We start from the raw sequence: 72089 nt of genomic DNA, 5'->3' as shown, positions 1-72089 counted from the left end.
GAAAAAGGAAAAAGAAAAATAGAGTAATAAACAATGAAAGGATTGGGGAAAAAAGGATTAATGAACAAATAGGACTATGAATTATTATTCAAAAATTATCCTAAATGTTAAAATTTTAAAATATATAAAATAAATTCTAAAATTTTTAAATTTATAGCAAAATAAACCCTAATTATTAATTTTTTAATACTATTATTGTTTGCGCAAGTATAGGGTTTATTTTTTTATAAATTTAATCCTAACTGTTACAGTACTCTCATGAACAGTAATGATATTAAAAAAGTTAACAGTTATTTTATTATAAATTTAAAAATTTAAAATTTATTTTATATATTTTGAAAATTTAAAATTTAGAATAATTTTTGAACAATAACTCGGAGTCGTATTTGATCATTAACCAAAAAAACAAAAGAAACTCTGAAAGGAGATAACCAACGACGTCGTACCATGGTAATGGAGGTTCTTACCATGCAGTGGTGCACAGGTCGCACGGCGTGTTTGACTGCTTTCAATTGAAGTATTAACCGATAGCATTTTTTCTTCTTCCCCAGTAAAATATATAGGGATAGCAGCCGATGCAGACGTCTTTGCCATTGAGCAAAGCAATTTCAGTTCACAGATCGGTGCAGCGCCTACACAGATTAGATCGAAGAAAAGAGGAAAATGGGGACCGATGAAGTATCGTTAGACGATAAAGCTAAGCGAACGAGAGATCTTCTCTCCAGTTTCTACTCTCAGGACCCTTCCGTGCCGTCCAACTCCAGCATTGGGTCGTCAAGATCCCTCACTCTTGATGACATCAATTCCACCTCCTTCGATCCTGATCACTACATGAATAACCTGGTAATTCTCGTTCTAATTGAATCTATAAATCCACCCCCAGGGGGGAATTTTGAGGTCGAAATTGAACTCTTAGGCTATTGCGAGTTTTTGTAACGGTAGTATGAGTTTGAAGTTGGCGTACGGAGTGGCTGATTCTCTTGTGCATTTATCATGCGAATTATGAAGGTACAAAAGTCGAATTTGGAAGGCCTGCTCCAGAGGCATGTTGAAATGGCGGCTGAAATTAAGAATCTTGACACTGACCTGCAAATGTTGGTCTACGAGAATTATAATAAGTTCATCAGCGCCACAGATACAATAAAGAGGTTTCCTTTTTTCTAACTATTATTCCTCCTTTATGCGCTGCTTATTATTTTTCTAACTTCTGCTTCTTTTTTGTGGGGAAATGACTGCTTACGAACTTTTGATACATGAGTTACATGACATACCATTTCGAAATCGCGCCGTCTACACTGCCGTTCAAATGCTCATACAAACTTCCTTTCTCTTTCTCCTTAAAAAAAAAAAAAAAATCCTCCCTGTTTTTGGCGTGTATACCTTGCGTTTTCAATGACTTGGTTCATATGTTTCTTCACAAAATGTGTGATACAATTTGTTTGCCAAACAGGATGAAAAGTAACATTTCCGGGATGGAAGCAAATATGGAACAGCTTCTTGAGAAGGCAAGCGCAGCATTAATTTTTCAATCTTGGTTTACTTGTTCTTTTTGAAAAATCAAAACATAAAATGTTTTTGATGGAATCCTATTTTTATCTCCTATGCAGATAATGTCTGTGCAATCAATGAGTGATATTGTTAACACTTCTCTTTATGAGAAAAGAGAGCATGTAGAGAAACTACATCGGACTTGCAATCTTCTTCGTAAAGTTCAGGTATTAAAGCAGCAACACAACTTTCTGGCAGCATGCATTGGCATTGTTACACACTGAAATATTTATTCTGGGTTAACGCTTGGCATTAGCTACTAGTCTCTCCTCTGTAACTGAGCATGCTCCCCCCCCCCCCGGGGCCCGGGGAGAGCCTTCTTATATATTTTGAATATCCCTTGGAGTTATAATATAACAAAAATAACCTCAAGAATAAAATTAATTTCTTTTCTTCAATTGTGCAGTCTTAAAATATCATTCTGTGAATATATTATTTTTTTATAATTTTATTATTTATTCAATGATTTTAAAATTTGCTATATTTAAAAAATTCACCATGTTATGTTGATTAAAATGATTTAATATTTGTTATATTATATAATAGGTTATTGGGCATTGTAATCAAAATAAGTGTAATTGTGTTTTTCTAATTATTATTATGGGTGCAGAAGAGATAATCTAATGCATCTTTGACTATAAGGGAGGTTATTATATAATTTCAAAACAAAGGAGAGCACTGGGTAATTTAGGCATCCCCCAATGAGAGGAAGAGTAATTTACTCCTTGGTTATGTTGGGGAGTTTAGAAGAGAATTGTGTGGAGTAAAAAGGCAAGGAGTCGAGCAGAAAGAAATATGCCTTTTCCATTGTCTGAGAATTTACTGGCGGAAGGGCGTGAATCATCAATGGAATGGAATGTTTTTTGAATTATTTTTTCAATATTGCATTTATCAAGAATGTGATTCTGGGAAGTTTTTAATGAAGGCGGATATAATATAATTGTACCACCTGTCCATTCCATTCCTTCCAAAAGCCCCCAATATGGAGGAACCAAAAAAAAAAAAAAAGGTTGGTTTTGAGTAGCTAGGAAGGGTGTTGGAGTCCCTTGTTTCCTATTTCATGTCATTGCAGAAGAGTCTCATAAAGAAGAGGCTACCCCAAATTGACCATTCAACTCCTTGCCATCCATCCTTGTAATCCATCCAAACATAATTTTTAAAATTTTGATAGAAGCATATCAGTATTTGCAGTATGCTTGTTTACGTTGATTCTAGATGTTTGGGCCTATGACTAACACGCTTTTCACCTTGGTGTAAGAGCAGTTCATATATGATCTACCTGATAGATTAAGAAAATGCATCAAATCAGAGGCCTATGCTGATGCAGTCAGGTTCTTCACTGGAGCAATGCCAATCTTTAAGGTTGTGCGGGGCTGGCATGTCAATTCAATCCATTCCCTTGTTTTTGTTTACATTTAGCAATTATTAATTTCTTCAGAAGTAACGTTAGCATATATTTGTCACCTGAAAAATTGGCACATGTTTCTCATGATGTATAAATCTGTTGCTTTGATGAAACGACTCTTGTTTTTGTTTTCCTCGCGGCAGGCATATGGAGACTCATCATTCCAAGATTGCAGACAAGAGTCTGAAAAAGCAATCGCTATCATAATAAATAATTTGCAGGTACAGTTAGTTCTCCTTATTCTATCAGGCTTTCTGTGCATGTGTCAAAACATAAGCTGAGAGACAATTTTGAATGTTTTCATGTATTGCTTGATATTGCAACATTCATGTTCCTTATAATCTTTAGGATTATTCAGTATTCAATTTACTAATCCTTTTCTTTTTGAGATAAGGTACTCAAGCTGTGTTTCTGATTCTACTATTTGATGGTAATTCCATAAGCCTGATTTCTCTTCATTGGTTGTTGGCATCTGGCCCATGTAAATAATCCATTGCTTATACTTTAATATCATCGATCTTTGGAGCTACGACAGTCCTGGTCCAACTAATGTCATTTTTGCTGTAAGGTCTGAGCTATGGTGTTGAGTAGAATTGTTTATGAGAAATCCTCCTGTCAGCAGCTGAGTAGAATTTCATTGATGTGGAATGTCCTGGAATTATAACACGTAGTGGACTTTGGTTTCTTTGCTGTTCTTCTTGGATTTGGAAGACAAAAATTAGATATAATGGTTAAAATAAAGTAGTTGAGGGATTTTCTAAAGTCAGTCTGTAATTATTTATACTCTGTCAACATTAATATTGTAAATTCTGCTATTTCATTTGGGCTGATTTTGAATTTTTAAGGAGAAGGGTATACCATCCTGTCCTTATCTTCTTCATTTTGATTTAAGAGTTTTTAAAAATGCAGTGAATTTAGAAACTCATGATATCATCCTGAATTCGAAGCTGACAGTCATTGTGTTTCTGAGAACTGAGAAGCTTGTCACCAGATTTGACTTTTTTCTCTATAACCAGGGAAGGCTATTTTCTGATTTGGAATCTATGCAAGTGAGATCTGAGGCTGCAGTGCTCCTTAAGCAGCTGGACTTTCCGGTTTGTTACCCTTTTTCTGCCTCCTCAAAATTGCATTTAACATTGTTGCAGCCAAGCAGATATTTCTTTTTCTTCATACTACTCTTCCACTCCTCCCAATCACCTCCCTCCCTCAATGGAATAACCCATTTAACATCTTCTGAGTTCTAGAGGAAAATTACTGCCAAGGCATGTTAGGGGTGGGTTGGTGCGTGTGTGTGTATTTTGTTTTTTAAATCAGCTATCATCGGAAAATTTATGATTAGAAAGTTGAACCTGCTTTGGCCTTGCATTTTGCTGAGAATTTTGAAGATCAGCTGTGGGAAGGAATAATAGTATATTAAAGTATGCACTATTCAGGGCCTTATTCATATTCGTATGTGGCATCTTTCTATTACTGGCAGGTGGAAAATTTGAAGGCAAAGCTACTTGAGAAGTTGGAACAGTCTATTACTGACATTCATCTGAACCCGGAAGAGATAAACAAGGCTCCAACGGATCCTTCTCCTTTTGCTTCTGCTCATGAGGTTAGAAGCATGATACATCAAGCACCATAGTAGAAGTATTCTGCTGTTCAATATCATTTTCTCCCCATTAAGATGTTATTGCTATCCTATCTTTGGCTAGATAAGATATTCAATTTTAGTACACATACTTGTAGTGGTTGATACAGCTATTACTAGTGACATGTTATGTGTTTGGACCTTGGACTTCGCTTTTCCTTGCTATTTTTTGCCTTCCAGCATTAATATGTGCAAATACATGTGTCTTTCTCTTTTTTTAATATAGGCACATGTTCGAGAGTTTGTGGAGGCAGTTCGTGCTTTTCGAGTAATATTTCCTGATTCAGAAAAGCAATTGAACAATCTTGCTCAAGACTTGATTACCAAGTTTGTAGCCTCATCTACAGCTTGAAGTATCTTCACCTCCTATACAATTTTCATCTTATATACAATTTTTTTGATGAAATATTCTTAGGAACTTTATAATTACCGAGGAATATGTAAAGAGACGAATTTGTGCAGCTGATCTACTTGGGATCTTACGTGAGTAGTATGATTCTTTTAATACTCCAGTGTTTCTCTGGATTTCAGCTTGATTTCTAAAACTTAATGTTTTGTGTAGTCTCGCCTTGAGTATGAGTCAGTGGCCTTTGACTAAGTCTCTGGCGTGATATATGATTAGTTCTTCATTTCAACAATCATATCAATTTTTTAACAATTTTTTTATAATTATAATTATTAAAAAAAGGGGGTGGGTGTTGAGAATTTTTCTTTGAAGCATTCACACAAACCTGTCATTCTCTTGTGTGTATAATTACATACAATGCATGGCATGTGGTGGGAGTAGGACATGGTGAGAATTGGACATTTACGTACTAGTAGCACAAGAATTATGAGATTAGAATTAGGGTTATAAGACAGGCTCGAATGCCTTGAAGACAAATAGAGAGAGGCGGAGGTGAGGAAATTTCTTTGGAACACTTACAATCTGACACATACTATTCAATCTCTCGCGTTGATAATTATATTAAAACATATGTCACGGTTAACATTGAAATTACAGTACATGTAGTAGCAGGGATTTGACCCAAACTAATTATTATGAATATGCCATGCTTAGCTAATTTGACTCTCAGATTGATTAAAAGAGAAGGTTATTGACTCCTACTCAGAAGGCTCATGTAACTATTGATCAGATCATTTCTTCTTGATTGCATCTATGGAATAGTTTTCCCCCCATTTTGTGAATTTACATAATTGTTAATGTCTCCTCTAAGTGCTGAAACTACAAGCATCTGTTTAATTTTGTATTGTGATTGAGACTTTGTAGTATGGGATATGAAATCACACATTGAGTAGTATGGGGGTATTCAATTAGATATTTAAGTGGGCTGGTTCTCCCATCTCAACAATTAGCTTTTGGGGTAAGATTATTCATCCCACTTAGATGCCCATCAATTGATATTAAAGTCTAGTTGTTGGCAGTTCCAAGGAGTACTACCTATGGATGGTTTCGATCGGTAGGAGGCCTAGTTATATGGGATACCAAATCCAACATTGAATGGTATAAGATGTTCAATAGGATATTTAAGTGAGTTGGTTCTCTCATCCAACAACTAGCTTTTAAGGTAGGCTTCTCCATCCTACGTAGATATCCATCATTGTGCTTCTGAATTCCTTTTTACTTCGATGGAATGGACATTTAGTAACCCCCTTTCAATGATGTGAATCATGACCTTAATGAGAAGTTTTTAACCTATATTTATGTGTCTAACAAACATTGTATCATATGAGATAACTATTAATATAAATATTTTCCAACAATATTTTCAAAATTTTAATGTGTAACATCAACTTTTGTCCATCTTGCAACAATTGGTCCAAGGCATGTGATACTTTGTCTATTGACTCAATAATGAGGAAACCCTCAATTCTTATTGTTCTGACATTTTAGAAGAGTGTGTGTGCATTTCAATGCCATGGTTTTTCTTCAACTTAACAAATTTTTTCTATGGGTATTATGTTTTCTAAATTTCAATAATTTTCCTTAGTTCTTGTATTTTTTAATCAAACATCATCCGGATGCAGGAGTTGTTTGGAATGATGTGCTCCTGGTTGATGGTGTCTTAGAGGAAGCTGCTCTCTCTGACTGCACTATTGAGGTCATCCTTTGTGATTAGTTTCTAAAATTTTATTTTGAAATGTGGATGTATCCTCTCAATTACCTCTCCCCTATACTTTCTCCTTGTTTCTACTTGAAATAATCCTTTTTTTTCCTGAAAGAAATCTCCGTGACTAATATAAATTTTTCCAGGCTTCGAAGGTTACTGTCAGGCTGTATGTTAGCAGTGCGTTATCTCATCTTCTGCAAGATATATCAGGTTACTTCTATGATTATGTATGCAGTAAACTGTTAGTTCTTACTTCTTAGTTTCAGCTTAAAATTTGAAATGTTTATTCTGCTGCACAAAAACAGAACAAAAATCGGAGATCACAGACTGTATGTTTGTGAAAAAGTGACTTTTGCCAATGAAAATTATCAACGCAAATGAGACGTTATATGATCAGGGCAGGGCTCTTATCAAGATAGCTTGATGGTTATTGTATACATATGTATTAAGCTAACGGGAAATAATGTTCTGTGTAAACTGTCTTACTAAAATGAGCTACCTTCTCTTTGGTAGATTCCCTCTTAAAAGTCCTGAAAAAGGAAAAGGTGGAAGATTACTCTCTGCAAGTTGCTTTAGATACTAGCACAAGAGCAGTTCTCCAAGGCAGCACAAATGTCCTGCTGGTAAGCACATTTGTCTAAATTGGATAGGTAAATGTGGATTATATATATTTATGCATGTGCATAATGTGTTCTTGTTAAGCTTTTCCAACTATTTCTTCTTTTGCTTCATTCAGGTTTGATTTCATCATGCTTTTCATTGGTCATTGTAGGACTTCCGCAAAATTCTTGATGATAATTCTGGGCTAGTTGTTAGACTAAGAGAGGTCATTATTGATATCGTTCAAGAAGAATTGCAAGATTTTTTCAGGCAACTTGAGGACAAGTTCCTTTTATTTTCTGGAAGAAATGTTGCTTCTGCCATTCAAGTTCAGGGTGCGACAGAGGGAGCTCAAGGTGACAAAGCTATTGCTGGCCTCATCCTAGTACTGTCACAGCTTTCTGCTTTTATTGAACAAACTACCATACCAAGAATCACTGAGGCAAGGATCCTTCTGATAGAGCTATCTGATATTCCTGTATAAGCATTTATTTCTGCACTTAGTTTTCCTTCATATCCTCTGGGAATGCCTTGTGATTTTCAGGAAATAGCAGCTTCCTTTTCTGGTGGTAGTGCTAGAGGGTATGAACATGGACCTGCCTTTGTTCCTGGAGAGATTTGTCGGAAATTTAGATCAGCGGGTGAAAAATTCCTTCACCAGGTAAGTTGTCAATATCATATTCACATACCCGCTATTCCAATGTGCTTGCAACTTCGTTGAGCCTAGAGGTGAGCTTCGCTGCATCTTTTTTATCCTGCACTTCTGCTTTACCATTTTTGTTTGAGTGTTTTTGGCAAGGAGGTTCTCTTGTCCTGCGTTTTGCCTGTCCGTTTTCTTCCTCCTTTTTATAATAATATAATATACCTTATTTTAAGTTTAGAAGCACTCACATATTCTTCTTTTGATTCTTTTCAGTACATAAATATGAGAACTCAGAAGATATCACTTCTCCTGAAGAAGAGGTTTAACACACCTAACTGGGTTAAGGTCTGTTTCATGCATGTCTTCATTTCCAGTTTTATTAGACAGTGTGTAATATGACGAGAGCTTGATTTTGAAATTGGTTTTGTTCTCTGCACAGCATAAGGAGCCGAGGGAAGTTCATATGTTTGTGGATTTGTTCTTTCAAGAGGTTGGTATACCTTTTTATTCTTTAAATGGATTACTCTATAGCCTGGATGGTTCAGAGGATCGAATCATAAATTTTTTGGATAAACATGTATGTTAAACAAACAGAATGTTTTAATTTCTCTTAGTTTCTTTTCCAGGTTGAAGTAATAGGTAATGAAGTGAAGCAGATTTTGCCTCAAGGGAAGCGCAGACACCGCAGGACTGATAGTAATGGAAGTACTGCCTCATCAAGGAGCAACCCTTTGCGTGAAGAGAAACTCAGCAGGTCAAATACTCAGAGAGCGAGAAGCCAGCTTTTAGAGACACATTTAGCTAAACTGTTTAAGCAGAAGGTTGAAATATTCACCAAAGTAGAATACACACAGGTATCGAGTAATGATCAAATTGGTGATTCGAAAGTTAAAATAAGTGATCATGGACTAAGTTATCAGGTTTTTACTCAAACTGCAGGACTCCGTTGTTACAATGATAGTGAAATTGTGCCTAAAAAGTCTACAAGAATTCTCTCGACACCAGACTTTTAATCGGAGTGGATTTCAGCAAATTCAGTTGGATATTCAGTTCCTAAGGACTTCTTTAAGAGACAGAGTTGAAGACGAAGCCGCCATGGACTTCTTGCTTGATGAGGTTGGAATTATTAAAGTCATACTCATACTATGGATTTTGATTTTCTTTTTTTGATAAAAGATTTTGAATTTTAGATTGCTGTGTAGTTGCTCAAGTCAAGCTTGTCTTCTCCATGCCTTCCCCTTGAATTTGCATATTGTTTTCTTGGTTTTGGACCACAGGTGACTGTTGCTGCAGCAGAGCGATGCCTTGATCCAGTTCCTTTGGAACCCCCAATACTGGACAAACTTATACAAGCCAAGCAAAAACTAAGGAACGTGACACAGTAACTTCATGATCATTTAATGGTAATGGACTATAGAGGCGACGATCCAATTTACCTTTCATATCTGCTGCGCAGCTGATACATCCCTTCCGGAGCTATTGAGGTTGTCGAGCTAAAGAGCCGCATGTATTTGCTTCAATTTTAGCTGACATCCGTTTTCGGGATCAATTGAAGTCACCCTTCAAGCATTCAGAGTCTTGTTAATTGTCAACTCTCGTGGAAACTGGTAGTTCTTAGGCCGGATTCCTTTTAATCATGTAAATCTGTTGTAAACTCGTAATGTATAACGGGTGTCAAGGTTACGCTAATTACATGGAGAATCGGACAATACTGATGCGAATGAGTCTCAATCCCCATTATTGCAGACTATCGCTCTTGGAGAACGAAAAGAAAATAACAGAAATGTCAGAGGGCATTGAGGGAAAACAGAATGATCAGGAGGAAGATTCTTCACATGCATCACACACTTCTCCCTCGCTCTCTCCCCTACGCTCACAACCTGTATGCCCAGTAAAGCTGGTAATATTGCCTGTTCATGAGTTGCGAGCTTAGCAGTGTGGGTTAGTATAATCTACATTTTAGTAGGCTGTATTTTTGCCAACTCACAAACCTGCAATGGGTTAGCGGGCTAACCCACCAGCAAAATATAAAAATCATATTTGCCTCTTAAAAACTAATTATCTAAACAACAATAAGACTCCTAAATTATTACAAAATACGATACAAATTTAAAATACATTAATGCAATCTGCCAGTTCAAAGATTTTGATATGATGAGTTCAAAGAGATCATTCAGTGTAACATACATAAAAGCTATTGGAATTAAAAGTAGCAGTTAGATCCGAGCAATCAGATTTCGTAATCATTCTTGAGCGAGGAAAACTAGCAGCTATGATAATAACTTTCTCACAGGCCAATAACTTTGCCATGGGAGAGGTTCCAATGGGAAAAGGGGGAAAAAAGAAGAAGCTATTTCGTTCTCTTAATTTTATTTTGAAATTTTAAATGAATCCTTTTGTTTGTTTAGCAAATATTTTAAATTATCAACTTTATAAATATTGTTATGATTTTAATTAGACATATTTCCCTTTTATTACATAATTTTTAATTCATTTACAGATATTTCTACCCCTTATTAATTTGTTTTACATATTAGTACATTGAAATGTTAGATACCCAAATTTTGGTCTGAATTAAAATAAGTAATGGGATAAACTCTCGCTTGCCTCAGTAAAATTAAATTGACAAATGTAACACTCACGCGCTTATAAAAAATAAAATAAGAAATTATTTGACATGGTTAATTAATTTGTATTTTTAAATAAAATTGTAAGACAAAAATATTAATATCAATGACTTCCCCCAACTCCATGCACTATTTTTTCATTTTTTAAACTATTCTTGTACATTTGTTAGGTTTCATTTTTATTATTCTTTTAACATTTTTAATATATTTTAATATAATTTAGATATTTAAATTGTTAGTTAGCTCATTGTGAGCTCGAGTTGTGCAGTGCGAGCCAAAATTTGTTCAGATCTAAATAAGTTTCATTTTTGCCAACCCAACCCACATTTTTTTTATAGCAGGGCTAGCAGGTTGAGCCTGTTGGTTGAACCCACTTTACTAGTTCTATTACCCTTTAGCTCATGAAGTTGTCGCGCGGGTCTCTTGTGGCGTGAACTTCTATGAGAGAGTTCCCTTGTTTCAGTAGCGCTCGATACAATGACCCTCTTCGAGTGTGGCCCAATCCCTTCGACCTGCATATGGGCTTCATGATCCAAATTTATATTGGACGTGACATCAGGCTCCTATTGTATTTGTTCCATCTCAAGTATGAATATTAATGAAATGCTAGAAAAGGATATATGTTGATCAACATTAATTATCATTTCAAATTCTTAAGTGGTATCTAAAGCTATATGATGTTGGAGGTTGTTTATATTTTAAGGATAAAGTGCAATTTTGCCCTTAAGATGTGTTTGGTTTAAGGGAAGGGAAGGAGAAAGGTTTAATGTTACTTTATTTGGTTTAGGAGGGGAGGAAAGAAAAATAATTATATATCTATAATTTTACTCTCATTTTATTAGTATTGAGATATTGGATAAGTGTATTTGCATTTTTGAACTTATCGCAAAAGGCATACTGATCAATGTATAAAAAATTTTACCCCTTCCTTCTCAGTTCCCCCAATTTGGAGGGGAGGGGAGATTTTAAAAAATTTCCTCTCAAATTTTTTAAACAAAATAAGGGGTAAAATCCCTCTCCTCCCATCCCCCTAACCAAACACTCCCTTAACCTATTTGTAGAAGAGCAATGTCATCTCTAAATTATTCAACTTAACAATGTAGCTTCTAAAATAATTAAATAGGACTAATGTTACCCCTATTGTTTAAAAATCATAAATATTCATTGACTATAAAGCGAGACCCACTTTTCTAGTGCATTGGCAGCAACTACAATCCTTACTGGCTTTCATACTGTCTCTTGCAACGACGTATGGACCAACTAAATAATATCACTATGTTAGCATTCTCACTCATTTCACTCGAAATTCCTCGAGGCGTTTTCTCAACCACGAGTTTACTTTGTTTCGTGAAAACATAAGATAGCATTGACTCACAATCAAACTTGCGTTTAAAGCTCTTGCCTCGCTTAGAGTCCTTTATCCTTCTCTGCACATTGCACGCCATCACTTTGTTATCAACTCGCTATGCTCTGCATTTTCCTTCATGTGGCTTCAGATATCCTTCTAATGAGCCTTTGTGAATGATGGTGTCTCCTTTACTCTTACCTTGCCATTCAAATTATGCCACAACATCAACATCACAAGGCTGCTCTCTAGCATCATGGAAGTCACTATGATGTCCTTGCTCTTCTCGATTAGAAGCTAGGGAAGAGGAGTATAGATGTAGGTGGGCTGGTGGAAGCTTGTTTAAAGATGTTTCAACAAGTAAGGAAGCACATGATGCAGTACAACATGGAGAGGTCACAATTTAAGGCCAACAAGAGCTAGGAAAGCATCGCGAGAGCATGGTGATTTTCAATGGCCTCTGTTATGTCAAGTTTAATGGTGCATTTCATGATTGCCATCTTGATCGTGACATTCATTTATCTCGACTATTCATCACAACAAGTTCACACCAGATGCCTTGCTTCTTCTCTATTATTGGAGCGAGTTGGGACTTGGAGCATGACAGTGGCGTGAAAGGAGGAGGAGGAGGCACAAAACCATGAGGCAGCACCAATGATGGCAAGAAGAAGCATGAGAGACCTTTGAATAGAAGCGTGGCACATAAAAAAAATGACATGCAAGATCTTCAAACAACAGTGTGTTCCTAGAAAAGTGGGTATTGTTAGTTTCACTTAACGGATATTTATTTTCTTTAAACAACAGGGCAACATTGCTCAAGTTTTATTAGTTTAGGGGCTACATTAAATAATTACTACATTTGTGTTTTTAAATGATAGGGCAACATTGTTCGTCCACAAAATGTTTGAAAGTAAAATTGCACTTTAATCTTGTATTTTATACTCTTGTGGCACACGTAGAAGCGCTTGCCTTGAAATGCAATCGGTGAGTCGTTCCTCAATTGTCATGAATTTTAGACTTTTTAATGTGACTATCTAATCAAATTAGATTTGAGTATTATCGGCTTTAAACACAAAAATATTAATACTTAAAGCACTTCTAAAGCAAAAAAAAAAAACAATAGGAAAAAAGAAGAACAAAATCTATCTGACATCTCATTCTTTTAAACATTAGATTAGTTTATATCATTTTAAGAACTAGACGAATTTAAAAAGAATTAAATTATTTAAAACCAGTAAACAATGCAGTGTATTTCAAAATATGATATTTTAATTATATTTTATAATATAATGCGGTGGTATTTTATATCGTATATAATTTTATATAGGTATATTGATGACTTGGCTTTGTGTGTGTATTAACAAACCTTAATTTTAATAACAACTTAGCCCCTGATTAAAGAAATTAACGTGTATTTCAAAGGAGTTTTTAGCTTGAAAAACTATAAGAAGGAGAAGTTTGGAAGATAAAAATAAAAAATTTAAGCATTTCTCTTCGATTTCATTAATAAGAAGAGGGGAGAGGACATCTTGATCTCCCTTTCTCCTTACGATGGGCCATTTCCCAGCGAATCATCTGCGTCCGCCCTGGCCCTGCTCCTTTCCCGCCAAAAGTCACTACATTGTTTGTCATTTGGCGCCAAAATCCCTCAAATCTAAATCTCGTTCGCACTCTAGTTTGCTAGTGCCGATTCAGACATTTTCAGCCTGACAGTTAAGCTGCTGTCCTATCCTTGCCGAGCTGAACCATGAAGGACCTGGACTTCAACGCGGACATTGGTGAGACCTTCCTTGCCCTTACTCGTCGCTGCGACTCGTTGATTTTATTTTATTTTTTAATTTTTTTATTCACTCCAGTTAAATGGATTCGTTCTTTCCCTCTATAGCTCTGGCGAAGGAGTTTCTTTCGACCTTCGCAGATGCAAACGGTGAAGCCAAATACATGAACATTTTGGTCAGTGCTTTGTTTTGATTAAACTTATATTTCTTCCCTTCCTTATTTTCTGAACTCACGAGTTGGAAACCCAATTCGTCTCTGGGACCCGGAAAATCCTTGATTTTCTACCTCTTTAACGGAATAGAGAAAGGAGAATGATAGTTAACCCTAATTCGCCGTTTTCCCGTTTCAGCAAGACGTTGCTAACCACAAAACTCGAGCTGTTCAAATTGATATTGGAGACTTGATCAATGTAACTCTCCCTCCCCCTCCTTAAAAATTTACTTGTCATTTTGTATGAGGTGGGTCTGTTCCGCCATTATTGTCGATTGTACTCACATATAATCGCCCTGTTATTTTTTCTGGGACTTCAGTATAAAGATCTAGACGAAGAATTTCTCAGACGTGTGACTGAAAATACTCGGAGGTACATTGGAATTTTTGCCGATGCCATTGATGGCCTTATGCCAGAGCCTACTGAAGCCTTTACGGATGATGATCATGATATATTGATGACACAAAGATCTGACGAAGGAGCGGAAGGTGCTGATGGTTCAGATCCTCTTCAAAAGATGCCACCTGAGATCAAGCGGTACTTGTAAGTTTGACTAAAAGCCCTTTTATCCTATTCACATAGAATCTATAATGATTATGTTGATAATTGTACAAAATTCATGTGCTTTCAGGACATTTACATGAGCGTAAATTGGTAATCTGATAATTATTCTTTAATCATTTCTACCATTTTATTTCTCTTGAATGGTAATCTCTTGCTGGAATTCCTGTTTCTTTAACTCGATAGTCATTGATAATTGTGAAAATATCGTGAAATGTGGCTATTGGCTAATTTTGTCCCATATACTCCAGTGAAGTTTATATCAAAGCATCTTCAAAAGGGCGGCCATTTACAATCAGGGAGGTGAAGGCTTCATATATTGGTCAGCTTGTAAAGATATCTGGTATTGTGACACGATGTTCGGATGTTAAACCATTGATGCAGGTAGCTGTTTACACATGTGAGGATTGTGGTTTTGAAATTTATCAGGTAATTTATAGAGGACTTGTTGACATGCTCGCTTTTGATATTATGCAGATTTAATGAAGAAGCAAAACTAGTAAATAGAATAAAAAATACAATATGAGATTTAATTTTCAGTTTCAAAACTTTTTTCTTTTGTTATTATGATCCAACTGCCAGGATGTTAAGAAAAGATGCTTAAAGTAATTTCTCTATCGATTAAACCTTGATACCCTTTCTACCTTCGGGACTTGTTTTGACTTTTGTTCCGTCACATTGTTGTTTTCTTCCCTACAGGAAGTAACAGCTCGAGTCTTCATGCCTTTGTTTGAGTGTCCTTCTAAGCGCTGTCATATGAACCAAAGCAAGGGGAATCTTATCCTTCAACTAAGAGCATCAAAGTTCCTGAAATTTCAGGAGGTTTGCCTTTAATTCTACTTCAGCCATCAAAACATGTCCAGTAGAAGAAATCTTTATTTTCGTGTTATGGGCTCTAAGTGAATGTTTGGTTACCTTCAAGGAAATAGATTCCTTTTCTTTTGTATGGAAAACGAGATGTATAATATTGATTAGACTTCCATCATTTTTAATTATTGTATTTTTATTATTTTTTATTTAGAAATGAAAAACATATTTCTCATCTACAAAATTATTTTTTGTGCTTTTCTTTTTTTCATTCCATTCTATTCTGTATACTGAACAGCCTGTCATGTGTTAAATTGATTTATTTTACATTCTGTGGCATGCAATTGCTTAATTACCCAACAGATTGAACTTTTGAGATGATCAAATTGCAGGCAAAAATCCAAGAACTAGCTGAACATGTTCCAAAAGGGCATATCCCCCGAACAATGACTGTTCATTTCAGGGGAGAGCTCACAAGAAAGGTTTGTCATTTCCTGCCATGGGCTTAGCCTAATAATTTGTGGCACCAGTGGTTTCCGTGTTCCTAAATATTGTGACAAATACTTAAAAACATTTTAACACTATATTTTCATCTTTGAGAGCTTTTTTTTTTTGCCTAAATTTTGAAAGGTGGTTTTTGGAAAGATAGTGGAGAAACATGTTTTACAAACAAACAACTAAGTTAGCCTTACATAACTGTACATTATTCAATAAAGATTTCTAGATTAAATCATTGTATTGTTTATAAGTATTTGCTGTTTGTTGAACCTATTCAGGTAGCTCCTGGTGATGTTGTTGAATTATCTGGCATTTTTCTTCCCATACCTTTCACTGGTTACAGAGCAATGCGTGCTGGGCTAGTTGCTGATACTTACTTAGAGGCCATGTCTGTTACCCATTTCAAGAAAAGATATGAAGAGTAAGTTACGTTTTAAATCTTAAAAATGGTTGGAACTTTTTTCTTATTTTACTGTAAGTTACTGTTGTTTCTCTCACTCGTTAGTCCTTAAGACTCCAAATTAGATAAACTACTTGTAATAAACTTAATTTCTTTCATATGCTCTTTGTATATGTCCACTTGCATACCTTACAGAATTTCTTTCATAGAAATGATAGTTCACCAACGTTGGGAGGAAATTTATCCTTTTCCATTGGATTTTTTTCACAGGTATGAATTTTTAGGAGATGAAGAGCAGATTTTAAAATTAGCTGAAGACGGTGACATCTACAACAAGTTGGCTAGATCACTGGCTCCTGAAATTTTTGGACATGAAGATATCAAGAAAGCATTGCTGCTGCTTCTTGTTGGTGCTCCCCATCGGAAGTTAAAAGATGGGATGAAGGTAATGGGCTATGCTTGATTATTTGACTTGGGCATGTTCATCTGTGGTTTGGCAAAAATAAAAAATCATGTTGATTGCATGGCTTAAGACATGTTGACTTCAGACTGAAATGATAGTTGAGTTAAATTAGAGGTTGAAGTGTTTTTCCTTTCCCTTAATGGTCTCACTTTCTTTTATCATGCAAATGGTGCATTTGGTCATGTTTGTAAACGTCATATTTTTCATGTTCAATTGCAGATAAGGGGAGATTTGCATATATGTCTGATGGGTGATCCTGGCGTGGCAAAGAGTCAGCTCCTTAAACACATAATTAACGTAGCACCAAGAGGAGTGTACACCACTGGCAAAGGAAGTAGTGGTGTAGGTCTAACTGCTGCTGTTCAGAAGGATCCAGTGACCAATGAGATGGTTCTGGAAGGTGGAGCATTGGTAATTCAAGCTTTTTCCTTTTCCTTTGTTGTCTGGAATAATTCATTCAATTTCTTGTTTGATTAGGGAACGGTACTTTTTGGTTGTTATGGAGATTATGACAGAAATACTGTATCTCAGGTACTGGCAGATATGGGCATTTGTGCCATCGATGAGTTTGATAAAATGGATGAATCGGATCGTACAGCTATACATGAAGTTATGGAACAGCAAACTGTTAGCATTGCCAAGGCCGGAATCACCACATCCCTGAATGCAAGGACAGCTGTCCTTGCTGCTGCCAATCCAGCATGGTAAATATCTTTGTTCTTCAGTGGCATTTTTTATGTGATGTTTTTCATTTTTAATTGGACACTACTCTCTATTACTGTTTTTCTTTGTGAGAATTCAGACTAGATCTAATATACATTGACACTTGAGCATATCCAAAATCTAATTTTTTTTAAAAAAAATGTGAAGGGGAAGATATGATCTAAGAAGAACTCCGGCAGAAAATATTAATCTCCCTCCTGCCCTGCTATCAAGATTTGATCTTCTGTGGCTAATCCTTGATCGAGCTGATATGGATAGTGATCTTGAAATGGCTAGGCATGTTGTCTATGTCCACCAAAATAAAGAATCTCCTGCTCTGGGATTCACTCCTCTTGAACCATCTGTTCTCCGGTAAATTCATGCATTGTCTTGTATTAGAGCAATATTTGCTAACGGAATTTCAAGTATTTTTTATCGGATTTTCCAGCTAAATTTGTGCTCATTTGGTTGCATGGTTATACTGGACTTCTGTTATTCTTGGGTCATTGCTAATTAAATCATGCTTAATTTTTTCTAGAGCATATATATCAACTGCAAGAAGATTATCTCCAAGTGTCCCAAGGGAATTGGAAGAGTACATTGCTACTGCATACTCTAGCATTCGCCAAGAAGAAGCCAAGTCCAGCACTCCCCATTCCTACACAACTGTCAGAACTTTGCTCAGCATTCTCCGCATATCAGCTGTAAGCTCTGTTTCTTTCTTTTTCTTTTTTTAATGACAACTACGAATTACATTATAATTACTACCGGGGAATAGGTTCACATCGGGATAAGAGAAAAACAATGGTCGGGGACAATGGAGTGAAATCTCTTGGCATTGACTATTTTGGTTATATGTGATTACTGCGCATGAATTGTTTTTCTAATCAGTTGGATGGCTATCTGCAATTCTTTGTAGGCATTAGCAAGACTCCGCTTTTCGGAAACTGTTGCTCAGAGTGACGTGGACGAGGCACTGAGGTTAATGCAGATGTCGAAGTTCTCTTTATACTCTGATGAGCGTCAAAGATCGGGTCTGGATGCTATATCTGATATTTATTCTATTCTGCGAGATGAAGCTGCTAGGAGTAACAGGATGGACGTAAGCTATGCCCGCGCTCTCAATTGGATATCTAGGAAGGTGAGTTCGTTCTAGTGTTGAATTCCATCTAATATGTACTGGTGGTTGAAAATGACTTTTTTGTAACGCGGAAGTGGGGATTTAAAATCAAGCTTGACTGCTGAAACATATGCCAGTATTCAACAGAAAATCGATTCAATATAAATTATAACATTTACAACACGAGTCATAGAGTGAAACTCTTTTGAGGCTCCATGTTGGCCCCTTTGGAATAAATGTCTTATCATTAAATGGAAGGTCGTTATTTCATTTCATTGAATTGACGGGTAGGGAGGATTTTAGCTGGTTCGTCATATGTGATGATCCTGAGAATCTCAGTTACATTTCCTAGTAGAAAAGAGACCTCTCCTAGTTGCATTTGATTCGCTTGTCATTGAATGGAAGGTCATTATTTCATTCCAAAGAAACTAATCTTTGGGAATGAAGTTTGAGATTTTTTTTTTTTTTAACCCTAGTTTAGGCGTGCAGGGTCATTGTAATGTCCGGTCCGTAATTGAACTTAGTGTGTCTTGTGGACAGGGTTACAGTGAAGCACAATTGAAAGAGTGTTTGGAGGAGTATGCAGCGTTAAATGTTTGGCAGATACACCCCCACACTTTTGACATCCGATTCATCGATGCTTGATATGTGCCCTTGCTGCGCTAATACTGGAATTGAGGCAATCCATTTTTAAACCCATTTCCTCCGTGTCTGGTTTTATCCTGTAGTTTGATCTCGCAAAGCTCACCGAGTTTCTTTGCATTGATAGTTAGGATTTTTCATATTTAAATTAAATGTTTATGCTTCAGCTTGGATAAAATTGGAGGCGCCGATTGTGTTGCTTCTTCAAGTTCTTATCTATTAGGATCTGCCTCAGCTGTGGCATGTTCTGTAAAAAATGACATCGTAGAACTAGAAGTCAGGTTGGATCTGAACGGACCCGGTCATCCGGAGAATGGCTTTGCCTCACAGCCTCAGCAATACTATATTTGTAAGAATGAACTGCAATGCGAGCTTAATCAGTTATCTTTAAGTTTGAGCCCTAAAAAATCAACTGAGCTTTGTCATTCTGTCACCCTACTGGATCTGGATGGCTCAATGCCTCAATCTGCATTAATCTCAGTTCAGTATGAGTTTGATTAAAAAATTGTCAGAATGAAAATCAATATATAATATATTAATTTTTATTTTTATTTTATATTTATTAAAATAAAATTTTAAAAAAATTAATAAATCTAGTGGATCATGATTTAATATGGATGACGTAATTTTAACATTATTTTTTTAAAATTGATTATGTAGCTTTACTTTGGGGAGGACATATTTAATATTAAATTTTTTTATAATTTTTATTTTGGTAATATACAATATTAAGAACAAAGATAATATTCTAATATGTTGTAGATTAACTTCAAATTTCAATTAATTAAGAGATTGGTTTAGGATAAAGATAAATTTATTAAAGTCACAAATAAGTTGTAAAGACAAGATTACAAGTTTTCAAAATTAAAATCCATTTCAAAAAGATTTTGTAATTGACACATCAGAGTTATTATGTGAAAGTATGAGATCATTTAAAGGATTAGTACATTTGCTTAGGAATTGAAAAACAAAAGAATTTTGCAAAATTTGAGGTGTCATTGCGGCTTATATAACGTGCCATGACACATTGCATATTTCATGACAGTAGAATTCTATTATCAACTTCTAACGAGTCTCATTTTTTTATCTAACATCCGAATGACACGAATTGGGTGTTTATAGAAAGCTTCTCCTAAGCTCTAACTAATGGTTTTAGTTTTACAATCAAATTATTTTTGATTCAGGAATTAGACACTCATTTTAAAATTTTCACTTTTTCATCACTTTTTACAAAATAAAGTGTCCAAAACATATACTACAAACCAAAAGATATAGACATCCCTTAAACTATATACAAAAGACTAAAACTAACATGTGCAATGTACCACAATACATACAACACTTGTAAAATATATTTTTATTGCTCAACCCCTTAATATCAAAAATAGAGAGGGAGCTCTAAATTTTATAAATCAACAGCTTAAACACCTAAATTGCATTTTAAATACAACTTTTACTAACACTAGTATTTTGGCCTTGCTATATGATATCATAATCCGCATATATACACCCTAAGACCTAAAATATACTTTATAATTCACAAACACATAATCCAAGTGAGATCCAAGATGGATTAGTCCTAGTTGGCAATATTAATAATCATATATACATGAATACTTAAAAGATAAAAGAGGCCTATGAATAGGATAACAATCTCATTCTCCTAGTTGTTTTCCTCTATCTTGTCCTCTTAAACTATTTCCTATAATATTGAAGATAATGTGGTGAGTAAAACTACTCAGTATCAAAATCTAACTAACTCATACTAATATATGTTAATTAATTTAAATGCAAGTAGCAAATTAAGCAATATCAAAACATAGACATGTTCGAGAGTGTAACGTCGATCTCTTAGTTCACATTAAAGTATACACAAGAGACAATGATTGATGTCAAATCATAAAATACGTTTCAAGAGTTACATCCACATTTCAATTCACAATGATGCATTCTCATAAAATACTAATCAAGTTAAGGCCATGTCATAAAGAACAAGGCTTTCATATGCTTTTTCTTATTAAGGCCACACTATAACAATCATGTACCTTTTTTATTATATACATGATCACACCTTCCTTATATCTTTTTTATTCTTCTGATACAAAACCATGGGTTATAAAACATTGGGATCGTCTATTCACTGAGACTATCCTAGCTTAAACACACGTAGGTTACCCAGCCAAGATTTTCCAACTCACTTGTGGATCACAATTTCCCTTATTTTCTCAAAATATAAGGTGTCATTCTTCTTAGACTAGTTTTCTCATTGAACCAATAGATAGATAGTTAGGTTTTAGTCTCTCGTTGAATTGGTAGGACAGTCTCTCATTGAACAAGTAAAACAATATATAAATAACAATCTAGGCAAACCATCAACTCGGATGGAAACCTTACCACATGAATCTAATTCTCTACTCCTCTCTCTAGACAAACTCTCCCCTCTCATGACAATGTGATGCATATATCATGCAAAAACTCATAACATGCAAATCTTATTACTTCAACATGCATAATGTCATTATCGTATCTATCTCATACACAAAAATCACATAGTACACATAATCAATTCATTGAACTCCATTTATTTATTTCATTAGACTTCTTATTCACAAAAGTCATTGAACTTATCAACCTCATGTTTCATTGAACTTCACAATTATCATATTGTAGAACTTTATAATTTTTATTTTATTGTACCATTCACATGTAAAGTCATTGACTTCACTCAGCACATAATCATTGAACTCCTAAAAAATCCAACAACGATGTTTCAAATAATTGCTTGTAATATGTCATTGAACCTTGCAACAATCATCATAGTAGATTTTCAAGCAATTTTTGCAACACTTGCATTACATTTAATTTTACACATTTCAAGAATTAAATAGTAACTAATTAACATATAAAAGTATAAGATAAAATTTCAACGATTACCTCAAACCTTTAAAAGGTCAAATGTTTCATCCCTCAAACACTTATAAGACAATTAGTCACAATGAAATTTATTAATATCCATTTTTGGGCTACTTTTTACTATTAACTCAACACTTTTTTATTCTCAAGATTCATTCTCTTCTCATATAAAAGTACTCATAGGATTTTTTAGCTTCCTCTAACTCATATTAACATCATTGAACTATTATATAGTCATTAATGGAGCCACATTACCCCAACCGCCCCATTAATAATGGATTTTCACCCATTAATGAGCTCTAACAACCAAAAATGCATATGGCCAAGAATGGTAGGATTCATTATCTTAATCTATTCTCACTAACTTTATTTAAATTAATAGGTTTGGACTCATAGCCTTTATGGATTAAAAATTATCATTCTCAACCAAAACCTAACTTTTAACATCAAGAAAATGAAAAAAGATAGGAAGATTTAAGCTCGAAAATCTTAACTCAAATGTTTTCTAGCTCTAATGTATTCTCAATGTTCGAATTCCTCAAGCCCTAATAGAGAACCTTCATCTCTCATTTGTTTTCCTTTGTTTCTTTTCTATTTTTCGCGTCTGATACATTCTTATTTTTGCAAAAAATTGGCCATGCACCGTAACAGACACACAATGCATTGTGGTGGCCTAATCCACAAGCCGCAGCGCATGGTACAAAACCTTGCCTTTTAATTTTCTTCCTCTTTTCACATCCATATGACCCAACTCTTATTTGGACCCACATTTATGGCTGAAATCACAACCAAATATACTCATTAGACCTATCTAGCCACATATCTCGCTAATAAACTTAATTATTTATGTTTAAAATTTGAGGATGTTACACATGCACTCATAAAAAAATATTATTTTTAAAACTTGCAAGTTAAAATTTTTAAGTAGTAAATCTGTATAGTGAATTTAAAAAATATAAAAAAATTAATATTAAATTTATATCGTTTGCATTCAATCTAGATTATCTAGATGTGTGACCTGGCATATTTTCATTCATTTTTTATATTTTTTCATGTTAATAATTATGAAATAAAAAAGGTTAAAATATACTTTTGGTATTCTAATTTTATATAATATTTTAATTTATTTTTAAAATTTTAGAAAATATTTTTTAGTCCTTTAACACTAACAAAGTTAGTTTTAAATATTTTTAATCAATTATTATTATTTTAAAAAAATTAAACTTAATATGTTAACATTTGACAAAGTTTGTTAGTATTTAGAAGTTTAATGTAAAAAATCTCTTGAGATAAAACTAACAATGTTAGGATTAAAGAATTAAAAAGTTACTTTGTAAAAATATTTTTTATCAAAATAAAATATTGTGTTAAATAACCAAATGTATACTTTAGTTAATAAAAAAATTAAAAATTATAGATTTAAAGTATTTAAATTAATTTTGACGGTCAAATGTAGAAGAGAAAGAAGGGTAGTGAAGAGGAGTGAGAGAAAAGAAAATGAGTCCATTATATTTGCGGTGTCACATTAATTGCTACTTGCTAGCCAGCCGTTTGTTAGTGGAAAAAAAGAAAAATTTTAGTCAATGATCATTGTAGAGACTTAATTTTATATGGGTTTAAAATAATTTTAAAATTTTAGTTCAGTTTAAGGGAAAAAAGTTAAAAGAATTTTGATAGTAAAAATATTGAAATATGTTTTACTTGTTATACGAAATCACTAGTTGTTAATTTTCTTACTTCACTTGTTAATTTAAAATGAGTTACAAATTACATGAGTTGATATGTTAATAATTATATAAGATTTGACATTAATTTTTAATCATTAGCAGCAACATTAGTTATTAAATTGCTAACTTTACTTGTTAATTTACTAATATCAGTTGTAAATTTGTGTGTGTGTGTGTGTGTGTGAGAGAGAGAGAGAGAGAGAGGTAAAAACTATGAAAGAATGTCACATATTTATTTTTAAGTTTGCTATAATTCTGTACTTTGAGATATCTTTCATATAACTTTACACTCCAAAGTTAGGTTTGGGGTTAAGTTTGAGATAATTTATTATTTTTTATGTATATAAAATATATTACTCAAGTTAGGAGTTGGATGTAGGATGAATTATTAATTTTTATATGTATATAAAAATTATTTTTTACCTATTTAAAATTCAAATATGATCATTTTTGAATTCAAATTAATATCTATATATTCAAAGTTTTCATGTACCCTAAAAATATACCAAAAATCTAGGTTCATATGATCAAATATATATTTACATGTATATTGAAATTCAAATTTAAATTAATATCTATCTGTTTTAATATTTAAAAAAAAAGAATTTGTGTGAGCATTTAGATCTATGCTCGTGAGTTTTAAATTTCAAATTAGATGATTTCAACTTGTTTGAATAAAAAGGATTAATTTAAATTTCAAAAGTCAAATTAAATAAAAAGGATTAATTTAAATTCCAAATTGTAAGCTATATTAGTGTAAATTTCAAAAATTTTCAATTATATTATATTAGTAATTTAAATTCAAATTTTCCTCTAATGCATGTCTACTATAAATAAACGTGCATGGCTACAATTTCATTTTATGCTTCTAACTTTGATTAATTTTAGTACCGTTCATGAGACTATTGTGCAAATAGTTTATAAAAATTATATTTCAATGGCCCTCATATATTTTCACCACTAATATTTACTTTATCTTTTATTTGTCTATAGCAAGTCTACCTTAACGTTTGATTCCACTATAACACTACCATTGGCATGTAAGTTTTATGCTAATCATGCTATCAATATGTCAAATCGAAAGTGGCAAATCACAATTCAAGTAATCCATCCTTAAAAAATGCTTAGTCTATACTTATTAAACAGATCAAATGTTTAAGATGTCAAGTAAGTCATAATAGATATGATTTTACATGAAAATGATATCAATTTCATTTGCATATATTATGAACAAACTTAGATTTGTGCTCCTTTTTTATAAAGTGATCAAATTGCCATAATTATTTGGAAGCCTTCATGAGATATTTCGGTAGTAGGTAGCAACAGGTGAATATATAAATTTTTAAAGTTTGGTGTCTAAAGTGATGATTTGATGGCTCAAAATTTATGTATATATTAATATTAATCATTGTCCTCATACTCTGATTTTTAAATAATCATTTTGTTTGAATTTCTTAATTTGAATTTTATTTTTATTGATAATTTATATTCAAAATTTTCTCAAATACCAACCTAGGCAGCGCTTCCTTCTTGCTATTTTACGTTTCAAGATAACTTTTTTGTACTTTTGCATTTTGGGAATCAAGTTCGAATACTGATTTATGATTTAGTTTAAACTAATGTTTTAATAATTTATACATATGAACTAATGGAATAGTTATACAATATATATATATATATATATCTTTTAAATATAATATATTACTTTCATCTGCTTTCAGTTAAATTTAAATATTTGAAATTTAGATTTATTTATTTAAAAATGTTATTATGAACTCATAGACGAACACTATCAAATATTAAGTTTTAAATTTTAAATACTCCCTCCATTTAAAAATGTAAACTATTTTTTGAGGAGTTAAATGTTAAAAAATGTAAAGCATTTTTAATTTTTTGAAGCGTAATCATTACTTTTTTTTCAAAAGTTTTCCCATTGATAATAAATTTATATTTATTTAAGGTATTTAATAAGAATAAATATGAAAAGATGGAGTTTATTGGAAAGTAGATAATCACTTTATTGAAAGGTGAGATTCGATTAAAAATACTTTACACTTTTAAACGGGAGGAGTAAATTATTTAAAATTTAAGCAAACACAATAAAATCTTGCATAATATATTTAAAAGAAAATTTTAAAAAAATATTAAAGGCCCTAAAATAATTAAAAATTTATTTTTTTAAGTTTGATTATTTTTAAAAATTAAGGAAGACATCATAAAATTCAGCCAAATAAAAATCAAACACCATAAAAACTTATAAAACAGTTTTTTAAAAAATAATTTTTTTCATGACGTTTATATAAAACTAAAAGTATGATTGGTTTTGGTGATTTTTCTATGATTTTGTAGTTCAAAATTTCTTCTCTACAATTATATGATTCGGGAATTAAAAATGATTGTTAATTCCTTAGTTGGTTCAAGATAATACTTTTAATTTTAAGGATGTAAATTAAAAGAGTGTTTTAAAGGATGTATAACTCCTCATATTTAATTTTCTAAGAAAAATATCTATATTATTAAAAATTCATTTGATTTTTTGAGTATATAACATGAATTAAAATTCAATTTTTATTTGGATTGAAAAAATTTAATTTACTTGAAAATATATAAAAATTAATATTTTATTTGTAAAAACATGATTAATCTAGTTGGGATAAAAAACATCATATCAATATAATGATCACACTTGATATTGGCTAACAAAAATTCTTCTATAAAAATTAGCATGTTGTTGAATGAATGAATAATTATACTTGAATTACATTAAAATATGAATTTCAATTTAAATATAATTTAGTTTTGATGTGGTAATTTTTGATATATTAATCCAAATGAGATAAAAATCAAATATTTAAATAAATATATGATTGACTATTTTAATTCAAATCTAAGGATTAAATAATTTTCTTTGTATTCATTTATAAAATAATAGTATTAATTAATTTAATAATTTTAGTTGATTACTAAGTATTAGGTGATGAAACTCAAATACATAATTGCAATAAGTTAAACGTGCAAAAAAAAAAATCAACTAATTAAAGTTGTAAAAAATTATCAAAGTTACATATCTTTAAAAAATAATTTTTTTAAAATTAATCATACCTTCCATAAAGTGTTTGAAATTTTTGAAATACTATAATTTGAGTATGAAGAGTTAATAATATTAATCATTATATTTAAAATAAAAAGAGAACTATATATATCATTATGTTAATAAGGATGTAGAAGCCAGACGTAAAATTGTTGGAATTGCACATTGATCCATGATGGCAAAAATAACAAATGAATGTGTTAGATGAATCGTGTATAGTATATTGTGGGAGGGAATTCTCTCAACTTCCCTTACTCTCTAGTTCTTATATTTATCATTAGACCATATTTAAATGATTAAAATTTAACATGTTAAAAAATACCATCATATAAAATAAAAATATATAAATAAATTTCAACTATTAAATAAATAAAAAATATTTTATTATTTTATTAAATAATTAAGATAATATATATGTAAATAACAATTTAGAAATGTAAAGGACAAAAAGTAAAACAATCATCATATAAAATATTTAAAAGTCAACATTAATATTTTAAAATTAGATTGAATGACAAATAATAAAGGCTAGCATATCACGGTTCTCATAATTTAACTATTAGACCAACGATCAAACTCATGATGTCAAACTAATGACATGATAATTAAATAAAAATAATATTTATATACACGTGCCAACAAATAGACATATAAGAAATAAAACATCAAAAATATCGATAGTATTCTTTCTAGTTCAAAGTTATTCGGCCATAACATATTAAGTTTTAATTCTATGGACCAATAATTTATATATTTGTTTTAAAATTCTTGACAGATCCTTAAAGGAAAGCAACCCATTAGTTGCCATCTTTCTTTTGGAGGAACAATTGTATTTGACAGAAATTTTAGAAAAATCTTTTATGTTATTTCAAGTGATTTTAAAAGAGACATTGTTTTTGCCACTAATAATATTTTGTACATTTGAGATAATTATCATCTCTAACTAGAAATATGAATTTTTGTGCAACAAATGCAGAGCATTTATCAATGTTCTTTAGAATTTTGCCAACTATATTAACTCAATTGATTATAAGACTTAAGGATGGCTATTAACAAGCTTAAGTTATATCATTTATAAAGCTTGGCTGTTGAGCTTATAGGCTCAATGCTGGCATAAGGGCTTTGAACCCTTTTAACTGTTTTCAAGTTTTTTAAAATAAATATTCGAAAGCAAAACAAATTAAACCATAAGTAATTAAATATTAACCAATTAAAGTATCAAATTATTGTTCAACTTTTCAAAATCAAACCATAAGTCTTTTCTAAATATTAATAAAAAAACAATTATAAACATTAACGGCAACATTACGATGATCGTTTTCATCTTTGTCACTGTTATCTGCAATATCAATAATATTTGATCGTACTTTACTATAAGTTTGCTCGTCCATGGCAAAAATATCAAAATTTTATTTTTTGTTTAGGCTAGAGTTATTTTTTATTTTCCTAACATTTCTACTCTTTTTTTGCAGTCAGATCTTCTCTCTCCTCATTTATTAAATATTAATGAATTATATGTATGCGCGCGCTTAAACATGTCGATACTTCATTTGAGCCCATTAAAAATGGCCAGTTTAAGCTCGATTACCTATTAACACACCTAATTTTAAATGGGCTTGGGAGTGTTTTTTCAACTCTAGATATGTGGATATTGAAATCTCAACTAATTTGTTATTAGCTTTTTTAAATGACTTAATAAAGTCCATTATTGATTCCATATATCCATATTTATATAGCAATATCTATAATTATTTATATTTCAAGGACAAAGCAACATTAGTTCTTACATATATTGACTATAGTTGAAGAGGTAGATAGGTATGTGTTGTTCATACTCCCTGATGAGAAAGTTGTATATTTGAACTTTGATAATATCACGAAAGATGATGGAAATATGAATTCACTTGGAGACTTTTATCTATAAATTTTCTAAATTTTATTTCAATGCCAAGCCTCCAGAATCATGAAATAAGGCTTGAAGTTGGTGTCTCAATTATTTCAATACAAAAAATTGATGAGCTTATGGAGTTGTGTAATGCCATACATTTAAAATAATCAAGATGATAAGTGTTTATTTTTATCATTTTGTTATACTCTACTTGGTACTTACACATACATCACACAATGAGCTTGTTTGTTTTAGCTTATTTTTATGAAAAATCATTTATTTTTTAAAAAATTTATTTTTAAGTTTTCACTATGTTTATTTACACTTTTGAAAAAAAATCAAAATACAAAAAAGAATCAAAATTTTTATTATTTTAATAAGCTACTTTGAATTTTGAAAGTACTCTAATGCAATAGATGATAAAGAATGTTTTAAAAATTTGCGAGATATACAAATATATAATAAAAATTTAAAACAATTAAATAATAATTTATTTTTATAAAATAAAAATCAAGTAGGATATCATACAATTTTAAAATAACAAACTAATAATTATTTTTTATTGTTGTAATCAAATAGAAAACAATATCTATTTTTTTTATAAGATTCTTTCAAAATATATATTTTTAACAAATATCTAAAAATTTCTTACTTTTTAATCTTAAACAAGCAAACCTATTATTAATGATAGCTAAACATCCCCAACACATGCATAACGTACAATATGGAGAACATGTTTATAAAATATTTTGTTATAAAAATTCATCATAAATGATAAGTATGTCACTTATTAAAAAAATATTGTATATGGCACATGTATCGCACGGGTATTTTACTAATCGATAAGTAATGTTAGTAAATTAATAATTAATGTTATTAATTGTCTGACAGGCGAATGTAATTTATAAGTGATTGTAGTACATTAATATATATAGTAAGAAAATTAATAATTAGTGATTTTGTTTAACAAATGAATGTCATTTTGATTTTTTTCACCATCAAAATTCTTTTGAATTTTTCTCCCTGTACAGAACCTAAATTTTAAATTTTTTTAAATTAATCTAAAATCAAGTCTCTAAAGTGGACTAGTGGTTCTTGACTGATTTTTTTTTTTTTTTTAAAAAAAAACCGCACCTGCAATCAACAAGCAATTAACGATATTGTATATGTTGTACAGAGATCTTATCAGTCATTCCCATAACGAGTAATAAATGACATATATAATATTCGATATTATTATTAAACTGGTTGATAAAATTTTTCCTTTTTTTCCAGCGAGAATTTAGTTAGTCAATTAAATGACATCCATTTAATCTTTATATTGAAAAAATATATCAAAAATATTTTCAAGTTACTCATGAGTAAAGTTAAGAAAACAAGTTAATTTAAATGGAGATATGGGCTTAAGGCTTGAGTGTATACATGTTTAAAGGGGCTAGAAAATAAACAGGTTGACTCATTCAATCCAACATGTGTATATGTGTGTGTGTTTATCAGATAGTTTATTAGTATTTAATAAAGATGGGGAAGAATCCAAGTATGAAAAAATAGTAATTTTATTATTAATGTTAAAAATGATAGTGATGAATATGATAATAATCATCACAGTGATGATGCTAATGCTTGGATATTATTTTGTTTATTTAAAGAAGACTTATTTAATTTATTTAGTATTTTTTAGTTTTTATTTGGCAATTTAAATATTGATGTGGCATTTTAATGAGCTAGTATATAATTATTTATGTTTTAATTTGCTTTATTTTATATACTTATTTCAAAAATTGTTGGAAGCAATTAAAAGAGTCCAAAGCCTCAAGGTCGGCCCTAAGCCCACGAGATTAAAGACTAAGCTTTGTAAATATAAACTTTTTAGGTAATTAGATTTTTTAAGTCTAATCCTATTTAAACTCTAGCTTGTTAAGGGTTAGCTTGCTTTTTCAACACTGTAAAATCACTATTGGTTGATAATAATAGGGATAAATTGGTTGAGTGGCTAAAAAATTTTTGTGTTTGAAAAATATAGACTAAATTTTTAAAAATTTAAGAGTTTAAATAATTCACATTAATATATAAAAAATTTATTAATAATGTTTAAATAATTTATTATTAAAAATTTACAAATTTATAAAGATTAATTATATATTATTAACAAATATAATAAATTAATTATAATATAAAATATAATAAATATTAAATTATTAATTTAATTTAATTTTATAACATGAGTCATGTCTATAACTCTGCACGAAGAGTTTGGATTGGTTTGTATAGGAGGAGTTACTAAAGCCGGTTGAATTGAAAAGAAAAAAGAAGAAGGAAAAAGAAAAAAGATGTTAACACTTTAAAAGCACAATATTACTTTAATAAATAGCAGGATATTCAATGTTCTCGTGAAACGAGGAAAATATTTATATAAATATAAATAAAACGCAAACTCCAACTTCGCTGTCCTCTGCGGCTGCGTCATCGGACACCAAGTAGAGAGGGCAACTTTCCGACCAGATTAACCCTCAATACCGAAAACGGTAAAGAATAAAGGCTACAGCTGCGGACGAACCTTCCCCAGTTCCTCACATCAAATACAAATTTCTTTCTTATGGTAAGTTAGTGTTTGAGACTTGGAAGAGCCTGGGCTTCAATTTCTCCGCAACTGCAAGTTCAACTTTCAAATCTCTTCCTATTAACCCGAGACTATAATAGGAACGAAGCCCTAGATAGAAAACGAATTAAATATCGCATCTTTCAGATTTTTTTTTTAATGATAAGTTTTTTGTAAATGGATTTCTTCCCTTTGTGTCGAAACTACTCAAAGATTTAAATAACATGTTTTTCGGGATTCCATGGGTTATTCTTCAGGTGCCTTCGTCGTGGACTCGGATGACTTGGGAGTCCAACCTAACTTCCTTGCTGCTTTACCATCCTGAAGCAATTTAGAGGTTCTTCCATCCACTTTGTTTCAATTATGTTGTTTCAGTTGGATTCTTTCAATTGAGACATTTCTTTCAGTTCTCTCTATTGGCTGTCTTCCAAATACTCGCATAGGAATAAAATTTACCGCGAAACATATTGCGATGTTGATTGTTAAGTTTCTCTTATTATGAATGCATATTTTGCACTCTTGCTATACTCAGTCTTCAACTTTGGGCTAACCTTATTGAAGTATTGTGATAATCACCTTCTATTTCCCTCGAGAGGAAGATCTTGAGCGGCCGTGAAAATAATGGAATTCAGATTGAAGAGAGTTTCACTTTACCCTTATTCCTAAATTCCTGATAGTGTTGCATGTTGTAGCAGTTGCATTATTTAGAGGTGAAATGGGGAAGAATGCCCCCTCTACTTCGTACAATTTTTAATTTGTTTCATAACCTGTTCTTGTTTACACTAGGAGAGCTAAAAACGATTTTACATTTAGTTGGTTAATGTGAATGCAATGCCTTGTAAAACTACTTCTGTAAAGAAGACATGTGAATCAAAATACTTTTTTAAATTTCAACATAGTTTTGAGCAGTCATTCATTTTATTTATGTGGTTCAGGTGTCAAATGTTGGACAACTCATCAAATGGCTTTTTTTAATTGATTACTTCATAAAAGAAAGAATGAGCATTAGTTTTAATCAAATTTCAGCTTTTGAATGTTTGCTTCCTTTATCAGCTTCTATAGATGAATACAGTTTCAGGTTGACCTAATATGAGAATAGAGACTTTAACCTCCAATGATTTCTGTTAAAATTGATGACGATGTCCCACTGAAAGCTTGTGGATCCTTGCCAAATGTTAGCCAATTATAAGTTGCCTATGAAGGGACATCTAACATAAATGGTAAGAAGATTAATGCTTCAAGTCTGATCACTGATGATAAAAATAGAATCCTCACGCTGCTTGACTCAATTTGAGCTGTATGACCTTCTCATCCTCTTTCACATGATAAAATGCTTTCTTTATAGGATCATTTTATTTTTTGAATGAATAAAGGGAAAATTGATTTAGCTCTCAAATTTGTTCCTTTTTTGTACCACTCTTTTCTTGTATATATATTTGAATTCTTTTTTATGAATAATTTCAAGGATGTAATCAACTAATCATAATTTTCAAAATTTGAAAAACATTTACTATAAATCTAAACATGGCACTACAGTTTTATTGTAATTGAGCTAGTAAGTTCAGTTGTATTTCTTAATCTTTTTAACCATTCTAATGTTGGGCTAAACAATTGCATCTGAATTGAGCCTTGTTGAATCTAATCATATCATGATCATACAAAAATAGAATCTACTGATTACCTTGTAGATCATATCATCAAAGTTGTTTCCATAATTACCGTGATTGGCAATAGATGCCTAATTTAGCCAGGTATGACTTCTCTTTGATTTTGTTCCTTATCTGTTATTAATTTGGTGTGCATCAGGTTTTCTTGTGCATGTATAATTGAGGTTGGCTACTTTGCTGAGTGAAACTATTTTCAAAAAGGAACTTTTCCTCTTTCTTAGGCTTCTTTCAAAACATGGATTCACGAAAGTGCATGGCTTCTACTGGTGCATCATTAGTTAATGTATCACCTTTAAGCTTTGCAAATCAGATGGATAAGATGGCCCGACCTTGTAATGATAAAGGAGCTTCTGGTCATGCTGTTGACACTGATGTGGATATAGACCTCAGAGAAGTTTACTTTTTGATTCTGCATTTTTTGTCTGCTGGGCCATGCAAGAGGACTTTTGAGCATTTCTGGAATGAACTTTTGGAGCACCAGCTTCTACCTAGAAGATATCATGCTTGGTTTTCAAGAAGTGGTTTGTACAGTGGGAATGATGATGATGATGGCATTTCTTTCCCTTTGAATTACAACATATTGGTGGACAGGTACTTTTCCCCCCTCTAAAAACACACAATGTGGCGGTAAATTTCACTTATGCTAGTAAAAGTAATTGCAATGTGCAATTATAGGGAATGTTTTTGAAAAAAGGCCCAGCACAGAAATGCAATAAGCGTTTTGAACTACTCTTTCTCTCCATTTTTTTCATAGAGGTCCAATGTCTTCAACTTTTAGGAACTCACATTTGTCATGGCCATAGGCATAGCTTGCTCCAAATGTCAGTTTTTTTCAAATTTAAATGTGCCTATAAAAATTCTGTAGGTAGAAAAAAATGTGCCTGTGGAAATGGGGATCTTTTATATTTTAAAGCAAACTTTCTTTTCTTTTCTTTTTTGTTTTTTTGTTTTTTTTTTTTGGGAAAACTCTTGCTAGGCTTGGGAAACTATTTAAGTTAGTAATGGCCTTCTCCTACTATTACTTGTGTGCGCATTGAAGTTTGGTCATTTATGTAACCACAAGGTATTCTCACATAGCAAAGGATCACTTGGTAAAGCTTCTGAGGCAATTAGTGCTGAGTACAGCCCATCCCATGCACAGCAAACTTGAAGGAAGTACCCCTAATGCTGCTGATGTTCCTACTTTACTTGGATCTGGTTCCTTTTCTCTTTTGGACAGTACGTGATGTGCTCTTGTAATCTACTTTCTCTATTCAATTATTTGACCTATCATTATATTCCTGTAGTTTTAAATTAAGGTGACACATTACAAATGTCTGTTAACTGAGACGAGTACAGTTTTAAACTTTCGTTGCTATCAGACTTTTCTGCTAGTATCATAGTCAATATATTAATAAAGTGAATTCGTGGTTGCAAATTTCCATCAATGTCTTATGTTATTCTTATCCTTCAGACTGAGGGATGTGTTAATATTTTAAGGGATTTGGGTTTTAGTGATAGGCCTATGTTGGACAACTCAAACCTAGTTTGAATTGATGCTTTGTTATTAATAATTTTACATATGAACATTCCATGATTATGTTTGCATCACAAAATACAGATTTAAGTAAATTATCTGATGTCTTCCCTCAGGGTTGTAAATGAGCTGAGCTAATATTTTTTATTTAGTTAAATTTTTTTATCTGCACGTAAGTAAGTGCATGTTATGTTTATAATACTGTTCATGAATTAGTTCATATATAGAACAAGTTGAGAATGAACAACGATTTAAAGTTGTATGTGGGTTCACACTATTTCAAATAAACTAGTATGTGGGATCACTCTATTCCAAATGAACTCACTTGATCACGTTTTGGCATGTGTCATATTCAGTGAACTTCTCTAGTGAGATTGCTGGTTGGGTTGTGTGCAATGTAACCATTGTCTGGCAGTTTTTTTTTTTCTCCTTTCAATTTTTTTTGAGCTTGTATAACAGTAGGAAGGGCCAGGATGATAAATATCTGGATATTTGTTCAAATAGTTTTTTTTTGCATGGCGTTTCTTCTTGGTTCTCTCTTTTTTCCAAGTTTGGTACTATTCTAAAGTCTGTAATGTCAACTCTGTATCTAAACATGTCATAGTCTGGCCCTATCTATTTGGCCCTATCTGCATTGTAAATCACAGAATATAAATATCTATTTTACCTTAGTTTCTGGTTTTTTGCACAGTTGATAGGAAAACAGCAGAGAAGCAAGTTAAGCCCCTTCCAGCTTACCTGCGTTGGCCTCACATGCAGGCTAATCAAGTTCAGGGGCTATATTTAAGGGAAATTGGAGGTGGTTTCACAAGACACCATCGAGCCCCATCAATTCGATCTGCATGTTATGCAATAGCCAAACCATCAACTATGGTACAGAAGATGCAAAACATAAAGAAGTTGAGGGGACATCGTGTGGCTGTCTATTGTGGTATGGCTTGCTCTTTTGCTAAACTTGTGATTTGATTTCTTTCAGCTAAAATTGAGTGATTTGATAGGAAGTTGAACATTGATTTGAAGATTAGCGGTTAAAAGTTACTTGGTTAAAAATTGTTGGACAATTGTCATGCAGCCATATTTGATCGATCTGGAAGATATGTGATCAGCGGTTCAGATGATCGTCTTGTTAAGATTTGGTCTATGGAAACTGCATTTTGTTTAGCCAGTTGCCGTGGACATGAAGTGAGTTGAGAATATGGTTCATGAAAGTAATTTTGATATGTGTGATTTTAGCCTTTATTGTCATTAAATCTGATTCTGTGATTATTTGGATTGAAGGGTGATATCACTGATTTGGCTGTAAGCTCAAACAATGCTTTGGTGGCATCTGCATCAAATGATTTTGTCATTCGAGTTGTAAGTCTATGTTGACTTTTGTCATCTTCCTGTATTTCTTGGGAAACTGAGCTGATATTTACTTTTCAACAGTGGCGCTTACCAGACGGAATGCCAATATCAGTTTTACGGGGACATACTGGGGCTGTTAACACAATCGCATTTAGTCCTAGGCCCAGTGCTGTATACCAGCTTTTATCGTGAGTCCAAGCTGTAGTACTTTAATAGGATTTTTTGGCTTTCAAATCTTGTTGCTAGTCTATACTAGCAACGCCAAAATTTTATCCTAAGATTGGATTAGTTTATTGCTTATGAAAAATTTTGAAGTATTTTTTATCTGAGGTTTAGTTAAATTTTATGGTTACTGCTTAAAATTTGAGTTTGTGATGATGATGATGGTGTTACTATTATAATTATTAAAATTGTTCCTTTGAACTGAGATTTAAATTTATTTGCCACCCTTAAATATCAAATTCTGTGGGCATGTTATTAGCATTTTAAAGTATGAAATTAAATGATTGCATTAACACAGTTACCTTTTCAACAAAGAACGTATTTTTATCCCTTGAAAATTACTTAAACTATTTTAGTTTGTGTGTAGGTTGATGTCTATTCTAAAATATTGGGTAGTTTCAATCATCCTTCCAATATTTATCCAAATTTACTAAGCATACCTTATGTTGCAGAACAATATTTATTTTTTTGGTTTTTGTGATTTCCTTATAAGCAATCAAGATCTTCAAGTCTGAGGATTCTTATTTTGTTACTCCACATTTTGAGGTATGTAGGTCATCAGATGATGGAACTTGTCGAATATGGGATGCAAGATATTCACAGTGCAATCCACGGATATACCTGCCTCAGCCTTCAGATTCCATAACAGGTCAGATCTTTGTTTCTATTGCTGTTAATTGGTCAGACCTTGATCTGGATATGGCCTGAGTTTATTAATCAGGGATAACTACTATGCTGTATTGGGGATGGTGCTATGCAAAAGTTTAGATTCTATAAATTTTTTTATTAATATGCATCTTAGAAGAATAAATGTAACTTTCATAGCTCATTCAAACCAAATTCTCAAATTTGGGATTTTTGACATGGTCTGAACTTTGTAATCTTTGTGCTGAATGCTAGTTCAAAATATAATTATAACTTGGTAGTTCCTCACTTAAAGACATTTTAGATCAGTAGTCTGACCTGCTGATTGCCATAAATTCTTGTTATTTAGCTATTCTTGATTGCTTATTGGATTGTGAGAAGAATTGTAAAGTTTATTGCAGGGAAGAACAACGGTCCGCCTACTAATTTACCTTCCTCAAGTAATGGTCAACAGAGCTATCAAATACTTTGCTGTGCGTATAATGCAAATGGAACTGTTTTTGTCACTGGTAGCTCTGATACTTTTGCGAGGGTATGTTTACTTAGGACTTCTCTGATGCATTTTGTTATTCTTCCTAATGCTTTTGACTTTAGTTGTTGAAATGTTACATCCACTCAGATCTTTTTGCTGGGCTACAATTATTGGTAGGTGTGGAGTGCTTTTAGGTCTAACTCAGATGATTCAGAACAACCAATACATGAGATGGATTTGTTGGCTGGCCATGAAAATGATGTTAATTATGTGCAGTTTAGGTTCGCTAGTCCTGGTTATATCTTTCTTTTATTTTCTTTTCTTCTGTTTATTTATTTTATGCATAGTTTCATTTGTCTTTGCAACTTCCAAATGCAGTGGTTGCTCAGTGGCTTCAAAATTTTCAACATCTGACTCTTTGAAGGAAGAAAATGTCCCAAAGTTCAGAAATTCCTGGTCAATATATATTTTAAGATTTGCATATTATAGTCTGTTACTCTTGTATGATGTTCAATCTAATTAGTGCAACCTTTTCTCTTGACTAAATGTGGCAATAGTGTTTTCACGCACTGTATTCTTCAGGTTTTGTCATGATAACATAGTCACCTGTTCCCGTGATGGAAGTGCAATTATATGGGTTCCTAGATCTCGTAGATCTCACGTGAGTTTCTTTAAATAAGGTTTCCATGGAAATTTGTTTCCTTTTTATTCCTCGAGGCACTGCCCTTTTTTATCTATAATCAATCAAGGTATATTGTACTGGGTAACTAAATGAATACCCATGTGATGCAGTTTCTTTTATTAACATGATAATAGTCTTTAATGTGTAATTTATATGTTCATTGATCCTGCTTCAGGGAAAAGTGGGACGGTGGACTCGTGCATATCATTTGAAAGTGCCTCCACCACCTTTGCCTCCTCAGCCTCCTCGAGGGGGTCCAAGGCAGAGATTTTTGCCTACTCCTCGGGGTGTCAATATGATTGTATGGAGCCTGGACAATCGATTTGTACTAGCTGCTATCATGGGTAACGTTGTAGATTAAAATTGATGCTTTAATAGGGTGGGAAAGTATATACTCACTCAGATCCATAGATTTGCCTAAATTATTCAAAAGGTTGTATTTGGAAATTTTGGCTTCATTGGAAACTAATTTTCCATGAAGTTAAAGCAGGGAGCATCTAGAAGTTATTTCATGTTCTTCTTACTAATAGTTGCTGCTGATATGCACACCATGTCATATCCTCAATGCACTACTTAACATCTTTTTGCATTTATTCATGCATACATTGCAATTTTGTGAACATCTCCCTTTACCTTGTCTCATTGGAGGAAAATTTACTAGGGGACAATCCAAAATGGCAGCAAAGTTGCTTGCATCCATCTGCTGATAGCTTGTCTGATATGGGGCAACCAAGTGATAGCTCACAGTAATCTGAAATCCCATGGTGTGTAATCTCACGGAAAACAACACTAATCAAAATATCCTCACAATTGAAAAAATTCAATTCACAAATTAAAATCAAGTATCTAAAATACAAATGACTTAATTGTTTAAATGAACTTCTAAAAATCTAAATGACACAATTTTAGTTAATCTAGGATTTCAAGTGGATAGATCATATCCCTAATGGATATATTGTATCCTTATTTAACTTAAAACAAAATAAATTAATTTTCCTAAACTTAAATTTAAAATGAAAATAAGATAAACTAATTGGATTTATGGACTTGAGTGTCTTGGGTTAAGCCCAATATACTAAGAGTCTTTCTTTGGTCTTTTAGAACTTCATTTGCTTTCAAGACTTCTTGATCATTTAAAACATGCTTAATTAATGAATTTAGGGCTTCGTTTGTTCTCTTAGTTTTGGATCTAGTCATTGGTCTTCCAATGTCTTGTAATGGGTCAGAGGTACTAAATATTGGATTTTGACTCATCCATTGATTCCTATCATTCCCTCTCTCTTGAAGAGGATTCGTTCTTGAATCACATGTATCAAATAAAGAAAGGTCTGCATTGTTGAATGTAGTTGACACATTCTCATAGAAGCTAGAGAGGTTTATCTTGTAGGCATTGTCATTAATTCATTCCAGCACTTGAAAAGGTCCATCGTCTTTTGGATGCAACTTTGTCTTCCTCAGATTTGGAAATCTTTCAGGCCTGAGATGTACCCAAATCCAATCTCCAGGTTCAATTGAAGCCTTTACCTTAAAGGAGAATAAGACATAGAATATGCATTTGGGTTTAATGTAAGATTATGACCCAATTTGCCTCGTCCAAGTGTACACTTGTGTATTGGACTTTTAATATTTGATTTGGGTTCTCAACACATATTATAGCCTCTTGATTATGAATATCTTTACTTGGGTTTTCCTTTACTTGAATGACATGACTTTGGGTGGCCTGATGGCATAACATGCCACCTAAGACATGGTTTCCACATATGTTGCCATGTAGGACTTGACTGCCATGTAGGGTTCCATCTTGGATGTCACTTGGGATGATACTTTGGATGCCAATTGTGTTACCACGCAGCATCACATCATTGTCTTTTGATCTTGCAGATTGCAGAATATGTGTTTGGAATGCAGTTGATGGAAGCTTAGTGCACTCTTTGACTGGCCATACTGCATCAGTAATCTCTACTCCCCCTCTACCTTTTTTCTTTTTATGCATTGCTAGTTTGCTCTTGACGGAAACAAGTTTGATTTTTGTTATATTATTTGTACTCTTTCACCTTAAGTTGAACTTTCTAATGTTGCTTCACTTTTCAATGTTTGTCAGTCTTATGTTCTGGATGTTCATCCCTTCAACCCTCGGATAGCTATGAGTGCTGGTTATGATGGACGAACAATTGTGTGGGATGTAAGCTCCTCATCTTTCAAGTTTTTAAGAATTGTGTGCTCTTAACGTATAACTATCTAAATTATGATTCTCTGATATATATTCTGTTTCAAGATATGGGAGGGTGTACCTATTTGGACGTATGAGATTGGAAGGTTTAAGCTGGTGGATGGGAAGTTTTCTCCGTAAGTGTCAATAGAATAATCTATATTACTATGCTTTTGTTCATTTATGTTTTCTTACTATCGTGCATTCAATTATTTCCTTTCTATCAGCAAAAACCGGGGGGAAAAGAAAAGAATATGAGCAAAAACAAAAAATTGCCTTTCATGTTTATGATTTTCTCCGTGCAAAGATTTTGGTTTATTCCATTACCATACTACGGTAAATGGGTGATAATATAATGAAGGTTTTCTGTGTTTGTTTTCTCAATTGAATTTGATTTGTCTTGTGACTTGATTGTAGTTGACTTTGGCAAAGAGTAACTCTACTTAGCTGTCTAATCTTTTCATGTTCTTTGTTTTCTCAATTGAGTTTCATTTGTCTTTGTTTTCTAGCATATATTCATGTATGCATTCTGATTGTAAGTTAGATATTTATCACTTCAAATTTTAACATTAATATACGGTAAACAATGATATTTCCTTTTCATTTTTTACACGTAGGGATGGAACATCAATTGTGCTCTCAGATGATGTAGGCCAAATATATTTTCTTAATACAGGTCAAGGAGAGTCCCAGAAGGATGCAAAGTATGATCAGGTGGTCAAATATAGAAATGCTGCTTCCCCTTTTTTGTTAACCATGTTAGTATTTAATAAGATTATTTATGATGTTACAAGTTTATTTATGATGTATTGTTTCTTGATTTGTCTCGCAGTTTTTTCTTGGGGATTATCGACCCCTTGTACGGGATACCCAGGGAAATGTTCTTGATCAGGTTTTTACTAACCATTATGCCATGTACTCAGTGATTTTGTCATCAGGATTGATGTGAAAATAAAATATATCATTTTTCAGGTATTCAATACATCTGCTAATATATATAACACTTGGTGCAGGAGACTCAACTTACACCATATCGAAGAAACATTCAGGATCCTCTGTGTGATTCTAGTATATGCTTGGCTCCTATGCTGTAATTCATGCACTTCTTTTTGGGTCAAAATACACCTATGAACTATTTTCATTACCAGGTATGGTGCCATACCCAGAGCCTTATCAGAGTCAATTTCAGCGTCGTCGGCTTGGTGCTCTCGGCATTGAATGGCGTCCTTCATCAATAAAGTATGCTGTTGGTCCAGATTTCAGTGTTGGCCAGGACTACCAGGTGATCCCCTTGGCGGATTTGGAAAGAATGGTTGAGCCACAACCAGAGTTCATAGATGCTATGTTCTGGGAGCCAGAAATTGAAATTATAAGTGATGATAATGACTCAGAATACAATGTAAATGATGATAATACTAGTGAAGCTGAGCAGGGGGGTATAAGTTCAATCTCTACTAGTGATCCAGAGTGCAGTGGAGATGATTGGGATAGCCTTCGAAGGTCAAGAAGGAAAAAACAAAATGTTGAAGTAAGTAGTGCTTTTATCTATTTTGGACTAAATCTTTGATTACAGCTTCTTCCCTAACCTTAATATCTCTCAGGTGGAGTCAACGACTTCTTCTGGAAGGCGTGTCAGGAAAAGGAACTTGAATGATTGTGATGGCATGCCGTCTGGAAGTAACAGAATTAAGAAATCAAAAAACATCCGGAAATCATCTAAAGGAAAATCTTCCAACACCAAGACAATAAGACCTCAGCGGACGGCTGCACGGATTGCTCGTAATATGTTGTCCCAGATGGATGAAATATCTACAGATGGGGAAGACGTTGATCTTGAAGATGAATCATCTGACAGTTTGCAAGATTCAGATATTATTAGTGAGCCTGAAAGGAAGATTCAAAATGTGTGTGAGGAACATAAACAACCATTTCTTGATAGCCTTGCTAATGCATCCAAGCCTCCTGCACATTCAGAGTCTCAAGCTAATGTTGGAAATAGAAGGCGGCTGGTTCTTAAGTTTTCACTTCGAGATTCTAAGAAAAATTTACCTTTAGAGGACATGGCTCATGCGTGTGACACTCAGACTGACATGGTATGTGAGTCTTCCAAATCTCTAGAAAGTATCCAAAAATCTCTACTGGACAGAAGTTCTACAGACCCAGCATTATCATTTATAGATGTGAATGTTGCACCTCCTGAAAGCCACCACATACATGAAGATATGAGAGACACATCCAGCAATATTGGGTATGTTAAATTCTAGATAATTGTAAAATTGGTAGAACTCTCCTTTTTTTTTAAAAAAAAAAACAACTGTCTGTCTTAGAATTAAGGTTTTTTCTGGCCTCATTTTGCAGAAGATTGGAACAGGCAGTGACCAGTGATGTAGAGAGAATGAATTGCAGGAATCATCCAAAGTCTGCTCATCTTGATAATGCACTCCAACCTTCGTCTCTCGAGTCTTCACTGCCTGGCAACCATTATCTGAATGGTGACGAGTCATTGACATCTGGGAATTGTTTGTTGAATGGTGGTGACAAACGCACGGATGACTCACTAGAAGGAACTGAAGTTACTCCTGACCTCAAAATGAAAGCACCTATAAATTCAACTAAGTTAGTTCTTAAAAAGAAACAAATTTCAGCAGACAATAAAAGTCCGTGCAATCTGAAATTTGTTAGCCCTCAGATAGATTCTGAGAATCCCTCATTTATGGTGTCTAATTTAGGAATGGAAGAACCTGAAGAGGATCACTATAATGAAAAAATAAGTTCTCTGCAGCAATCATGTTCATATTCTGACAATAAAGCACATGATCACACCCAACAAAAGGACAGATCATCAAAATGTGAGGTCAATCCTAATGTTGGTGCTGACAAGGAAGAGAACACCCTGATTGTCAATAGACATATTGATTCAGGAATTGATCGATGTAATGCAGTAAGTGATCCAATACGTAGAACACGATCCATTAGAATAAAGACAACATCAGAGGAGTCAAATAACTTGAACCTAAGGATTAAGATTAGAGGGGGTCAAACTTCAGGTGGAACATTGAATCAGGCAGGATTTTCTGCTAACATGTCTGATCATCTTCATCAAAGATCAAGGCCTATAAGAAACAGACGGAGTGGATATTTTGCAGGTGATTCTGAGGCATTGATTCAAAGGATGTCAAACCCCCCAATCAAGAAGTTGTCGTGGCTGATGCTGTCAGAGCATGAGGAGGGTTACCGTTATATTCCTCAACTTGGTGATGAAGTTGTATACTTGAGACAGGTAGTTCATGGTTCTTTTACCTTGTAGAATTTGGTGCTTCAGTAGCTTGCTTCTATAACCTGTTCCTTAGTCCGCACAATTTCTTTGTTGGCAGGGCCACCAAGAGTACATAGAGTCGTGTCAGTCCTATGAAGTTGGTCCTTGGAGATCAATTGCAGGACTCCGTGCTGTTGAAATTTGCAAGGTTGAAGAACTTGATTACGCAACGGTAGCAGGTTCTGGAGATAGCTGTTGTAAACTCAAACTTAGATTTGCAGATCCTTCTTCTAATGTGTGTGGTAAATCATTCAAATTAACTCTGCCTGAATTGATTAATTTTCCGGATTTTGTTGTTGAGAAAACATGGTATGATACTGCCATGAGGAGAAATTGGTCACCAAGAGATAAATGCATGGTCTGGTGGAGAAATGCAAATGGGGAAGGGGGAAGTTGGTGGGAAGGTCGTATTCTTTCAGCACAGGCCAAAAGTCATGAGTTTCCAGATAGTCCATGGGAGAGGCATATGATCCAGTACAAGACTGATCCGACGGAAACTCATTTGCACAGTCCTTGGGAACTGTATGATCCTGAGATCCAATTGGAGTACTCTCACATCGATCATGAGATCAGAAATAAGCTGTTGTCTTATTTTTATAAATTAATCCACAAAGTGAGTATACATCTTTTGCTTCTCATAATTTGTCTGTTTTCTTAACATAGGCTTTTTAATACGCATAGCTCCGATTTTGAGTTAATAAAATAGGAATTAAGTAGCTTGAAAACGAAAGAAATAGGAATGGGATGTTTAATTATTTTCCCCCCCTTAATGCAGGATAGTGATGGTATGCAGGCATTGAACCGAGCAGCTGAGAAGTCAGACTTTTTAAACAGGTGTGAAAACAATATTTGCAAAAGTATGAAATTAAAATTTGTTACTTTATCAGAAAGAAGTGAAGAGATGTACCTTTGTGATTTTGATAAAGCCAGGTCCGGGGAATATCAGGACTTCTTATCACTTCCTAACTGATACTAGTTGCAAGCAAGCCTTTAGTTTGATTTTTTTTCCCTTAAAAAAAGGACGTTGGCAGAAAGGGGGGAAGTGAGAACGATGGGGAGTGGTTTCATTTTAAGTATAATCAGTGGCTAGATAATCGAGTGAAAAATTGAAATTCATTGGCTTGTATTGCAGGTTTCCTGTTCCGTTATATCCTCAATTGATTCTATCAAGGTTGAAGAATGACTATTATCGGAGCGTGGAAGGTGCTAGGCACGATATCATGGTAATGCTAACAAATGCTGAGAATTTCTTTACAAAAAATCCTGCGCTGTTGAGCAAGATCAAGCGCACATCAGATTGGTTTAGAAGAAAACTTGAGAGGATATAGAAAGTGTAATACGGATTTTTGATCTTAAATTTCATTCCATTCTTTAATCCAATTTTGGGTATGAGTTGGTCTATAGGTACAAAAAAAAAAAAACAAAAACAAAACAAAGCAAAGCAAAACAAAAGAAAGAAGAATGGAGATGGCTAAGATGCTTCGTGTGTATCCGTGGGCGTGTGTATATCTATTCTGGCTTATCTTTGTAGATGCCAATTATCTGCGTAATGATAGAGGTGGGCTTTCTGGCCCTTCTACATATTTGAATGCTTTGGTCATTCTTTGTAGGCCACGCCTGGTGAACAGTACACATGCATGGTACTGATGGTACTAAAAATGTGGTATTATCGCTTTTAATATTTTGAGTGCGAATGGACATGTCCCAGATTGGTGGTGCTAACTTGGACTTAGAAGTGGATAGAGTATCAACAACGAACGGTTGAGTAGGAAGCAAGGTTTCACTGGCATGCTAGCATTTTAGTAATTGGAGGGTTTTTCACGACGACCGGGATTTCATAATTAGTAGGTCAAGGCATTACAGTTTGCAGTATGATAGTGTTGTGGAGGCCAATCCCAGCCAGACAGTCACATTCCAAAGCACATCTGCGATCAATTTCTTGTCGAGGGAAGGACACGATGAGTGGTGTGTTGGGTTTTTCTCTGGCAAAGCGTAGACAGGTAGATAGCCGAGGTAATTGGCATGTTCATGTCGTTGTGCTTTTTCAGATGGATGGGAGAAATGGTAATAGGCAACGAGGAGGGGAATTATGTGCCGCGAATAGCATTGCTTCCAATTTTGTTCAGTCAACGAATCTTCATTCGCAAATCCAGCTTCAAATGCGCTTACGATCCTGGCCTTGGTGAGATACATCTTTACATTTGGCGTTATTATGGAGGTGCTCGGTGGCAATCCGCTCTTTACAAGTAGGATTGGTATAGGTTACTAGCCGTTTTTCCTGCGTTCGGGGATTGATTACCAAGTTAAGATGACCTGGGGAGCCGCTTCAAGCACTTAGCATTCTTGTGATACTGATTTATAATAATTTTTCCAGCAAAACTAACAAGCCCTTCCATGGTTATTAGCTTAGCATGATTGTGATATAATCGACTGCTAGTAGAAACAACTAAACATAAAAATAGAAACGCAAGCTTCTGAGCGAGTACTAAATGTTGTGTCGGGACAACACGCCAATTCAGACTATCATTGTGCATGTTTCTTATGGCATCCAGTAAATGGTCTGCTTTAAGTGGCTTGTCTAAATGAGCGTCCATTCCTGCTTCCTTCGTCATGTTGGTCTCCTCCCCTGATGTATGAGCTGTTAAAGCCAAGATAGGGATGTGAACTCCATACCCCTTCTCCATCTTCCTTATCAGCCTTCTTGCCTCAAATCCATTCATTACTGGCATCTGTTCAATAACCCCAACATAAATAAATGTATCATCGTTACGTGATTAACCCCTCATCAAAACTCCGTAAAACAGGTTAGTTCAAAATTTAGCCTTTACCTCAGTCCATTATGATGTAATCATAAGGACAAGCCCCTTTTAAACTCTCTTCATCTAGATTCACTGCTTCTTCGCCATTCTTGCATTCCTTCACATTAGCTGCACTTGCACCTAGCTGCATCAAAGTCTTAAAAGCTATCTTGCGTGGAAGTTCAGTGTCCTCAGCAATCAAAAATTTCTTTTCACCCAAAGGCTTGTCATTGGTTGAATAATCAAACTCTTGTATCTCTTCGTGGTCAATTGGAGAATTCCTTGCGCTGGGCCTACCAGAAGAATACAATTGATCCCTCCTCGATGAACTACCATAGTCTTGAAATGGGCTTGCATTAGCTGCGGAAAATTTTGCTCGATCCAATATAGGTGACTGATATCTTGAGATGTGGGAATCTTTGAATGGTTTCCTAAGTCTATCATGAAAAATGCCCCTCCTTACTCTCCCAATTCTAGATATACTAGTTGAACTACCACCAAACTCAGGAAGAAGCCTTATGACGTCAAACAAACGACCACCATGAAATGGCTTGGACAGGATAATGTCGTCAAGGTCTGATGCATCCTCATCAAGTGCTTCGAAATTGACTCCACACACAAGTGGTTTATTTAACCAAACTACCTTGCAAGGACTCCCAAGGTCTCTTTTGAATGCAGACACCATTCTGCTAAGTTCTGAAAAGGGTCCTGCAGCTGAATCAATCACAAGCAGAACCAAACCCAAGGAAGCTCTATCTTCTAACTTGCTAAAAATTGAAGGCATGTAGTCGTTTCCATCTGTAGCACTCAGAGGAAATCCTTTGGCCCTGGAATTAGAATTTTGAGATGTTGGCCTAGAACTGGTATCTGATGTTCCTATAGAGCTCTGGCTAGAATTATGCTCCTTTTGCTTGATCTTCTTAAGAGTACGAGACAAATGCTCCCACTGCTTCACAGCCTTATCTATAATCCCTAAGCTCTCCTTAAACCTCAGGGCCGTCCTTCGTCGCTCTTAATTTTGTATCAAAAGAACAATGCAAGAAGCCCCTGACCTACTACAGGCAAAAATAGGTAATTTTGGGCTTGGGGAACAGATGCTAGAACCCGAACTAGGGATGTTTATATCTTGAACTTGAAGATGATTGAGATTTAAGTCACCTCCTGAATCATTATCTTCTTTAGTGATACTACCACCTGTGACTGTCTCACACGCGTGAAGGAGGACATTGAATCTAAAGCATGATTCTTTTTCACCTATTTCCTTTTCCACAATTTCAATGTCCCCATGCATCAAACGTACCTACGAAAATAATTTCCAAGTTTAGCATTGAATTCATTGGGAACAACTAAGAAGAAGTCTATTTGCTTAAAAAAAGACAATGAAAAAGAAGAAGAAGAAGAAGTTGGTGCCTACCATCGATTGTACAATACCAAGTCCCAAACCAGTGCCTCCTAGTCCTGAAGCAGTTTCTTTGACTTGAACGTAATTCTCAAACACTGACTTATGCTTCTCCCTAGGAATTCCTTTTCCAGTATCATCTACTTCAAACACAAACTCCAACAAGCTTGGATCTTGTTGGACTCCATTTCTTACTTCTACTTATCTGATTCATTTTTCTCATAAAATAAGCATGCCAAATGCTTGATAGAATTGTACTTTTAGACGCCATTATTGAGTTCTGGAAACTTGGCTTTTGAGCCCAAGCTCGAACAGCTATGTGTCCCTCGTTAGTAAATTTAACAGCATTGCTCACTAAATTATACAAAACTTGTTTAAGCTTTCCTGTGTCACCTTTGACATGCGAATATCTGATAACTGAACCGTTACAATGGTCCAAGACAAGATCAACACCTTTCTTCATAGCTGTAGGATAATACCAATCAACTGCATCTTCTATGACTTGGGATAGATCAAATTCATCTTCATCAAGCTGCATTTTCCCTGCCTCAATCTTACTTGTATCAAGAATAGAATTCAATAGCCCTGTAAGTAAAGTGGCGAAGTCAGTGCATTCCATGAAAGCTCAACACAAAGAAGAAGTGTTTGCTATATCAAGGGACCAGAGAAATAAATTAGTAAAAGATTTAGGATTATGTACAATTCAGAGTAATTTGAACGAACACTTTTACCAAGTCAGTCTTCTGTGCAAACACCCATTTGTTTTAAATTGGCCTCTAGTTCTGAACCCGGGATAACTTCTTCATAGGACATCTCTATTAAACCAGCAAGACCAGCAAGAGAAGCACGAATATCATGGCTAGCACTAGCAAATGCTCGGCTCTTATTCATACTCTTCCTCTCTGCTTGCTGTGGGCTTCCATTTGTTTGATGAGAGAGGCACACAAGTGCATCTCTCGCCGACCCATTATAGCATTTAACATAACCAAAGATAGAGACCAATAGCATCACTATCATTGCACTCATTAGTATCAATCCCCGTTTTCTACTCTCCTGCACAAAGGTCACCAATCCATTCTGGGGAACAGCCAAGACGTACACCTGAAACATAATCCAACTACAGTTATATATACCCTTTAAAAGTTTAAGCTTTGAATATTATTAGTTTTCCTTGAAATAGTGATACGGTTAGATTTCATAGACTTGGAGGAAAATATATGCTTATATTACCATTCTAAATTTTTAATAAATATGACGTATTGCAGCAAAGATGACACGAGTCGTAATTCATAACAGAGAGAATATGATGCAGCTACTCTAATTTCCTATTCTTTTCCTCATGCATGTATAACAAAGGGAAGGTGTAAATTGATTAAAACGCACCAATTCTACTCCCATTCTATCAATTGACGAGCAGCGCGTCCAATATTGACTATCCCCAATTTTCAAAACAGTAGCAGCGGCTTCAGCCTTGCATGAGACGGTACCCTGATAACTCGATTGCTCATCACTTGGTTTCATTGAATGGAACGAAGCCGTATCATTATAGAATACTATATGGGCATGTTGGATTCCCTGTAGAAGCACCTTTCCATCTTTGGAAGCCAAATACAAGCTTGCACCTTGACGCCTACTAGGAGAGACAAAGTCTGTAATTATCGCTGCTGGAAGTCCTAATGAGATAACTCCAGTTATTGAAATTCTCACCAAATTAAGAAATAAAATCTGATGACTGTCACTCCACTTGTATCCCGTTGAGGCATATCCGTTTGAACTGTTGACTGCTTCCTGGGTCCAACTCGTATTAACAGGGTGCTTGTATATTACGGCTTCACCATATAAACCACCAGTGTCACGATTTACAGGTTGAACATGGTATGCAATTACTGAAGCACCCGAGATTGAAGAAAAGGAAGAGTTGAAGTACAATGCAAGAGTTTGATTGTGTTCTGTGTAGTATGAGAAAAATAGACCATCCATCCCAATGTATGAGATTTCGGACAACTGAGGAACCATCTCAAATGCATGAAATAACACTGGAGCCACCTGTAACAGAACCACACAAAAAGGAAAAGGTTAAAAACCAAGTAGAGCCGTCTTTCTATATGATGAGAAAAACCAGAAAGATACCAACTTTGGTCTCAATGTCAGAGAATGAAATATTAGTGGCGTTATTGAACGTTGAACTCAGAATTCGTGCCAAATTGGCTGACGCTGACTTTATGGGGGGTAATAGTTTAGCAGAGTGGTTAATTTCATCTTGTAGTTCCAAGAGAAAATTCTGAGTCTGAACTAGCGCACTGCTCAATACGTCTGAGCATAACATACCAGCACGGCGTCAATGATAAGACAATTATCATCGCAGTAAGAGCCAACATCAAATGTTCAAGATTGCAAGTTAATAGAGAAATAATATCTAATAAGGAAAAGAGAGTAGAGACTATGCAGGTGACGCATGAACTCAGCTTCATGATTTCTTCGCATACGAAGATTAGCGCCTTTAAAAATTTCACGAGCAGGTGCAAGAAGAAACAAGGACAATATAAGACAAGGAAAATATTGATTTACAAAGAATATTCATGTCAAAATTGCTCAAATAATTACCAGATGGAAGAAAATAGCAGGTGAAGGGCGGAAGACCATTGATAAGCGAGAACTCATTGGATTGGATATACTGGATTTGATCAACTATAGTCATATCTGGACTGCGTTGAAAACTCTATAAAATGGAATTGGCAGTGACGTTAAGCAGTAAACCAGTAAACCACAGGTCTCCGAATGGTAAAAAATGGTCCGCGAAAATATACACAAAATCTTATAAATTTATGAGGCACGATATTGGAAGCAAATATCTCTCATCAAAATTAACATTCTTTGACAGTACTTCTTCCATATTGGGAGCTTGTTCTCGTGCAATACAGACACTTCTGCATGCTGTAAATCCATCGTAATGCGGATGCTACAATGTTATAAAATAATTTTAAAAAATTGATTTCCTTTTCAATCACGTTCCAAAATTTGACAATTAGTCATAACAAATTAACCTATGGTCATTGAAGCTAGAATCCAATGCAAATGTGCTAAGCTTTTATTGCCCTGATTCTCTTGTCTGCTAGTCTGGGTAGAAGTCCACGACAGAATCTTATATATATGGTAATAAATCATGAAAAATAATTCATAAAAAGGAAAATTAGTCACTTGACCCGTTTTTGTATCACAAACAACGTTTACATAGCATCCTTGTTAGCAAGACATCAAATTTATTTATGTGCCTAATATATTAAAAAAATAAAATCACAACGAGCAAAAAAGAAATCTGAAATTAAAACATATATAATAACACACCTTTATAAACCCACAGACTCTCAGATCCAAAGACCTGCGAGTTCAGGTGGATATCAACATACCGCGGCTTAAGGAACTCATCGTAAGGAATCAACGACAGCGTGACGACAATGGCGTGGCAGCCATCTCCAAGTCCACCAATGATACGTTGTCGATGTAATAAGGATTGTCCCTCACTTCTCTTTCACACTTCATATATCTTACTTCATAATCAGGATATCCGAGACTGAAGATGCCGGAACTACTGAAATTCCCGGCGTACAACAAGTAGCGAGGAAGGAGGAGCAATTATTGGAGCGATCATCATGGAAGTTTGGATCGACAAGTCCGATTCTGGAATCGGTGTAGTTGATCAACTGCACGTAGAATTCGTCGGAGAGAGTGCGTAATACGAGGACATCACCGTTGCCGTAGATACACTGTAACTCGTAATTCTTGTCGCCGCAATGTTTGGGGGTCCCCTTTCAGACGAAAAGGATGCGATATGTTGCGGATTTTGCCACACGATGAAGAACAAGCTGCGTCAATCTGGGGGAAGAACTCAAGAACAGCAATAATACAAAGATCGAAGCTACCACTTCGGTACAGTTTCTTAGGCTTTGTTTGGTTAGTTTCTTAGGCTTTGTTTAGTTCGAAAAAAGGGAAGGTGGGGGAATGAAGGGGAAGGGAGGTGAGGGGAGAAGGGGAGGGGTTCCCCTCCAACTAAATAGGTCCTTAGTCTCGAAACCATATCTGGTTTTATTTTCAAATCCACTATATGGTCTGCCTCCTTTCCGACGCTTGTTCAAAATGCTCCGGAGTCCGAACCCGTCTCTACCCTTTTTAAATTTCAGATTTCTTTTCTGTTTTTTTTTTTTTTGTGATTTTATTTTTATTTTTTAAATATGATGTGTTGCTGACGATGCCGTGTGAGCAGAAAGTTCAACAAAAACGACCCACCATTGTCAATATATCCTATAATATAACTATACAAGGGAGTTCTATCAAGCCAGTTCCCATTTTCATGGTTCTAGATTCATTTTATTGTTCATAGAGCCATTTTTGTCTTTATGGCTCCGTGCACACATCTGGCTCGTGTTGGGCTATGTGCCATGGAGGATGGAGACGGTTTTTTAACTATCAACTAGATCTTACACTCCATGCGTTGCACAAGTAGTTCATATTACCTTCGTAAAAATTTGCTATATAAATTGGAGAGATAATGTTGCAGAGTGAAGGAGGTATAATATATGGGTAAGTTAGTGAGTAAATTGGAAGTAGTTAACTAAAATTTTGCAAGATAAGTTGTATGATGTGTGTGTGTGCGTGTATTGTGTCCAGGAGATATTGTTGTTGGACTGCTAGATCTTGCCATTGGACTTGTATTGTTTTGCATTAGATTGTTTTTGGCAAACAACATGTTGTATGATATATATATATATATGTGTGTGTGTGTGTGTGTGTGTGTGTGTGTGTGTGTGTGTGTGTGTGTGTGTGTGTGTGTGTGTGTATGTATGTATGTATGTATGTATGTATGTTGTGAATTTATAAAGTTATCGAGAATTAAATGATTTTGTGTTGTGTAAATTGTGCTCTCCAATCTCCATAAATTACCTGGCATTTGTATAATATGAATATATGAATTTTAGAAGAGCATTAGAGTAATTATTAATGGTGATATGTGCTGTAATAAATAAGTTTGAGGAAGAAAGCTCAAGGAGATTATAGATTTGTCATCTTGGTCACTTCAATATGTTTGCGGAAAAACAAAAAACTGCTTGTTGGACTGAAAACATAATGATATTACCTTCACATAAAAATTGGCTCTTTATAGGTATTTGTTTGGAGATTATAGATGGGGACGATGTCATTTTCCTTCTCTTAGAGCATTGCTTTGGTATAGCTAAAGTAGATTGAGCTCGTTTCTTTTGAGTAACCCTTGAATTGCTCAACCTATTTTATACTATGGCCTTTGCAAGTGGCATTTTAGTTTTAGCCCAAATAATATTATTAATGATTGCATGTCTTATAGTTCCTTAAACGATTGCTTGAATATTTATATTTGCTAGATTTTTTGTTGTAATAGCAACAGTGTCCATTAAAGAATTGGGCCACATAAAATTAATTTTATAAATAATGTATAATGCAAAATTAATGGGTATCAACAATTTGGCCAACCTTATCATTTTACTTTGTTGATGGATGCTATAAGTTGATGGATGCTATATAAATTTTTTTGTTAATGGATGTAACTTATGACATATTGCATGATAAAAAAAAATTAAAGATACAAGTAAAAAAAGTGAAGTGCTATGTAAATCAAAATAGCACGCATGCGCGCACAAATGGTTTTTTAAAATGATTGATATGAGTGCAATAGAATTTAATTTGGTTGAGAGTTGAACTGAGAAATGTTAATGTATGTGTAAGTTGATCAATGGACAGGAATTTTAAAATCAAATATAAGGTTTATGAGTGACTTAAAAAGTAATATTGAACTCTATTCATAATCTCATGGCATTGTTAGATTTCTAAAAGTGTAATTTCGATAATTTGTTTATATTTGCTATGGTTATATTTTGTAATTTTGTAATTCAGGAATTCAAACGTAAAGTAAATCATGAAAAGCAATGCATAGAAGTTATGATTATTGAATCCGGAAGTACTTATTCATAGGTGGGTGTGTTAAGTGTAATTTATCAAAGAACAGACTTGTCAAGTAAAAGATCAGTGGCAGATATAACTTGTTTGGATCTATTTTACATATTAGGAGCCTGACGTTTAGCATTAGGTGGATCAGACGTTTATGGAAGTTTAGTTTTTGTAGCACTGAGTTCGTATAATTTTCAATGAAGTACATCGATTTAATTGATTTTGGTATTGTATTATTAAATTGCAAAAAAAAAAAGAAGGAAAATGTGTGGTGGTTAAATGCAATTGTTTAATTTGATTTGATGGCAGCTGTCGATGAACGCAGGGAAATTGTTTATCACTCTAAGGCAAGTGCACATTTGTTTTTTCTTACCGAATGGAGGGAGTATTGAAGTTTGGTACAGTCATAATAATATGATATGACAATGAGCTAGTTTATCTAAAAAGTTTAATGTTTTTAGCCGGAAATATATATACGTGTTTAGGTTAATATATTTAATCCAGCCGGGTAATGCGATGTAAATAATAATATTTAGGATATTATTTAAAAGTGAACATTTATGTTTTTATGTTATGAATGGAATTTGGGGTAATTTTGTTAGGTATTGCTATAGTTGTAGATTTTTATTGATTAATAAATAAGGAAAAGTTGATATCAGGAAATTTTAAATTTTGCATAGTTATGTAAGGTTATATGTATAGATTTGAAATTGTTAAGGGAGATTGGTAAAAAGTATGTAAAGTGGTTGATTTTGTGTAATAATGAGTCTTTTTAAGATTTACACTAAAAATATTTTAACAAACGAAGTAAATTCTTAGATCGATCCTGGGATGTAAAGATATTTTGTTGATATACGGTGATTTAGATAATTATCAGACGTTTCTTATAAATTGTCTTGTAAATTAACAATGGTTGTTGATGAAGCTTACTCAATAATGATTTGATTTGGTGGAATTGAAATTTATTTTTTTGGCCCGAGAGAGAATTCTAATCATAAAATCTAGCAGAAATGAATGACAATTTAAATGTAAGGGAGAGTTAGATAACCCGGACAAATTGGAATGCAAGAGGAAATCATGAAGTTTGCATTAATAGATTGTACACTCGAGATACGAACATAGAAGATAACATTGAAATAGCTAGAATTGTAGAAGATGAGCTGTCTTAAATATATTAAAATGTCCACTAAAATAACTTGGGAACCGATACAGCGAAATGACATTAAGCACTATGCAAAACAAAATAGAGAGTAGCATAAAGGACATCCCATGTTACCTTGGCATTGATCATTGAAATCGAGAGGTAGCTCATATCTCATATTTGATTTAGGATTGTTTCACTTATTCTATGAGAGACTCGAACTTAACTAGTCTCCATCAGTTTATGAGGAGGCTAAATTAGAGATACGACACCCCATGGTTGTTAGTATTAAAGAAAACCAGATTACACAAATGAGTAAGTTGACTTTGGCCTGGTAACTTCTTATAAGTGAAAGGCTAGGTTTGTCAGCGAACGACATGGCCATCAAATAGCCACCAGTTCATGTCGGAAGTAATAGGAGGGTATAAGGTTGACATTTAATCATGTATTTAGATCCGACTATATGGTTGTTATTATTGTAATTCGGTATGTGTTAGGGGTATATAGTAGGTATTTTTGCAACCCCATGATAATTATATGTGTTTAAAGCCTATCCATATGGTTGTTAGTATTATAGACCGTAGCTATGTTTTCTCATGTGTATATGGGTGTGTTATTCACCAATTGCACCTGTTTTAAATTGATATGCAACTGTATAGATTAAATAAAACTTGGTTATTGTACTCACCTCTCAATTCTCAATATTTTCAGGGCCTAATTCATCAAATTCGGTTCAAGGAAAGCATTATGAGGTGTAAGATTTTGGGTGAAAACCTATTTTTATGCCTTTCTACTTTGTTTATGTATATTTATATTGTTACATTGCCAACTAGGTCACATACCATTGATTTTGTACTACTTGCATTAATATTGTGTCATAATTGTGCATTTTGTGTCCTGGGTTAGTGAGTTGTGATTGTAAACCCTTGGTTAGGGCTAAAATACTTGTGCAAGTAAAAATATATGTATTTGAAATGATCTGGAATGAAAATGATTGGTTTGTGCAAGAAATTCATCCCCCTTATATCTTGTGAAATTTGGGGTTGAGTGGTGAATTTATTATTTATATGTTTTTAGTTGAGTGTGGTGTGTCGCACAAGTCCCCTATAGTCTATTGAGCAGGGTTGAGTGGTCGGTGTAAGCTCTTGACACTTGTATATGAATTGGGAACACCATTATTGTGAGTTTTATGCAAAAAAGTAATAAAATGAGTTTTGGTGTCCAACTCTTCATAAAAAATGAATTTAAGTATGAAATTTAAATTTATATCATTAGCTAGAATTAGGAGAAAGCTCTGTGTAAACACTGAAACTATTTTAATCAAACATCAGACGGAGATTTAAAATGCGTCGAAAGTTCATTCTCATTGCTCTCAAATGATAGCAACTATTTGCTGTCAAATTTCGTGCAATGCGCTAAGACTCATGGCACCGAGGTGAGTGAGCCACAGTGTACTGACATTTAGTCGCGGTGCATGACTCTTTTTTTTTACATAATTTCACTATTTTTAGTTTGAAACTTAATGTTTTAGGTCTTAATCGAATCCCAAGCTTCCGCATTGTTTTAAAGCTCTGATTTAATTTTAATGGAAATGTTTGGGAGATTTATATGCTATAAATCTTGGGATCATATTGTAAATGTTTTGTGAATTATTTCTTCCACTAAAATTTTAAAGAACTTGTTTCTCCTAATTGTGACTTATGAAAACTTGATAATCTTTTATGGGTTTAGTCCTTTGATTTACTTTGGTTATGAGTTTATGACATTTAGATTTGGAGAATATTACAGGGTAGATGGAAAAGAATGGTGAAATACCATATTTTCTCGAAGAAATCATTATAAACATTTTTAAAACCCTTTTCTTCTTTTCATTTGTCATAACAGATGATATATCCCAAGTGAACCTGAGCCCTTACCCTTATATTTGCTTGATCGCGAGATATGAGTAGTTTAATTTCAAAACACCCTATGGAAGATATACCATAAGATTGTTAGTTTGAGTAATAGCTTTCTCTATATCAAACTCTTTGATATGTCCTTTTTATTATGGAATTCAATAGCTAGAGAGGTGAGATCGTTACCCAAACCTCTTAATCCTTTCAAGCATGAGAAATTAATCTGTGATGGATTTGAGTTTTACCCAATTGTTGTACAATGATTACAAGATATGAGGTTTTGATCTGTGATGGATTTAGGTTTTACTTAACTGGTATATGTTTTTATTTATTATAGCTTATAGTTAATTATCTTCGCCACTTGCATCTGTCATTCCCAATCCTTAAAAGTGCAAAAGTCCTTCGTTCACGTGCCTTAGTGAAAATGCTTGCTGACACTCTTGCTCTATGTTTCCAACTATCTATAAATATATATTCTCTATTAGGATTTATCTTCTATGTTTCCAATTTCATTGCTGATTATGAAGGTTTCAATATCAAATCTATAAAATAATTTGATTCCCCAATAGTTTGGTTTGGGATGAAAAAGGTAGCAAAGATTTTGTCAAAAGTAAACTTATCATTCTATCCTCTAGATTCATTTCTCCTCTCTTGAAATTTGAACTAAGTACTGCATCTTTATCTTGAAGTTTCTCTTTCTGCTCTTTTCTTTATTTTTTTTAGATTTCATTCCTTCAAGTTTGAATCTTCTTCATCTTCTTCATTTTTATGCCAATAAGTTTGAATATTTTATCATCTATGTTTTATTTTTTTTATTTTAATCATCCATTTAACACCTACATTTTCTTACATGTCATAAAATTTTGGTTATAAAATTTTTAGAGATTTTCTAATATTGTGGTTATATATTTGGGGGTTTTCCAGAATTGCTTTAACAATCACAAGTGGGCACGCATTAGTTTGACAATAGTGCATAGGTATTTTTGAATATGATCGCTCCCTACCTACTCATTAAATTTATACACTTTTTTCTTTTATGTTTTATTTTGTTTGGCTTAGATCCACATTTTTTCCTATTTTCCTATTTGAGAGATGACGTAATATTGACATTGCATATGACATGTGCTTATATATTTTTTTCATTAAGAAAAGATTGAGATTCTTAGCTTATTAGGTCTTATATGCTTGTGGAATGTTGTATTCACATACATAGTGTAGAAGTTTCATGCTGTACTTAAAGATTTTATTGTGTTTTTAAACAAATGCTTTTCTTTTATAATACACACACACTTAATGGAATTAAATCAAGAACTTAATTAAGAAAATTTTGGTTAAGCAATGTGTGGTGATGATAAAGGTATCAACATCAAATGAGAATGGAAGTATTGAAATAAGATAGAAAAATGGAGAGATAATTGAGTACATAATGCTCAAGTCTTGCCCTTGGTCCTGAAAAATTAATCCGTCTTAGCTCAGTTTCAAAAAATCATTGCTAATTTTAAATTTTTATTTATGTTCAGTTACATTTTCACATAAGGGGTACTAGATGAAGCATGACTTGCTGTTACATTCATGATAACTTAAATGCATGTACAGTTTACATGTGTTTATTGAGTAGAGTAGTAGGTAATGTGTTATGTAATTGTAATATCAAAAAGTTAGTTACTATTAATTAAGGGAATAACCTTTAGGTAGTTACAAGGATTAAAGGCCTATAAATACTAGAGATATCTTTGTAATCCTTATGCTTTTAGCTATTCCAATGAATTGATCATATTATCCAGAATCTCTCTTCTCTGTTCTATTCTTCTCTCTTTCCCTCTTATATATCTTTCTGTTCCTTCTCTCTTTCCTCTCTTTCTCTTTCCTTGTCATATTATTCCTATGTATCATTGGCATTAGAGCCAGTCATTCTCGACCATGGCACACCATTCATTCCGATATAAGGATGACCACCAGATATGGCTTCGTCAATAAGGGAGTGTGAAAGAATTCAATTAATTCTTTGATAGACACACTAGTAGGTTAAAATTGCAAGAAAAATGTTTGATTTCTGCATATATGACCGAGCCTAAGCTAGAACTTATAGAACTAATGTGTCTCTTCAAACCAAGAACAATGCAAGAAGCTAGAAGTCTTGCAAGAATGCAAGAAATCATGCTTATACGTCAGATAGAAAAGAAGGCACAGGCACTTCAAGATAATTATGGGTTACGAGAGGTTTTGGAGAATGATAAAGGAAGTACCCTTCTACAAGATTGCAAGAATCAACAATCTAAGAATGGCATTAGAAATCACGAAGATCCCATAACTAGAACGATTAAAGTTGAAGTTAGGCCTTCCTTACTGGTGCAAGAACACCAAGAATTGCAAGACAATGGCAATGATTTCAAGAAGGTTTCTTTATGCGAGTTGAAAAGTAAAGTAGGCTTGAGCATCTATAAACATGACTTATTAAGCTCTTTTGCTACTGGTATAGGTTAAACCATCAATCTTAACTTGAGTCTGGGTACCCAATATTGTTTGAAACATCAATGTTATCCACTTGAAGAGCCATTATCACCATCTGTACCAACTTTCTCTTCGCCTTTATTTTCAATCAACCCATTATTACCTATTATTATCTTTCTACCTCCATCACAAGCTTCTCCATTGCTGTCTCTTATTTTTTGGGTGTTTCTATTACTGTCTTCTCTAGTTTCTCCATTGTAGTCTGATTTTACAACTCTATACACTTTGTGGTTGTTTGCTCCATCATCACCGCCCCCTCTTGTCTTCTCTTCAATGTGTGTATGTCTTACCCATCCCCATTCAAAGACTCTAGACTTCTCACAGCTACATGACATTGGTGGACTTTTCACAACAAGAAGGGTATGTGAGAGCAAGCTTCAATGGTTTTTATTGGGGTCTACACATGTGGGTGCATAGGTTAAAGACAGCTATCCTCCATATCAAGTAAGTGGAGTTTTAGTAGATGCTAGCTATCACCAGTACTCAATATATAAGTTTAAGTTTCAAGAAAGAAAAAGGAACTCCTTATTTTTTTTTATTCAGCAAGTCATATAGTTAGGTCCTATAAAGGTTGATAAGTTAAAACCTAACCTATCACGTAGGTGGAGACTTTAGACACAGAAGCTGTACCTTTTATCTTTATTGAACCTGAACCAGTTTTTGAATTAGGGTAATTGTATAGGCCTAATGTCACTTAAAAACATTACAATCAACCCATTGAAAAATCTATCTTGTTAGGCTTTTCTTTGTCTTTAACTCCTCCCTACCCCCTTATTTGTTCTTGTATGGTACAAAGGAGGATTACTAAAAATGCTTTTAAGCTCAAGTATAGTGCTCATTATTTCCATTTATTTAGCATCAATAGTGACTAATAGCAATGCACAGTGACAGTGAACAGTGACTAAGAATAATGAACAGTAGATTTTAAGAAGTTTAATGCTCTCTTTTCAATATTTCAGCATAAGTTCCCTTAAATTGTTGTACACAACCTTTGAGAGCAGAGGTCTTTTAGGAGGGGAGTATTGTTATGTAATTGTAATATCAAAAACTTAGTTACTATTAGTCAATTAAAATTAATTAAGGGAAATAACATTTAGGTCGTTACAAGGATTAGGAGCCTATAAATACTAGAGATACCTTTGTAATCTTTATGCTTTTAGGTATTCTAATGGATTGATCATATTACCTAAAATCTCTTGTCTCTCTTTCTCTCTTCTTTGTTCTATTCTTTCTCTTTCCCTCTTATCTCTCTGTTCCTTCTCTCTTTACTCTTTTTTTCTATCTCTTTTCCGTATTATTCTTATGTATCATAATGTGTTATACTCAAATTTATTTTGGTTATTGACTAGTATATATTTTTTTAAATGAGTTATTAGCTTATTGCTTTGCACCACAATGCACAACCTTTTGGATGATAATTGTAGAATCAAAGTTTTTTTCATTAACACTTGTATATTTCCAATAACGGGTGTGCATGCCAAACCATTAATGTGTTGATAATTAATAAACAGCAATATATGTTGAGCAATGCATAAATAACCTCAACAATATATCATCAATAGTATTATAATCCATGAAGAAGGTACTAACATATTGCTTATTAAGTGGAATTCTTCGTAATGTTTCCTAGCATGTTTTTTGTTTTTAATTAATTACTTGATCAGTTGATCATTAATTTGTTTGATATTTTTATCAAGGGAAATCTCCAACACAAGTTCAAATAAATAGTGAGTATGAATCCTAATGCATCTTACTACTATATGTGTAATGCAACTGCTAATAGTTGCTTCTAAATTATAGCATAATAGTTTATCATAAACTACCACAATAAACTGCTATATATTGCTAATAATAACAGTCTATGATAATACTATAAAGATAATCAGCCCCATGCCCCCACTTCCTCACTAATTGCTTCTGTTAGTTCCTCACCCTCTTCATTTATCTCTTGTTTTCCACCCCTATATTTGGTTCATTTTAGTCTACTTTTTACTTTTTTTTCGTTGTAGCTTTTAATTCTCTCAATGCTCTGAGAATTTTTGTCCTCTTTCTCCATACCATTTTTTGTCTTTCCTTTTTACAATTTCAAATTTAGATTTCATATTCAAATTCCATTTGAAGACATCCCTCTCTTTCTCTCTCTCTCTCTCAAGGTAGAGCTCATACATTTGAAAAGAAATAGACTTGCGGCTAACCAAACAATTTTTAAATAAGTACATTTTTAGGATGCTTTGTTCTTTTCTCAAATGCTTCTAGACACTACTCCTGTGACATGTAAGTTCCTTTTTTGACTATCAAAGCATGATTCTAACTTTTTATAATGCTCCTAGTGACCATACTGAAGTTCTTTCTTTTGCAGCAATAGGTACAACATACGCAACATCTTATGAGCCTTTTGTTAAATTTTTATAAACAATTTATTGTAATATAAGAGGTAAAAATGTATGGGATATTGAGAAATATTTTATGCAATATTTTTATTTTGCATTACCTGTTGAATTTAATATCTCAATTTATATGCATAATTAGATATGAAAATAAAGTAATTCATACGTACCTGAAGAATCTATGAGTGCTAGAGAGATCTCAATTACCTCGAGTATAGGCAGGTACACAACCCACAAGTCCCCAGAGCTTTCAGAGAGTTCAGAGATAATGGAAGTAGAAGAAGTGAGTCGTGTGTTTGTGGTTACCGACTAATCGTCTTATATAGATTATATCAGTAACCGCCTTATTAAATAATTAAATAATTATATTATCTATTATCTCTGACTCAGTCAGTTAAGAGATAGGAAATAACTGACGGCTACTGGGTTGTGGGTTGGGCTTCTGCCCATTGGGCTCACTTGTGTGGTCCACCTATCACGGTCCACACAAGATCATAAAAACCAATCTATTGGGCTTATTAATTAATGCTAATTCATAAATAATATTCCAACAATCTCCCAATTGGATTGCATTAATTAAGCAAGTTGTATAAACAAACCACAAACAAAATTTAGAAAATGAAACTCCACAAAATCACTAAATTCTATGGGGAAACAAGTGATATGATATCTCATAATTTGAATAAAATATGAAATTTTTATTCCAAACACAGTTCAGTAAGATAACAACATAAATCACTGATTCCTATGGAAAAACAAGTGACATGCATAGCGTACCACAACAGAATCATTGAATCCTATAGGGATACAAATGATATAGACGCATCTAACTGAATTGAACATAACTCACAGAAGAAAACAAAACCTAAAGAGAAATTGCAACATAAAAGGTTCTCAAACTCCCACTAAACTAGGGCATCAAAGGAATTCACAATACCCATACAAGTTACATGATTTTGAAAAACTTCTACAGGTAAGCCCTTAGTCAACGGATCTGCAAGCATCTGCGTGCCAGGAATGCATACCACACGGGTTTGAGACTCAGCAATTTTCTCTTTCACAAACATAAGTTTGATATCAAAATGCTTTGTACGACTGAAATTTTTGTGATTGTTAGCATAGTATACTACAGATTTGTTATTACAATAAATGGTTAGAGGACGTGATATTGACTCAACTAGGTGCATGCCAGATATCAACTTTCTCAGCCATATAGCGTGATATGTAGTCTCAAAGCAAGCAATATACTCAGCTTCCATAGATGAAACTGCCGTAAGTGTCTGTTTCACACTCTTCCAAGAGACAGCTCCTCCAGACAACATGAAAATATAGCCAGTCGTGAATTTACGATCATCCAGACATGAGGCAAAATCTGAATCTGAGAAGCCAACAATTTCAAGATCTTCTGAACCCTTAAAGTCATAATCAGAATACCCAACAACCTCAAGAGAATTTGACCTTCTGTAAGTCAACATATGATCCTTTTGTACTTTGAAGATACCTCATAACTTTCTTAGCAGCCTTCCAATGATCCGGACCTGGATCATTTAAGTATTGACCCAACACTCCAATAGCAAAGGCTATATCTGGTCGAGTACACACTTGAACATACATAAGGCTGCCAACAGTGGAAGCGTATGGTATCTTTCTCATTTCAGCCTTCTTCTTATCATCCTTGGGACACTGTAACTTTGACAATAGCTCACCTTTCTGTATAGGAGCAGGTGAAGGAGAACATGAATCCATTTTGAATCTCTTAAGTACCCGCTCAATATAAGTGGCCTGTGATAAACCAAGAATACCACGAGATCTATCATGATGAATTTGTATCCCAAGAACGAAGGAGGCTTCACCCATGTCCTTCATGTCAAAATGGCAAGACAATAGGTGCTTTATCTCATTAAGAAAATTTATTGAATTGCTGGCTAATAAAATATCATCAACATAGAGAATAAGAATGGCAAAATTGTTTCCATCAAACTTCTGATAGATGCACTGATCTGAGACATTCTCAACAAAATTGAGAGAGGTGATAACTTCATCAAATTTCAGATACCACTACCTAGAGGCCTGTTTTAGCCCATAGATGGATCTCTTTAATCTGCACACTAGATGTTCTTTACTAGATTCAACAAAACCATCAGATTGTGTCATGTAGACTTCTTCATACAAATCGCCATTCAAGAACGCAGTCTTGACATCCATCTGGTGAAGATTAAGATCAAGCTGTGCAACTAAAGCCATTACCACTCTAGAAGCATCTTTAGTGGATACCGAAGAGAAGGTTTCTATGTAATCAATATATAACAGCCCTCTGGGTCACCACTATCTCTCCAGGGTCTTTTCCCAGTGCTGGACAACACACATGTCACCACATGATTGCCGGCTTTACCACAGGTGGTACTGTGGCTATTCCTTACCCCACCTTCACGGGGGTCTTTTGGAACCTCCCCAGACTCGAACCTCCAACCTCTACTACCTTAACGAAGTTGAGGCGAAGTTTGGTACTATTGGCTCCACGTGGTTCAATAGTACCAGGTTCATTTGTTATGTAGGAGAGGTTGGAGGATCGAACTTGGGGAGGCTCTCCGCAAGGGGAATAATCCGTACACTATTGTGGGGAAGCCTTTGTCTCCTGATGCTCACCGTAAGGGGTGGGGTCGCCCTGTTGTGGGGCCTGGGGGGAGAGTGTCCAGCGCCGCAAAAGACCTTGGGTAGGCGGGGTGAGCGGAGGGCTGTTACACAATACTTTCTTTCTGGTTGTAGCCCTTAGCTACAAGTCTGGCTTTATATCTATCAATTTCACCTCTAGCTCCTCGTTTTGTTTTAAAGACCCACTTGCAACCCATTAGTTTAAAACCCTTTGATAGCTCTACAAGCTCCCATACGTGATTGCGGTACATAGAGGCAATTTCTTCACTCATAGCCTCCAACCATTCAGAAGAATACGAGTTAGAAATAGTCTCTTGGTAAGATATTGGGTCTAAACTATCAATAGCATCTGAATCAAATTTCTGCAAATACACCATGTAATCATCTGGAATAGCAGACCTGCGAACCTTTTGGGACCGTCTTGATCCCTATCACCTTCTAAAAGTGGTTCATCTTGAGCTTCATCCTGATCCACGCGGCATTATTTCTGTCAACATGAGGGTTTGTAAAGATAGGCATAGGCAAAATGCTACTTTCATCATGCAAGGTAATATGCCTAGGCACAGAGCTCCCACTATCTAAGGCATCTTTAAAGAAATAAGCTCGGTCAGATTCAATTACCCTAGTAGTGTGATTTGGACAATAAAATCTGTACCCACGAGATCCAATGCAATACCCAATAAAGAAACCATCAACAGTTTTAGCATCAAGCTTCATCTGTTATGGATTGTAAGGTTTTACCTGTGCTTTACAACCCCAAACTCGCATATGCTTCAGCGCAGGAGTTCTTCCAAAATACAACTCATATGAAGTCTTTGGAACTGACTTGCTAGGAACTTGATTCAAAATATAAATGATAGTTTTAAGTGCATCACCCCACAAGAATTCCGACAGTGAGGAGTGACTGATCATGCTCCTAACCATATCCATGAGAGTACGATTTCACCTTTCTGCAACCCTATTTTGCTGCGGGGTGCCAGGCATAGTATACTGAGCTTCAATGCCATGCTCTTGAAGGTACAAAGCAAATGGCCCAGGGTTTCTGCCAGTCTCAGTATATCTCCCATAAAATTCTCCTCCTCTATCAGATCTCACACACTTGATCAACTTGTTAGATTTCAATTTGACTGCTGCTTTAAAGGTCTTGAATGCATTAAGGGACTCGCCCTTTTCACGTAAGAGTTTAATCCATCCATGATGAGAGTAATCATCCGTGAAGGTGATGAAATATCTAAAACTACCTATAGACGGAGGCGTGATAGGTCCACAGATATCAGTATAGATTAGGTCTAAAGTGTTTTCAGACCTCTTTGCCCCTTTGGTTCTAGCTCTAGCAAGGAATTTTCCCTTTATACAGTCAACACAAGTCTCAAAATCTGAGAAATCAAGGTCTCATAAGACACCTTGCTTGATCATGCGCTCCAATCTCTCTCTAGAGATATGACCCAAACGACGATGCCATAACATAGAGGAATTATCATTGGGCCTTTGACATTTATGCCCAATAGCAATATTGACATGAAGATTAGGAAGTTCAAGTGACCAATCATTCAATCGATATAAACCATATATCAAGGAAGCGACACCAACATTAATGGAATCAAAACAAATGTTAATTTTTCCATTTCCTTGGAAGAATGAATAGCCATAAATATCCAATGCAGAAGTTGAAATTAAATTCCTCTTCGTAGAAGGTACATAAACAACATTGTTCAAATGTAAAACATGACCAGAATTTAAATACAAAGAAACAGTTCCAATACATTCAACTGATGCCTTGCTCCCTGCTATGCCAAAGACTGACCTCTGTGCCTCACTTGAAACCTTCTGGTTTCTTAACCCCTGTAGAGAATTCACAACATGTACAATGGCACCAGAATCTAGCCACCATGAGTCAAAGGAAGTTTCAATGGTGTTAGATTCAAAATAAACTAGAGCTAGAGGGGCAGTTTGAAGAGTTGTACCTTCACTTTCTTGTTTGTTCTTCAATTTGAAGCAATTAGCTTTAATGTGACTGGTTTCTTGCAATAATTGCATAACCCCTTAAAGGGTTTCTTCTTCGACTTCTCACTCTTATCACCATCCTTCTTAAAGGTTGGATTATTTGGCTTTGGGGCATCATGCTTCTTTCCCTTTTTCTTATATAACCCTCCAGATTTGCTGCTAGAGTCATGAGAAACATAGTTTATTGAGTGAGAGAAATTCTTCTTTATAGCTTCTTCTTCTTGAGTGACTATCGATATCATCTGGTCAACAGACCATTCAGCTTCTTATGAGTTGTACGAAGTCTTCAAGAATGCATACTTTGATGGCAGTGATTGAAGAATACAGTAAACCAAGGTACTTTCACCCAAATCAATCCCATATGACTTAAGCTTGTTATAGTAATGAACAAGCTTTAGAATGTGCTCCTTGACACCAGAAACTCCATCATATCGAGTGTTGTCAAGAAGTGACAGATAATAGTTCTTTTGAGTCTTGTCAAACTTCTTGTATTTGTTACTAATAGCTTTTAAATACTCTATTGCAGTATCATTTTTAGGAATGCTGTCCCTAATTTCCTTTTCAATTGTGTATTTGATGATCGCTAGACAGATCCGATTGGACTCACTCCATTATTTATGGAAGGCTATTTTGGAAGAGAGATGTGCAGGCTTGGGCTCTCTTAGAGCTAAATCTTTCTCAGAAATGGTCAAATACATATTAAGGGACTCGTTTCAGTCATCATAGTTAGTCCCATTGAGAACCTTCACAAAGGATAGTTGCGTAAAAGTGGAAAATGAAGAATCGCAAAACAAAAAATGGGAAATATTAATTATGCGTGCACAACATAATTATAAAATAGAATTTCCCAACAAGCGATTATCAATTATGCAACTATAATCATGCACCAAGAAGGCTCATATACCATAAAAATTTAGCTCATACAAAAGTTCATAAAAAATAATGTATTAAACATTTCCATACCTATAGGGTACAATAAATATTTAACATATTAAAGGAGTGCTATTAGCCTATCCTCCAAGCTAACCATCAAAATCACATTAATAATGTCACACTTATGGGGTATGTCCATTATTAATGCTATAAGATCCTAAATATCATTAATAATTCACAAAGTCATAAATTTTATGACCTTAGGACAAAAAAAATAAAAAAAGAAGAATATCCTTAGGGTCTTTTGGGAATTAAGAAACAAATTTAGGACTTAAGTGAAATTTTGAAAGATAATCAGGGGTAAATAAGTAATTCTAAAAGAGATTTGGGTCAAAATTGCAATTCTGGAAGTTTAAGGGACTAAACTGTAATTTATAGAAATATCATGGGGCTAATTCGTAAAGTTAAGAAATTATGGGCCAAAGGAGGTAATTTAAACTGAGTCGAAATGCAATTAACTGAAATTTTTTTTTTGGGCTAATTCATTTTGGGCCCAGAACCTCCTTTTTTTTTAAAAAAAAGCCAAGATCTGGGCCCATACGAAAATGGGCCCAGAACCATGGAACCGGATCCCTAGGATCCGATTCCTGACCCGTTTTTGGGTCTTCCCCAGCCACAAGCTGGGAACGAGGAAGGGGGGAGAGAGGCCGACGTGCATGGAGTTCCGGCCAGACCAAAAGGCCATCGCCGGTAGCCATAGGGACGACACCGTCCCTATCTCCGGTGAAGGAGGATGACGCCGTGAACACTCCTCTCGTCGGTGATTTGACAGCGCTAAACCAAGGAAAAAAAAGAAAAAAAAAAGAGAAGAGGGAAACAGTTGCTCCGGCAACCCCAGAAGCAACCAGCCACCACAAACCGCCGGCGCACATGGAGACACTACCTTCGTCCGGTGAAGCTCGATGACGATGGTAACAGTCAAGTGCAGCGGCGATGACAGAACCCCATTTTTTTTTTTGAACAACACTGAAGAATAACTCGAAGAAGAAGCATGAATTCAATTCACATACATAAATAAAAAATTGAGATATATATAAATTTAAAATTCATAACCAGGCTCTGATGCCACGTGTTGAATTTAATATCTCAATTTATATGTATAATTAGATATGAAAATAAAGTAATTCATGCGTACCTGAAGAATCCATGAGTGCTAGAGAGATCTCGATTACCTCGAGTATAGGCAGGTACACAACCCACAGGTCCCCAGAGTTTTCAGAGAGTTCAGAGATAATGGAAGTAGAAGAAGTGAGTCGTGTGTTTGTGGTTACCGACTAATCGTCTTATATAGATCAAATCAGTAACCGCCTTATTAAATAATTAAATAATTATATTATCTATTATCTCTGACTCAGTCAGTTAAGAGATAGGAAATAACTGACGGCTACTGGGTTGTGGGTTAGGCCTCTGCCCATTGGGCTCACTTGTGTGGTCCACCTATCACGGTTCACACAAGATCATAAAGACCAATTTATTGGGCTTGTTAATTAATACTAATTCATACATAATATTCCAACATTACCTACATTTGAATAAAGAGAGAATAGTTTCATCCATTAAACCAAAAGTCAACTTTAAATTCAAATCATTACTTTACTACTCGAAAATCCTTTGCAATCAGAGTTCATTTTGTTATGTCTGTGCGTTTCAAGCTACTTCACGTATCAGAAATCAATTGGCTTTGAGAAGTTTGTTTGTCGGTTGTCTTTTTAGCATATACAAAACTAACATCTTCACATACCATAAAATTAGGAGGCCATTGTTTTTTTTTTAATTTTTTAAACACTAAAGTTGATTAGGACTTACTTTGCAATAACATCTAATCGCTTAAATTGATTGATTGAAGAGTATTTAATGTTCTTTTTAGTTTCTACCGAATTCTTCCATATCCTTTTTCATCTTTGTTGTCAATTATTTTTCATCAACCACTGTCAAAGAATTGCGCAATGATAAACACTGTGATGAAGAGATAATTTAACAACTGCTAAGATAATTCATTATTCACCAGCCGCATGAGAGGAAGATTTGAAAGGAAAAGAATAGCCTTTATTTTCACAATGAAAATTAAAGTTTCATTAGTATTATTTTTACCCCAATTTATGTTCTAATTATAATTTAAGTTTGTCAATGTTTTTATTGTCCCGTGCATTGCACTAGAGTTAGAATCTAGTTATTCTTTAATGGACATTTAGCCTCGGTTTGCTTAACGGAGGCCACTTTTTCGGTTTTGTAGGGTAATACATGGAAGACAGAGATCCGAGCCTGACCATGTGCTTCGATTATTTTTTGTTGTTGCACTCTCTCTCATGTACTAAGCCTCTCAAATTATTAATATTACTAAGCTGCCTATATAGTTTGAATATATTTACATTTTTCTGAATCTTGAAGAATTATTTTCTTACACTAACTTAATTAGTATTTAAGAAATAAAATTAAGATTGACTAATATCATCAAAAGTATTATATGAGGAAGCTTTGAAAGGTATAGTAATAATTCTCAAAGCAACATATTAAGCAGCCCATGGTCCAATGTTTTCCTCTTTTTTGTTAGAGTAACTGACAGAAAACTTTTCTCATATTATAGCGCAGCAGTATGTTATGTAAAGTCATTGCTTACTGTGGCTGATCATTTAAAGCATCATTAATATGTTGATAAATTTATTATTGAACACAATATTAGATGTTAAGATTACATTTAAATCATTCAATGTGCAAAATTAAAATTAAATTTTTATCAAGTTAATGATAATTTATATTAAAAAAGTTGCTGAAAAATTTATCATAGATATGATAATTGGTGATTTTTATATTATAAAAAAGTGATGAGAAAAACTTAAAAATAAAAATACATACATATTTTTGTTATGTATTTGTTAAAGTGAATTTACTTAATGAACTAAGAGTTGTTGTTGTATTTGTTAAATTGAATATAAACGTATACATTAAAATATTTACGTTATGTTAATAATATATACTATAGATTTATTTCCTTAAATTATCATACATATCATATCATCTTGCCACCTAATTAAAATTCTTAGCTCCGCACTTGCTTTCCATGTAATGGACTTTTGAAAGAAGGTCAATATAAAATATAAATTAAAGTATACTTTTAATCTTTTTAAATTTATATAAAGTTTTGTTTTGATCTATTAATTTTATAAAATGCTTTAACCCCAACTCCATTATCTTTATCACAAAAAATTTTTACATTGAATTTTTAAAAAATTAACAAAATATTTTAAAATATTAACTTATCAAGTTTAATTTTTTTAAATAACAATAATTATAAAAAAAATAATCATCTGAAACTAATGTTATTATAATTAAATGACTAAAAATATATTCTATAACATTAAAAAATTAAATTAAAAATTTATATAAAGTTAGAGGATTATTTTTAACTTGAAAGATATGATAAAATCGGGTAGTTAAATCACAATAAGGAAAAATTGCAATATTTTTTGAGCTGAACTTCAGCGTAAATCTCCTGCGGCAATATTAAACCATTCGCACAAGACATTAAACAAAGCCCAACTTCCACAAATGTTATTTGTTGGTTGTGATCATTGTAGTTATTCATTCCTTGCAAGCAATGAGTGCTTTGAAACTCTATAACCATATTCCATGCTGATGTTAATCCTGGAAGAATGGACGAGCCCTGCTCGTTTTGTTGGTAGTCCAACTATAGGTACCCTTGGGTGAAATGGTTAGATTTTCTAACTAGATTGCTAGGTTATATCGGAGAATTCAGTCGTCCAGTGGGATTAAGATTCACGGGTTTTGCCAAGAAATAAAGAACAAGGGATATTTGAAGGAAGCTTTAACATTTGAAAACCATTGAGGAATATTTTGTTATCTTTGATTCATTCCTCATTTTAAACGTAACCTTTTAATAAATTATAGATTAGGGTAAACTTCATTGATTTGTTTTAATTACTTGGGTTAGAGCCCTAACACCTCATCGTTTGTATAGGCTTTATCATTAAATGAAATTATAAGTTTGATTTGTCTTTGCTCGCACTTCTCTACTTTTCCATATTTCTGTTTACCTGTCCCTCATTTCTCTCCTTTCTTCCCCCTTCCCGTCCCCATTCATTATCACGAGTAGTTACAATACTCCAATCTTCCCCGTTATCGAGGGGATGGATGACAGGAAGGATCAGGACGAACACCCAGAAGACAACGCATTTGAATATTAATTTCAACGTTGAATTTATTAAAATTATGCCCAAAACAATGGAAGAATGTAGCAACAGGAGCATTAGCACAATGCTGGAGCACAAATGAAAGAGAATGACCCACTTATTGATGTGGAACGATCGTATCGTGCATCATTTCACTCTCATCATCTTCACTGTCGGATATTGATGTGTCGTCGTCAGAATCCTGATATGCAAGGAACCGTCAATTCTGGTTGCACGTCAAACTCAATCGAAGTATCAGTGTCAGTTAAACTTAAGGAGAGGAGAAACTAAGTAACCTGGTACTGGTAGTGACGTTGAATACTGCCATAGATGCCTCCTATCGCCCTCATAATTATGTACATGGGTAGAATGATCCCGCTTGCTTTTAGTATAAAGACCTATGCAAACAGTACCCATTGAAGAAAGATTAGGTTTCTAGTGTTGATAATCGCAACGATTTAAAAAGGGAGGTACCTTTCAGTGCTTACCGTAAGAAGTGAAAATGGGTAATCTTCCTTTGTACTTGTAAGCACTACGAAAAGATGTCTCACAAGCAAAATGAGTGTAAACTGCAAAAGGCGGTCAACTTGTAAGAATTAGACAACTCTGCATGTGATGTCATTTCATTTCAGTGCAAGACTCATACTAACGTGATTCCCACCCAAAAAAAAAAAAAGGTGAATACATCAAGAAACGGAGGATGAAAGAAATCACAAAGTATATCACAGAGTCTTGTAAAGCAAGTGCAAGTTTGGGGCTTCAACAGTTAACGCCCAAAAATGAACTACAGGCTAAGGCGCGCAGCATTTTCAAT

The 72089-nt window shown here is 34.0% G+C and overlaps 4 protein-coding genes and 1 pseudogene across 7 annotated transcripts in view; 3 read left to right on the top strand and 2 right to left on the bottom strand.

The window, feature by feature from the left end:
- Positions 1 to 542: 542 nt before the first annotated feature.
- LOC129313545 (vacuolar protein sorting-associated protein 51 homolog) lies at positions 543 to 9674 on the top strand. The gene is given in 21 exon segments (XM_054956758.1): positions 543 to 843; positions 1009 to 1148; positions 1451 to 1505; positions 1608 to 1715; positions 2812 to 2910; positions 3097 to 3174; positions 3970 to 4047; positions 4431 to 4553; positions 4816 to 4916; positions 5005 to 5072; positions 6618 to 6691; positions 6844 to 6910; positions 7214 to 7323; positions 7473 to 7742; positions 7845 to 7961; positions 8217 to 8288; positions 8383 to 8433; positions 8570 to 8797; positions 8883 to 9059; positions 9221 to 9299; positions 9302 to 9674. Coding segments are annotated over 21 exon segments (2310 nt in total). The 5' UTR covers positions 543 to 663; the 3' UTR covers positions 9337 to 9674.
- A 3816-nt stretch (positions 9675 to 13490) lies between these two features.
- Positions 13491 to 19475, top strand: LOC129321896 (DNA replication licensing factor MCM7). The gene is made up of 15 exons (XM_054967864.1): positions 13491 to 13693; positions 13801 to 13868; positions 14044 to 14103; positions 14225 to 14448; positions 14718 to 14895; positions 15166 to 15288; positions 15666 to 15755; positions 16050 to 16192; positions 16442 to 16616; positions 16854 to 17045; positions 17166 to 17338; positions 17505 to 17708; positions 17875 to 18040; positions 18256 to 18477; positions 18997 to 19475. Exons 1-15 carry the CDS (start codon positions 13663 to 13665, stop codon positions 19099 to 19101), a joined length of 2154 nt encoding a protein of 717 aa, XP_054823839.1. The 5' UTR covers positions 13491 to 13662; the 3' UTR covers positions 19102 to 19475.
- An 11685-nt stretch (positions 19476 to 31160) lies between these two features.
- On the top strand, positions 31161 to 44975 carry LOC129313422 (uncharacterized). Of its 4 annotated transcripts, none has more exons than XM_054956512.1 (26): positions 31161 to 31316; positions 31574 to 31653; positions 33205 to 33574; positions 34047 to 34201; positions 35191 to 35430; positions 35572 to 35681; positions 35778 to 35855; positions 35928 to 36034; positions 36623 to 36717; positions 37115 to 37245; positions 37363 to 37466; positions 37564 to 37641; positions 37768 to 37846; positions 38043 to 38211; positions 39749 to 39819; positions 39969 to 40049; positions 40143 to 40213; positions 40694 to 40790; positions 40909 to 40968; positions 41090 to 41144; positions 41225 to 41604; positions 41678 to 42324; positions 42435 to 43356; positions 43451 to 44005; positions 44168 to 44226; positions 44525 to 44975. In XM_054956512.1, the coding sequence occupies exons 3-26, from the start codon at positions 33219 to 33221 to the stop codon at positions 44718 to 44720; spliced, it is 4896 nt and encodes a 1631-aa protein (XP_054812487.1). In that variant the 5' UTR covers positions 31161 to 31316; positions 31574 to 31653; positions 33205 to 33218; the 3' UTR covers positions 44721 to 44975. The 4 variants fall into 4 exon arrangements, with proteins under 4 accessions (XP_054812487.1, XP_054812480.1, XP_054812496.1 ...); XM_054956505.1 differs by having other exon boundaries at positions 33123 to 33574; XM_054956521.1 differs by lacking the exons at positions 31161 to 31316; positions 31574 to 31653 and adding an exon at positions 31705 to 32536 and having other exon boundaries at positions 33123 to 33574.
- A 757-nt stretch (positions 44976 to 45732) lies between these two features.
- On the bottom strand, positions 45733 to 51980 carry LOC129313436 (histidine kinase CKI1-like; annotated as a pseudogene).
- A 19298-nt stretch (positions 51981 to 71278) lies between these two features.
- LOC129289472 (uncharacterized) overlaps positions 71279 to 72089 on the bottom strand; it is a 2600-nt gene continuing 1789 nt past the window's right edge. The window contains exons 5-7 of the mRNA XM_054926244.1: positions 71764 to 71844; positions 71572 to 71673; positions 71279 to 71477 (exon numbers count right to left, since the gene is read on the bottom strand). Coding sequence (XP_054782219.1) covers positions 71394 to 71477; positions 71572 to 71673; positions 71764 to 71844 — 267 coding nt within the window. The 3' untranslated portion in view covers positions 71279 to 71393. The remainder of the gene's footprint in view (positions 71478 to 71571; positions 71674 to 71763; positions 71845 to 72089) is intronic.

This window comes from Prosopis cineraria, unplaced genomic scaffold (assembly GCF_029017545.1).
Source record: "Prosopis cineraria cultivar Desert tree isolate PC_DT_omini unplaced genomic scaffold, ASM2901754v1 PC1, whole genome shotgun sequence".
Lineage (NCBI taxonomy): Eukaryota > Viridiplantae > Streptophyta > Magnoliopsida > Fabales > Fabaceae > Prosopis > Prosopis cineraria.
This window is presented reverse-complemented; position numbering and strand designations above follow the sequence as displayed.

What these genes read in the sequence shown, in the direction of transcription:
- LOC129313422 (XM_054956512.1), top strand. Translation starts at nt 33,219, where the DNA reads ATGGATTCACGAAAGTGCATGGCTTCTACTGGTGCATCATTAGTTAAT. An exon ending in TCGTGTGGCTGTCTATTGTG is followed by an intron (nt 35,431 to 35,571) that starts GTATGGCTTGCT and finishes ATTGTCATGCAG; the next exon opens with CCATATTTGATCGATCTGGA. An exon ending in GCTCTGATACTTTTGCGAGG is followed by an intron (nt 37,246 to 37,362) that starts GTATGTTTACTT and finishes AATTATTGGTAG; the next exon opens with GTGTGGAGTGCTTTTAGGTC.
- LOC129321896 (XM_054967864.1), top strand. Translation starts at nt 13,663, where the DNA reads ATGAAGGACCTGGACTTCAACGCGGACATTG. An exon ending in GGGGAGAGCTCACAAGAAAG is followed by an intron (nt 15,756 to 16,049) that starts GTTTGTCATTTC and finishes GAACCTATTCAG; the next exon opens with GTAGCTCCTGGTGATGTTGT. An exon ending in GCTGCTGCCAATCCAGCATG is followed by an intron (nt 17,339 to 17,504) that starts GTAAATATCTTT and finishes AAAAATGTGAAG; the next exon opens with GGGAAGATATGATCTAAGAA.